Below are 71,177 nucleotides of genomic sequence, written 5' to 3'. Positions count from 1 at the left end.
CACCCAGTTTTCTTAGGTTCTTTCCATCCTACTATTATTCCTATTCCTCCATCCTATTGGCTGTTCCCCAAGAGTTACTGTTCCCTCGTGCAACATCTGCCGTCCTTGGTATGTTGTCTTCCTTCTCAGATTGGTCATAACATTGCTCCAGGATTCTGGGTACCACTCCTGGCAGGACATCTGGAGCAAGTGGCACTTGGGAAGTGAGACACCCTCTGTTCCAGGGGTTCCTCTAAGAACTGAGGGATTTTTCAAGGAGGTCTCAGGAGACTTCCCCTCATCTCTTATTTGCTGCATGGGAAGGATGCATACTTAAAAAAAAATCTATTAGAAAGGAAAAGCAATGAGGGAGTTCTCTTAATGATGGTGATGGATGCTCCTCGCAGGCAGAGCTGGAGGTAATGCCCATGGCCTACCCCGGGCTAAGGGCTAGGGTGGCCACACTCCCCCATCGGGGCTCCCTGGAGTGGCCTAAAGGTTCTCCGTGTTCAGGAGAATGGTCGGCAATGGATTTCTATTAGTATCAATAATGCTAATTAATAATCAATAATCCAAAAAAATTAATAGTCCACAAAACTCCATGCCTGACCCCCCCTTTTTCTGAAAATCACATTCTTGTAAGATTCAGGGGAAAAAAGTTGTAACGTATTTACTGAGTTAAATATTTATATATGCATTCTAGTCACTGAAGAAATCATAGACATAGACCGAAGCCTCCAAAGCTGTTACAGTCTAGTCTAGGGAGAGAAAAGAAATACAGTGGAAATATTTAAAAGACAGAGCAAGCCCAGGGGGCAAAAGTCTCCAGCCTGAGTTGTACAGAGAGCAGCAGCAGCAACGGGAACTTGGGAAATGAGTGGCTTTTCTCCGATCCTCGAGAGGGCATGAAAAAGGGGGGAGAGGTAAGGGAAGTTTGTTCCATCCCATCTCTCCTAGCATTGGGCAGGTGCTCAGTGTTTAAAGATTTTATTTATTTATTCATGACAGACACACAGGGAGAGGCAGAGACACAGGCAGAAGGAGAAGCAGGATCCCTGCAGGGAGCCCGATGACGGCCTCATCCCAGGACCCCAGGATCACGCCCTGAGGCAAAGGCAGACACTCAACCGTTAAGCCACCCAGGAGTCCCTCAGATGCCTTTTCAACCATGACCCTCATGAGCCAGGTCTATAAGAGCCTTGGGAAGAGGGAACCAAGTCCTCAGGAGCCCATTGAATGATCGAGAATTAGAGACACACGCTGATCAGAAGCCAGGCTTCAAATACCACCTGAAGCCTTCAGAAACCACCCCACCTCGGCAGGTGGCTCTCTACCTATTTCATCCAGATTCGACACGTGTGATTTCTGGCTTACACCCACACCAGCCCCAGCCGTCTCTTAGCTTGGGTTTATTCTCACACTTGGGATTTTCCCATTTCTTTGGCTCAGGTGTCCCCACGGATTGTTGACATTTCCTTCCTGACCAAGGCCCTTCCTCACCCATGCTTGACGCCTCGATCTGTCCGCTCATGTCTGACTCGGCTCTGGTGTCTATCCCTAGCTGCAATGTTTCTGGTCAGGATACAGATTCTGGAAAGACTCTTCCCTGAGCACTGGAATGATCAAAATCAGATGAGCAAGCAGGGCTCCACAGGATGACGGGATCTGAGGCGAACCAGACAAAACGTTGAGACAGAAGCCAGATAAGAACAGGGACACTGGGGCAGAAGGCAGGCCCACAGGGATTGAGAAAGACTAGGAATCCTGGATGAGTGGGCCGGCCCGCCCTCCCTGAGGTTCAGGAGAAGCAGGTCAGCAACCGGGGAGAAGCCTGGCCACAGCCCGAATGCAGTATTGCACGCACTGTTGTTGAAGACAAATGACCCTGGAAGGGAAAACCAAGAAAGCCTGGACCCTGGGGCAAGCATGGAGCCCAGCAGAGGAACTTTCCTAGAACTCTTTGTCAGGGGATGGTCAAGACGATGGAGGTAGGAGGTGGGTAGGTGCACCAGCCTGGACGTGAAGACAGGGCACAGGCAGTGACGACAGGAGGCTGGGGACACCAGCCTTGGTCTCCTCCACCCCTCAGTACTCAGCCAGGCCACGTGGGTGCAGTTGGAAGCAGCCTCGTGGGCACAAGTGAGCCTCCAGCCTTATTGTGCACGGGGCCTGTTGGCTACCCATGGGGTCCCAGCCACTTTGAGATCATCTCTCTCTGGGCCCCAACAGCTCCATCAGTGGGATTTTGAGAGAGGGGCATTGCCAGGGAACGTCAGCAACGTCCCATCCTTTGGGCCTGTCCTGCTGCAGCTGCGCTGCATTTCGGGGACCATGCAAACAGAGTGTGTCAGAAATCCCGTGCCAGAAGCCACGGAGAGTCTGTGGCCCCAAACAGGAATGAGGCCCCTCGGCTGTGGCCTGCTGCACCCTGAGCAGTTCTGCGGTGCCCGTGCTGAGACGAGGCCCTTCTCTGCAGGGAGAGGAGCCAGGAGCCTTCCTGCTGCTGGCTTGGAGCAGGCAGGGGGCTGGGGTGGGGGTGGGGGGGCAAATTCTCAGCACAGCAGCTAATTCTCTACCAACTGTTTCAAAATGCGCTGCTAGACTGGTAGGCTTGGAGGGCGGGGGTCACCGGGTGCCTGGCCGCGCCAGCTGTGGGGCTCGCGGCGAGCTGGGCACGGTGCGCTTGTCGGGCAATTTTGCCCTTGGCCGTCTCGAGTGGCAGCTACCTTTTCGATGGCAGTCTCACTACTTGTGTTAAAGGTTTCTGTTACTTTCTGATTGTTTAAAAACACATCTTTTTTTTTTTTTAAGAGACTTTTTATTTGGGAGAGAGACAGAGCTCACAAGCAGGGGGAGCAGCAGAGGGAGAGGGAGAAGTAGGCTCCCCTCCACCAAGCAGGGAGCCCGATGTGGCACTCAATCCCAGGACCCTGATCATGACCTGAGCCAAAGGCGGACGCTTCATGGACTGAGCCACCCAGACACCTTTAGGGTCCTCTTCCACTGTGGAAAAAGCTGTCCCCGAGAGCCTCTGGAAATGCCTTATTAGAAACATACTTTGGAAAGATGTCCTACACTGAATCGTGACCCTTGCTCCCTGCAAACTCCTGTGTTGAAATCCTGACCCTGGTACCTGAGCGCGTGGCCTTCTATGGAGACGGGGTCATTCCAAAAGTAATTAGCTCAGATGATGTCGCACTGGGGTTGGGTGGGTCCCTAATCCAATTGGACTGGCATCCTTATAAATTTGGGGAAGTTTGGCACCAGACATGCACACGGGGTGAACGTGCCTTGTGAAAATGAAAGCAGAGATCGGGGTGATAGGGCCGAAGCCAAGAGCTCTGAAGACTGCCCACGAACTTCCAGAAGCAAGGAGGCTAGCCAAGGAGTCTGGCATGGAACAGATTCTCGCTCACAGCCCTCAGGAGGACCCAACCTTGTGGACGCCTTGATCTTGGACTTCTGGCCCCAGAACTGCCAGAGACTCAGTATGTGGTGTTTCGGCCCCTTGTTGTGGCGCTTGCTTACGGCAGCCCTGTGAAGCTCACACAAAGGGCATTGGCGTGGAGGGGAAAGACAAAGAACAAGTGCAGTGGAGCTGCCCGGTGGCATCTAATGAACTGGAGAGATTCTGGGTGTTGAGGGGGGGTAAGAGCATGTTATTGAAAGACAGGAGGTGGCTCACCTTCCAGGAGCGTGTTCTCTCACTGGAGAAATAAGACATGCGCTCAGGACTCAAGGCTCGGGACCTTGACCAATTTCAGCTCTCACGTCCTTAAAAAAAAGAAAAATAGCACCATAATGTGATGACGTCTGGTGTTGAAGTTTTGGTTCCTAGTTCTTTTCCCCACGTGGACTAAATCCCTTGGCCCCCAAACCAGTAGGCAAGTGTCCCAGGTGCTGTGTTCTGAGGTCCTGGAGAGCCCCCGAGCCTCGTGGAAGGCTCCCCTCTTGCCCTCTCTCCTTGGAGATATTTGCAGAGAAGGGAGTCAAGTGGATTTAGCGTAGTCGCTGGTTGAGGTGCCCCAGGGTTCTGGTCACTGGCCCTGAGCCCTCTCCATGGAGCAGCAAGTAGAGCATCAGGGCCACAGGAGGGCTCAGGGAGCCCTGGGAACTCACTGCAGGAGGGGGCAAGTGAGGGCGGTGCTCCCGTAGCCAAGGGGCAAGTCTCAAGTGGAACGGGGCTCCTCAAAGGGCTGCTGCCTCTCTCCTGTCCTCGCAAAGCTTCCCTGAGCATCTTTGTTCTCAGGACCTGGAGTCCACTGCCCTGAAGGCCGCCTTCCAGTGTTTGTTTGAGTCTTGACTGAGTGACAGCCCAAGAATCAGCTGGCCTTGGTTCAACCGCTCATCTGTCAGTGACCAGCTGTATGACCTTGGGCAAGTCATTAACCCCTCTGAGTCTCACTTTACTTAACTATATTATGGGATTGATAGTAGTGCCTTGGGGCTGGGTCAAGTAAAATAATCCATCTAGGGGCGCCTGGGTGGCTCAGGTGGTTAAGTGTCCGGCTCTTGATTTCAGCTCAGGTCATGATCTCAGTGTCCTGGGATCAATCCCCACTCAGCAGGGAGTCTGCTTGTCTCCCTCTCTATATACCCACCCCACCTGCTCGCTCTCTCTCTTTCTCTCTTTCCCTTTCTCTCTCTCTCTCTCTCTCACTCTCGCTCTTGCTCTTGCTCTCCCTGAAATAAATAAGTAAATCTTAAAAAAAAAAAAAAACCCTCTAAAGCGAATAGCACATCTTCAGGTACATGGTAGGTCTCACGCCATGTTAACTCCTTAGTAGGCTCACTTCCACACCTGATGAAAATACCACGTCGTCCTGTCCCCTCTGGAAAACATCCCCCCTCTGACTTTAGTAACCCCACTTTCCCTGTTCACAGCTCAAGTTAGAGTTCTAAATCTGTAGTGGTGAACCGAGCAAGCCACATCAGGAACCGATCATTAGCTCTTGATCAGACTCCAGTAGGGGGCTGAAAGGAAATCGTGTTTCCTTCTTCCCACATCTGAGGTCCAGGGGCAGGTCTCCAGGGTGCAGAATTAGGTGACTTGTGTCCTGTGTATGCAGAGAGAGCATTTGTCCGCTTTAAGAGGACATGGTATAGAATTAAAGTGAGCAAGCCCGACAGCCGGGGAAGCACTGGGAATTTGCCTTCTCTCAGAGCTGGTTTGCATCTGAACTCAGTCCAGTAACTGAGAGGAGATGAGATCAATATTGCTGAATTCATAAGCAGTCAGCTCGTCTCTGCCTACAGGGCCAGCCATCAGGGAGCCTCTGCCTGGATTTTTTAGGGCAAACATGTCTGTCTCTAATTGTTGAGTCAGGAATACAAAATAGGGATATTGGCACGTATATTAAATAAACAGACATGAATTTCCGGTAAACTATATTAAAGGGCTTTTTTTAGATAGCAACTTTTTCTTACATGCATGCCATTAGTGAGGGAGTTTTTTTCTTTTTTAGGTGAACTCATAGGCATTTTTTTCCCAAATGCCAAAGCAAAAATTTTTATCATGTGCTTTCAGAGTTATCATCGGTAACATAAAAATCAACAATGACAACATGGATATATTGAGACACAAAATGATAAAGCTACTTTGGAAGCCAATTAAATAGATATTTAAACTTGTGTAGAGGGAAAAGTGAATGTGTACTTAGGGAAAAAAAATTCTGGAAGTTTATACCCTATAATGTGAACATTTTCTTCCCTGCTTGGGGAATTAGAATCTGGAATGATTTTCCTTCTTTGTTTCATTTCTTTTTCTTTTCCCTTGTTGGTCTAAGTTTTCAGAGTTGAGAATGTATGTTGCTTCTTTTAGAGGACTTTATGAGGGCAGTTTCAGATTCACAGCAACGTTGAGTGAAGCTACAGAGACTTCCCATGTGCTTCTTCCCCTACACATGTATAACCTCCGCCATCAGGAACACCCCCCACCAGGGGGGAGCACTGGTTCGTTGATGAACCTGCAGCGACACATCATTAGCACCCAAAGTCCACGGTTTGGATGATGGTTCACTCTTGGTGTTGTGCATTCTCTGGATTTAACAAATGTGTAATGACATTTTTCTACCATTAAGGCATCATAGAGGGTAGATTCACCTCTCAGAAAAAAAAAAAAAATCCTCTGTGATCCACCTATGCATCCCTCCCTGCCCAATAACTCCTGGAAACTACTGATCTTTTTGCTGTCTCCATAGCCTTGCCTTTTCCAGAATGTCATATAGTTGGAATCATACAGTCTGTAGCCTTTTCGGATTGGCTTCTTTGACTTAGCAACATGCATTTAAGATTTCTCCACGTCGTTTCATAGCTTGATAGCTCATTTCTTTTTGGCACTGAGTAATTTCCATTGTCTGGATGGGCCACAATTTATCCATTTATCCACTGAAAGACATCTTGCACGCTTCCAAATTTTGGCAATTATGAATAAAGTGGCTATAAACACCCATGTGCAGGTTTTGTGTGGGCATAAGTTTTCAGCTCCTTTGGGTAAATACCAAGGAGCTCAATTGCTGGAATGTATGATAAGAGTGTGTTTAGTTTTATAAGAAACTATCAAACCATTGTAGTTATACTGTTAGGCCATTTTGCTTTCCCACCTGCAATGAATGAGAGTTCCTATTGCTCCAAATTCTCCCAGCAGTTGGAGTTGTCAGCGTTCCAGATTTCAGCCCTTCTGATAGGCGTGTAGTGGTATCTCATTGTTGTTTTAATTTGCATTTCCCTGGTGACATAAGCTGTGGGGCATCTCTCCCTCTGCTTATTTGCTCTCTGTATATCTTCTTTGGTAAGGTGTCTCGTTAAAGTCTTTGGCCTATTTTTTAATCAGATTGTTTTCTTCTTATTGAGTTTTTAAAAAGATTTTGTTTGTTTGTTTGTTTATTTATTTGGGGCAGGGGGAAGGGGCAGAGGGAGAGGCAGAGAATCTCTAGCAGACTTTGTGTGGACCCTGCTGTGGGGCTCCATCATACAAGCCTGAGATTATGACCTGAGCTGAAACCAAGAGTTGGACATTTAACTGACTGAACCACTCAGGCACCCCTCTTCTTACTGAGTCTTAAGACTTCTTTGTATAGTTTAGATAATAGTCCTTTATCAGATGTGTGTTTTGCAAATATTGAGTCTCCTTCTGTGGCTTGACTTCTCGTTCTCTTGACAGTATCTTTCATAGAGCAGGAATTTTTCATTTCAATGAAGTCCAGTTTATCAACTATTTCTTTCATGGGTTGTGCCTTTGGTGTTGTATCTAAAAAGTCATCACTAGGAGCACCTGGGTGGCTCAGTTGGTTAAGCCTCTGACTCTTGGTTTCGGCTCAGGTCATGATCTTGTGGGATCAAGCCCTGTATTGGGCTCCATGCTCAGCTCAGAGTCTGCTTGAGGATTCTCTCTCCTTCTGCCCCTTCCTGTGAGCATGCCAGTGCTCGCTTGCTCTCTTTCTCTAAAATAAATAAGTAAATCTTAAAAGTCATCACTGAACTTAAAGTCAGTTAGATTTTTTACTATGTTATCTTCTGGGAGGTTTATAGTTTTGTACTTTACATTTAGGTCTGTGATTCACCTTGAGATAATTTTTATAAAGGGTATAATGTTTATCTAGATTCACTTTTTTACCAGTGGAAATCCAGGTGTTCCAGCACCATTTGCTGAAGAGACCATCTTTGCTCCATTGTAGTGCCTCTGCTCCTTTGTCAAACATCAGTTGACTATATTTATGTGGATCTATTTCTGGGCTCTCTATTCTGTTCCAATGACCTATTTATCTAATCTTTCACCAATATCATGGTCTTGATTAATGCAGATTTATAGAAAGTCTCAGAGAGCATCAGTGCTCCAACTTTGTTCTCCTTCAAAACTGTGCTGGTTAGGGGCGCCTGGGTGGCTCAGCAGTTGAGCGTCTGCCTTTGGCTCAGGGCAAGACCCTGGGGTCCTGGGAATTAGTCCCACATCGGGCTCCCTGCATGGAGCCTGCTTCTCCCTCTGCCTATGTCTCTGCCTCTTTCTCTATGTCTCTCATGAATAAATAAATAAAATATTTAAATATAAAACTGCTGGCTCTTCTGGATCTTTTACCTCTCCATGTGAACTTTAGAATCTATTTGTCAGTTACGACTGTGAGGAGCTGTGAATGGTAGTGATTTCTCAGTCCCAGCCCCCAAACTGCAAGCCTGGACTCCCCAGCCCACGAGGAGTAGAAAGGGCAGGAGAGAAAGAGGTGATTTGGGCACAGGGCATGGAGAGACCTAAAGTAAGTGATCAGTAAATACTACCAATCATTAATAGTCCTCTTCTAGCACGGTGAAATCAATAAGTAAATAATAGTGCAAATACCACACACACTCATATGTCAGTGTGTTCCTACCCACAAAATAACTTACTGGGATTCGAGGAGTTGTGTTGAAGCTATAGAAAAGTTGAGAAGAACTGACACCTCAAAAATACCAAAATCTTCCTATGCACAGACATGGAATACCTCTCCATTTATTTACTTCTTTGATTTCCTTCACCAGAGTTTTATAGTTTTCCTCATGTAGATCTTGCACATACTTGGTTAGATTTACACCTAAGTATTTCATTTTTCTGGATGCTAACATAAGTGGTTTGGTGTTTTTAATTTTAAATTTCACTTGCCCATTGTCGCTACATTGGAAAATAATTTAATTTTGTATATTAACCTTATATCCCACAACCCCATTAGAATTGCTTATTTAAAAAAAAGAATTGCTTATTAATTCCAGTGTTTCTTTTATAATTAGAAAAAAAATATTTTTAACAGTTCTTTGAGAATGATCTTCTGAGAGGGAAACAATGAGGCTCATAGTCTCTGACCTTTCTGTTAATTAAGGGAAAGAGAAACCCCGTGTGTATGTGATTGTCAAGAAGTCCCAAGTAGAGTTGGTTATAGAACCTTGCAGGGGGATGGAAGGTGAAAATGGAAAAGAGAGAAGAGTGTGAAGAGGTAAGAGGACACCATGAGGGGGACAGCTGTACTCACTAGGACTATGCAAGGCTACTGTAGGAGAGACTCAGCAATAGAATATTTTATTTTATTTTTTAAGAGATTTTATTTATTCATGAGAGACACAGAGGTAGAGGGAGAAGCAGCTCCCTGCGGGGAGCCCGGTGCAGGACTCAATTCCAGGACCCTGGGGTCACAACCTGAGCCAAAGGCAGATGCTGCTCAACCACTGAGTCACCTGGGTGCCCTGTGATGGAATGTTCTAAAGGACAGAAAAGTTTCTCTCGCTTTCATGTGAATGGCTGCAGGAAGGCTCCCCTCTGTATCTCCGACGGTCCTGTCATTCCATGGATAGTCAAGGGTGGGTCTTTGCCAAGTCCAGGTTCCAGGCTACAGGAAGAAGGAAGAGCCCAGGAAACAAGCACACCAGATGTCACACACACCTCGTGGCGGCACTTGGCACCTCTACTCATCTACTGGTGGGAGCGTGGTCACCCGGCTCTACCTGCAAGGGAGGCTGGGAAATGGCCTCCACATGGGCAGCCACGTGCCTAGCTATTAAGTGTCTGTTATTACGAACACAGGAGAAAGTGGATGTGGACAAATAGCAGGCTCTCTTATAAGGAGGAGGGAAAAAGTGTGTAGACAGGGGCACCTGGGTGGCTCAGTCGGTTGGGTGTCTGCCTCTTGATTTTGGCTCAGGTCATGATCTCAGGGTCATGACCTTGAGGCCCTTGTGAGGTTCTGTTCCGTTGCCGCTGCGTGGCATCGGGCTCTGGTTGTTGCTCTGGTATTGGGGTCTTGGGGTCTGTGACTCAGCGGGGAAGGGGCAGCTCATCCAATTGCTCTGTCTCACCAGCCTGCACTTGCAGCTCATCCTGTGGCTGCTGTCTGTGAGCTGGTGTGTCAGACTTTTAAAAATTATTTTCCTCTTGTTCCCTCCTATTAGACCACTTCGGTGCAGTCATCTGATGAGACAACTTGAACGGTATGAGTGGCTGGACAGGGAGGATGGGATGTGGGGTTTCCTACCAGCTTTGAAAAAAACACAACACACTTCCTTCCCTTTTCAGAAGGTTTAACTTTTTCAAAAGTTTCTCACAGATGCTGTCTCATGTCCTTCTTATAACGAAACTGCAAGGTGGGAAGAGCCAGTGTTAATAATGACACTCGCTGTGGGCACAGCCTCAGGGGTCAGATGCCTGAGAGGAACCCCAGCTCCGTCATTTGCTAGCTGTGTGATCTTGGGGAACTCACTCAACTCCTCTGAACCTCACTTCCACCAACTAGGATGGATATTAGTAGTGTCTACTTCAAAAAAAAAAAAGTAGTGTCTACTTCAAAGGGATGTCTACTACCTAGGTCAAAGGGTTGTTGTGAGGATTAAAGAGATAATCCTGTCCAGCAGGTGGTAAACACTTTACAGATGGGGAAACTGAGGCTCAACTCAGGTGGCTTGCTTAGAAATTGAAACCGGGGTCTTCTGACTTCCAAATCTGTACCTCAAGGCATAGATTTCATGGGGTTCAAACAAGCTGGGAAAGTAGCTCACTGGATTGAAAATTAAAGTCGTGAAACACAACACATGTGGATTAGAGCAGGAAGTTCAAGGAGTGGAGGTGACCGTGACACAGGACAGAGAAAGGGGGGCGACGAGAGAAGAGAGAAGGAACAGAGACGAGCAGAATGGCAGAGGCAACTGAGGCCCCGAGTTTCTCATTATTCAGAAAGGGAAACTGAGGCCCGATGAAGTCACACGTACCTCCTGCAGCTAGAGCTGCAGAAGTCTGGAAGGGATCACTCCGTGCGGGAGACCTTTCTCATTCTGGGGAGAACTGCTGAGCAACCATCTGCATCAGCTTCAGCCTCCTGGGCTCATGGTGATATTTTCTGGAATGATCTGATTCTTCCCCCCGGCTGCCCACGCCGTGGTCGGACGGGCGCGGCGCACTGAGGGACGACAGCACACAACACACATCACGATGTGTTCTTCTCTCTTTTGTCTTAGTCTAATCCCTCTAGGAACAGGACCCAGATAACCTTTCAATAATCCAAAAAACCAATAAAAAGAGACTCTCTCTGAAAAGCACACAGTGTTTGGGAGGCTTTAGTACTGAGTAGACTTTAAGGATTTTCATCTTTTCTGCAATTTCTCTGTGTGTTTTGCAGGCAGCAAGGGGAGTAATATTAGCTGAATAAAAGGTCACTCCCACAAAAGTTGTTTTTAGCCACATCAGTTTGACATAGTAGAATGGAAAGCTCTAGACAGACACCTGACAATACCCTGCGGCAGGTGGGACTAGCGTTCCTCACTCACCCCGGAGGGTAGGAGAAGCCCTGCCATTCCACGCATGCTTGGAAATGTTTTTCTTCCTCTTCTTTTTTTTTAAGATTTTATTTATTTATTCATGAGAAACACACACACACACAGAGAGGCAGGGACACAGGCAGAGGGAGAAGCAGGCCCCATGCAGGGAGCCCGACGTGGGACTTGATCCTGGGACCCCATGATCATGCCCTGGGCTGAAGGTAGACGCTCAACAGCTGAGCCACCCAGGGATCCCCTCTTCTGTTTTTCTTCTTGTTCTATGTTTTCTCTCGGTTTCCCCCATAATTTACTTCAAGCATCACCTGGCTTTGCAACCATGAACATCACCACTGAAATACTGCTCTGCTGGCTCTCAAAGTTGAGTGTGCATCAGAACTCTCTGGAAGCCCTGCTAAAGCCCTGCAGGCTGAGGCGCATCCCCCAAGTCTCTGATGCTGCTGGTCTGGGTGGACACTGAGAATTTGCATTTCTAGTAAGCCCCCAGGTGCGGTCGCTGCTGCTGGTCTGGGCTCAGCCTCCCCTGGGGTCTGCACTCAGACCTTCCCTCACTCCCAAGGGGGCTCCAGGTGTGTCCTTAGGTTCCTGCTATTTCTGAGCTGGCCCCACAGTCAGATGAGATCTCAGGTCCTAAAACCCACAGAGCAGCTTGGGGCTGAGCAGTCCTCCCAGCTGCCCTTCCCATCACCAAGGAGCCAGCGTGGGTACAGGAGAGGGCACCTCTGAGCGTTTGATGCGCTGCGTGTCAAAGATCCAGGAACTCTAGGGGCGCCTCGGTGGCTCAGCGGTTGAGCATCTGCCTTCAGCCCAGGGTGTGATCCTGGGGTTCTGGGATCGAGTCCCATATCGGGTTCCCTGCAGGGAGCCTGCTTTTCCCTCTACCTGTGTCTCTGCCTCTCTGTGTGTCTCACACGAATAAATAAAATAAAATCTTTAAAAAAAAAAAAAAAAGATCCAGGAACTCTGAGGTCAGGCGTGACAGGCCGTCCGCATCTTAACAACTGAAAAAAAAAAAAAAAAAACATGGAACATCAGCTTCATTTCAACTTCTTCAGAAAAAAAGGCAGTGGAAATCACTGAGAAGATTAGAAGTTGTTTTCAGTTGAAAAATAACAGATTAGATTAGAAATGACAGATGCATTCCCAAAAGGATTCAGTGGGAACCTTACTCCGGCCCTCGCGATGATGGTCTAAGTTTCCCAGTAAACTGGCCATTTGAGAGGCGACCATGGATCCTCTGACTCCTCTAAGGAGCGGTGGGCAAGGCTACAGTTTTCCTAGGAAGCTTCTGGTTCCTTCCCCAGAGGCAGAGGGACCCGCACGGTGTTCAGGTGCTGCCCTCTGGTGGCCGCCCGGACACACGCAGACGGAGGCTTGGGGCCCGACCCCTCCAAGTGGGGGAGCCCAGACCAGGCCTGACTTCTCTCCCCAAGGGGGGAGGGGGGAGGAAGCCTGCCACCCACAGATGTTTCCAGAAGTCTGAAACTGTTGCCATGGCTGTGGCTTCCTGAGGTTTTGTGCACCAAGGAGGTGCCAGAGCATCCTCCAGGCAGCGCCCACCGATTTCCCTGGACTTTGTTAACAGGACATTTGCAAGGTAGGGGGGGACGTGAAGGTGTGCTGCTGTGCATCTGTGGGGGAGCAGGTGCAGGGAGACAGGGAGACACGCAGGGGTTTGTCTGGCCCTCGGGGCCCCTCCTACGGGGAGCAGGATGACTGCTGTGTGAACCGGGTGGGTCCCAACCTCTCTGGGCCTCAGCCGCCTCGCTGTCAGCTGCCATCAGAGAGTGGCCAAAGCCCCTTCCTCTTCCAGATTCCGAAACGACTTAAAAGAAAATGGAAGAGAAACCCCTGGTCTTCGCTCAAGTTCAGACGCCCCAGCTGTTATGCGTTGTGTCCCCTTTGCCTTGCTTCCTTGCCGCCTCTCCCCACATCCCCCAGCCACACGCTCCTCCTGCTGTCATTCTGGCTTAGTTAAGTGCCGTCCTCTTTCTGAGATTTTCAGTATTATATAGGAAAGTTCCATTTTTTCTTGTTTGAATCTCACTTAAGGGTATTCCGATGGTCTTGTCTCTGCTTTTCTCTTCCCTCTTTTCACACTCCCCTAAAACTTCCATGGGGGCCTCACCGCACCCTGCCCTTCCTTAGAAATTCCTGTAGGAGCTGCTGGGGTCAGGCTTCACCTTGGAGCTTCTCCTTTAGGCAGGTGATACTCCAGGCCTTTGCTTTAATTTACATACTACCTTAGGGCAGTGATCCTCAAAGTATAATTTGAGTACCCCCCTCCCCAATACCCCAAAGTCCCCAAGAGCCTCCCAGGGAACCCACAAGGTCAAAACTATTTTCATAATACTGAGACATTATTTCCCACCCCACCCCCCTTTTTTTTTACCTTCTCATTCCCTCATGGGTATACGCTGGAGATTTCCAGAATCCACGTGATGTGTAATATTGCAGCAGGCTGAAAGCAGCAGCAGATAATAAGAAGCAGATATAGCAAGCTGGACATTAAAAAGATTTCAAAACTGTAACACAATGATATCCCTCTTACTATGATTTTTTGGTTTTGGAAATATATTTTCTATTAAAATATGCTACACTAGCATGTAATAGATTTAGTTATGTTCAAATACATTAATATGTGTTTATGGGCAGCCCCGGTGGTGCAGCGGTTTAGCACGGCCTGCAGCCCGGGGTGTGATCCTGGAGACCTGGGATCAATTCCCACATCAGGCTCCCTGTGTAGAGCCTGCTCCTTCTGCCTGTGTCTTGGCCTCTCTCTCTCTCTGTGTGTCTCTCATGAATAAATAAATAATTTTTTAATTAAAAAAAACACATTAATACGTGTTTAAAATTTCCTTCAGTTTTATCTCACCCTGTGAATAAACAAAGGCTCTGTGGGGGTCCCAACTAGTTTGGAAGGAGTAAAGGGGTCCTGAGACCAAAAACCAGGAGTGTAATAGTATCAACTTCGAAGAGAAGAGAAGTTTGAGAGACCTTGGGACAGGGGATGGGCCTGGAGCTCGGTCAGTGCGATCTCACATGTGAGGGGAGGCTAACAGTGGTTACCAAGCCACCCGCCTAGTTCCAAAGGGTGGAGAAGGAAGGTTGACTTCAACACCTCTAAGCCAGAAGGATTTTCTTAGGTCGCATTAAACTTTCCTTGAGCCCAGGAAGAATGAGGCTGCTTTGCATTACATCTGTGCTGATCCTGAAAAAGCTGAGACTCCGGGGAAGATGCACCACGTGCGAGGCTGCACAAGGTGTCCTGGTGTGACTGCAGGGCTCTCTGGCTGAGGGCCCCTGACAGAGCGCCTCCTGCCAGCAGCTGCAGGTGGGATGCGGGGGATTAGCCCAGAATTATCCCTCTCCTCCTCCAACCACTGCTCTGTAGAGTCTAGGAAGCCAAACGATACCTTCCTCAGATTCATTTGCAGCTAGTGTCCTTGTAGGGGCTGAATTATGCTCCCAAGAATTCACAGGTTGAAGCCCTAACCCCCTAGTGTGACTGTATTGGGGCTTTAAGGAGGTAATTAAGCTTGCATGGGGTCCTCAGGACGGGGCCCCCATCCAATAGAATTAGTGTCCTTATGAGAAGAGGGAGACAGGCCAGAGGCCCAGAGGGGAGCACACACAGAGAAAGGCCAGGTGGCCACAGCAAGGTGGCCACTGACAAGCCACGGGGGGAGAGAGGCCCCGGTAGAAAGCAGACCTGCTGGCCCTTCCATCTTGAATTTCCAGCTTCCAGAACTGTGAGAAAATACATGCCTGTTACTGTATTGAATAGTTGAGAATTGCTAAGAGAGGAGATCCTTAAAAAGTTCTCGCCACCAGGGGAGCACCCAGGTGGCTCAGTCGGTTAAGCATCCAAGTCTTGGTTTCGGCTCAGGTCCCGATCTTGGAAGTCATGAGATTGAGCCTCGCATCCGGCTTTGTGCTCGGCATGGAGTCTGCTTGAAATTCTCTCTCTCCCTCTCCCCACCCACCTCCCCCGTTCTCTAAATAAATAAATAAATAAATAAATAAATAAATAAATAAATCTTTAAAAATAAGTTCTCACCACAAGAAAAAATATGTAACTATGTGAGGAGGGAGTTGTTAACTAGGTTCATCGCGGTGATCATTTCACAATATAGACAAATATTGAATCTCTATGTGGTACACCTGAAACTAATATTCCTCAATTAAAAAAAAATAAGTAAAAAATAAATGTCTGTTGTTAACCCTACCCCCAACCCCCGCCCCAGTCTTTGGTATTTAGTTATGGCAGCCCTTGCAGACTAACCCAGGTAGTGACTGAGATTTAGATTCGGTCAAATAGGCATTCCTGTGAGGTTTGGAAGGCAGAAGGGAGGTAGACACAAAGCCTCTGCTGAGTCTGTAGTATCTGCTGGAAACCCTCTTGGACGTGTCTGGTTCTTCTGCAAAGCTTCCTGGCCATGGCTGTTTCTGATGTCTTGGTTTCCTGATCACGGCAGGTTCCTAGCTACGCTGGCTTCCAAAATATGGCGACAGAAGCATGGCATTGGGATTAGCAGCTGCTAGGCTGAGTATCCATACTGACTGACAGGTGACTTTCTGGTCACAGAAGAGGAAGTAGCTCTCGTGGTGCCAAGGTGTGTCTTTGAGAACTATTCCTGAATGTTCTGAGCAAGGGAAGGCTCTCCAGGGATCTGGCTTGCCAATTGGCGCCCGTCACCCAGCTGACATGATGGTATTCCAAGTGCCTGGGGCAGCTCAAGGTGCTCTGTGGAGCCCGTGACAAGCCCTCATGGGACCCAGAGGTCAGGGATCAAAGCCAAGCTCTCTCTGGCTCTGCATCTTCTCCTCTTGAGAAACAGCTCCTAACTTACTACCGGTGAAGATAGAGTCCCTGGCCATGGGACGTCGGTGGCCACATGCTTTAAGCCATCCATCATGAATTGCCTGTGCCTGACCCAGCACGTCATAAGGTTGGGTGCTTGCAGAGGCACCCCATCACTGAGCAGAAATGGAATATATGAGCAGGTCCTGGGGCAGAGTTAAGTTGCTGGCACACCTTCTGCCGCATTGCGACCTGCCTTCTAGCTTCGGCTACGACCTCGTGGGCCAATGGTGGGATCCCCTGGACCAGCTGACTAAGAGGTTGAGTCTGGTTTTCAGAAGGTTCTGCACAATAGTCTATGAGGCAGAAGACTATACCCACTGAGGAGCAGCCCATAGGGCAGAGGAATCCTTGCAAAGAGCAGGACTTTGGGTTCCTGAAGGGAGATGTGACCAGACACCTGGCTCTTCACTAGGTCCTGGGCGGAGCTAATGATCTGGCTGGGTGGCTGGAAGCTCGGAAGGAGTGAGAGTAGGGGAGCTATTGACACTTCTGGGGAAAAGGTCTACGGAAGGTCCTCGCAGAATGAGTCCCAAGGGTGACAATAATTGCATCCCATGTGACTGTCCCCAAACAGCACATATGAAGCTCTTAATGGTCAGGGGAGCAAGATGGCACATTCTGTGGATGGCAGCCAGCCTCTCGCTGGGCAGCCGGCACGCCACCTTGCTGTTGACTTTGTTGCTGAGCCAGCACCGAGCGGCTAGAGAAAGAGGTGGAAGCAAGGCAACCTCGAGCTTTTGGTCCTGCTGCAGCTCGGGTAGCAGGTGCCATTGGTGGAGGTACCTGGCTGTGACCTCTGCTTCAGGCCGGTAGCCCCACCACCCGCAAGGAGAGCCATATGCCAGGTGAGCGTGGCCTCAGGCTTCCTATGGGAAAGAGTCCCAAGAACAGACTGGGCTGTGCCCTCAGAGCATCCTCTCTGTCATCCCAGAAGTCATCACGCTGATGAAGAAGGCAGGCAGCTGGGGAACAGAAGGCTGGAGGAGATCACGTATTAGCAGGCGCTCCTCCCCGAGGAGACAGAGGGGCCGCGGCTCCTAGACTCCCAGCCGGGAAGGCGCAGTGGGGGGAGAGAAGGCCTCCACTGCAAACCCTCTTCCGAAGTGGAGAAAGCGTCCACCTGTTCCCTCCGGTCTCAGCCAACTGCACGGCTTCCTGCAGCCACGCAGGCAGACGCTGCTGCCGCCCTTCCCATCTGGTCCCTCTGTCGCCACCTTCCACCTTCCCCCACCCCCCGCCCCGAGGAAACTGCTGATACCCGCCTGTACCTAGATATGCTCCATCTCTTTATCCTCCTCCATGCGATCACTACACCTGCTTACCTGCCTTGCACCAAACAGTAACTCGCAAATCACATTTCAGGAACTGGGAATAGTTAACTTCACCAACCAAGTGTCTCTCCATCAGGCCTGTGATGGAGCACAATATTTGGGATTTTTTAAAAAGAGATTTTATTTATTTATTTATTTATTTATTCCTGAGAGACAGAGAGAGAGAGAGGCAGAGACATAGGCAGAGGGAGAGAGAAGCAGGCTCCATGCAGGGAGCCCGATATGGAACCCGATCCCAGGTCTCCAGGATCATGCCCTAGGCCTGAGCCACTAAGGAGTCCCAAAATTTGGGATTTTTAAAATTTAGTTAATTACTGATGTATTTCTCCCACATTCCCAAGAGCAAGCACCAAAGGGTAAAATATCGAGACACTTCATAGACTCCTTGTAACATCTCTCCTAGAGGTTTTAGGAAGTGAAATCGTGGAGTGTGATTTCCTTTCCAATGCAAAGATGATAGTAGGCATCCATTCAGAATAAAGATGCTCCCTCATAAGACTTGATTGGATCACTCATGTGGGACACTGATTTGCTATGTGACCTGAAGCACGTTTGTCTCGGGTCATTCTCTGGAAATTAAGACATTTCCCAAGAAGGGGCATCTCCATGTTTCAGAAGGCTTCATGAGGCCAAGAGCTTCGTTTGATGCCACGGGAAGAATTAGCGGCTCTCCTTGTACAGGTCCATCCCATTCCCAGCACTTATCTGGAAATCACAGGCCACCAACCTCTGGAAGGGTCTCCATGGCTTCTGGCCCAGATCCGTGAAGCCCCTGAGCATGTCTGCAGAATGCAGAGGGAGCAAGGGAGCCTTCCAGGGAGACGTAGGGAGCCTGAGGCTGCGGAGAAGCAGCACATTAGAAGGAGGAACTTCCCCTCCTCATCCTGAAAGCCCCAGAAAGTTGTAGCTGAGAGTGTGGGCTCTGGACTCCAATCTTTCGGGCTTATATCTTGGTGGCCCCACCTGGCTGTGGCCTTGGGCAAATGACTTATTCTGTGCCTCAGTGTCTTTGTATGTAAGTGAGGATGAGAACAGTACTCCCCTCAGAGCGCTGAGGTTTCTACAAAGTGCCCAGAACAGTCTGTGGCATGTTATAGCCCTTGAGAAACACAGTTGTTATTGTCTTTCAAATCCTAGCTTAAGGCTAGTTTCCCAGAAATGCCTTCCGTGGCCTCCCAGTTAGTCAGGCTTTCATAGGTCTCACCTAAGTTGTAATTAGGGAATTGTAGTGTTTATTATTACCCTCCACCTGGGATACCATAAGATCAAAGAGTGGAAGTTGCTTCTGTGTTTGTCAACACTGTATTCCCACTGTTTGGCACAGTGCCTGACACATGACAGGAGCAAATAAACATTTGTTGAACATATAATTCCCAAAGGAATGGGTGAGTGAATGAGTGAGTGCCCACTTGCATCTGAGCATGAATGGAGGCTGCCTCAGGGAGCCAGTGCCCCACATCCCTTGCTAAACTCACTATAGAAGACATCTTTTGGCCAAAGGATACCTGATAGCTTGATGGATTGACTATGCCTCCCATGGGGAGCCTTGTAGAGTGTCCCCTTGGGCACGAGAAAGCTAACTTTGAGCCAAAGATTGTGCATGTCTTGGAGAAGTTGCTATTTGCACATGAGTGTCATTATGTCATTAATTCAGACTCTGTGGCATAGAACAAATCCCATCACTCATTGAGTCTGATGGTTCAGAAACACAGGTGGCTACTTACTAGAATCCTTTAGGAATTTTCGAGAGTATAGATTTCTGAGTCCGACCCCCCACCCCCACCCCGGCAAATCCCCCAGAGTTTGTCCTGGGGGCCTGTATTTGTTCAAAGCTCCTCAGGTGTTTCTGCAGCCTGCACAGACCACCATTTGAGAACCTCTCATCTTGCCAAATGTCATCATTGCACAGAGAAAGAAACAGAGACACACTGACACCATGCCAAGATTGATAGCATGATTTTTTTTTAATGAACTACAAAGGAAACATAATTTAGTTGGGACCAGAAAATATGGGGTGCCTTTTGAAACAGAGCATGATGCAAATAATGCTCGTTGGAGTTCATCAGCATGGCAATAAGGCCCTGAGGAGAAAGCCTGGGCAGCACCGCTTCTCCCTCCTATTGTGATCTGAGCAAGGATATCAGGTTGTCTGGCAGACTCGGTCAAGTTTCCTCCAGTAGATTTGGTACACTTGGCTGGGGTGTATTTGCCAAGTTCAACACAGAATGACCCAGTGTTACCTGGCTAAGTGTTGGTGGCCCCAGACACCAGGCCAAGTCCCTCCATGTAGGGGCTCTGCACCTGAGAGTTCCTGGTTTTGAGAACATAGCAGTCAAAGTGATCATTCCGAACTCAGAGTTTTGCAACCTGTGCACTATTGACTTTTATCAGATAATTCTTTAATGAGGGAAGAGATAGCTATCCCATGCATTGTAGTATGTTTAGTTTTTCTGGAGTTTGTTTTTTTGTGGGGTTTTTTGTTTGTTTTTTATTTAAATTCAACTTGTCAACATATAGTACATCATTAGTTTCAGATGTAGTTTTCAATAATTCATCAGTTGTGTATAACACTCAGTGCTCATCACATCACATGCCCTCCTTAATGCTGGTCAACTAGTTACCCTATCTCCCCCCACCTCCATGTCTGTTTTTTTTTTTTTAAGTAGGCTCCACACCCATTGTAAAGCCCACTGTGGGGCTTGAACTCACAACCCTGAGATAGAGACCTGAGCTGACATCAAGAATTGGACGCTTAACTGACTGAGCCAACCAGCTGCATCTGCATTATAGTATATCGAACAACATCCATGGCTTCTGCCCACTAAATAACAAGAACGTCTGCAGACATTGCCATATCTCCCCTAGGAAGACAAAATCATCCCCTCTGCCCCACTAAGCACTATTTATTTAACCTTACAGATGTATTACATCATATACCTAACCTTACAATGAATCAAAGGACTTGTAGCATGAGATCAGGAATTTTTACTGGAGCCTTTTTCCCCATGGAGAAAATATTTTTAAAAATATTTCTGTGGATTTCATGAACCAAACCCAAAAATGTATGAGCCAAAAGGAAAAGAAGAGGCAGCCCAGGTAGCTCAGCAGTTTAGCGCCTGCCTTTTAGTCCAGGGCATGATCCTGGAGATCCGGGATCGAGTCCCAAGTCAGGCTCCCTGCATGGAGCCTGCTTCTCCCTCTGCCTGTGTCTGTCCCCCAACCCCTCATGAATAAATAAGTAAAATCTTTAAAAAACAAAACAAAAAACAAAAGGAAAAGAGGGGTAATTTTGCCTACATTAAGAGGTAAAGCACTTATCATTTACAATGTTGCCACAGATTGGGAGAAAGTATTTGCAGCACAATTAATCCACAAAAGATTAGTCTCTGGGATGAATAAAGGACATCTTAGAATCAATAATAACAAGAAAAACACTCAGTAGAAGAACAGGCAAAGGATGTGGCAGGCAGTCTCTGAAAGAGAAGCTCCAAAGGGCCATTACACACATGGAAACACTCAACCCCACTAGTAAACAGGGAAATGCAAATTGAAGTAATCAGACGCCATCTCACATTCCTCAGGGATTTAATAGTAAATTAACAGGTGGATAGAACTGAGCCTTGGGGAGGGTCTTGACTAATGGCATCCACTCCCCTCCTCCACTAGTGGCAGCTTAAATTGGCAAAATCACTTTGGAAAGCTGTGTAGTGTGATCAGGAAAGGTTGAATGTACATATACCTTTTCACCCTGCAATTACTCTCCTGACACTACACCCTGGACAACTAACATATCTCCATGAAGAAACACATGTGAGGAGTTTGTTACAACTCTGTATGCAAAAATAAAGAACTGGAAACATAGCAAATGCCTACCTACTATCTGGTGAATGGATAAATATGTAAATATGTAAGGCACACGTGCACTCCGTAAAACCCTATGAACATGAGAATGAATTGCCAGCTAGACGGACCATGTTTAATGGGGAAAAATCATATTTCAAAAGCATAGATCCAATTATATCGTGCTTAAAAACAACATACTGTATAACATTTATAGACATATGTGTGTTATTAGTAAAAATATAAAAACATGGATGAAACTTGGATAAGAAGGGAGGAAGGAAATGGGATGCAGGAGGTCTACAGTTGCGTTTTATTTTTTTATTTTTTTTTTTTTGCGTTTTATTTTTTAAATAAAAAGAAACACATTTAAAAGAAAAATGGCAAAATGTTAAGCCCGTGTTTATTAGGGATGATGGATGTGTGGGCTGTCAATTGTTTCACTTCTTTAGACTTGTTGGAATGTTTGAAATATTTATTTTTTTAAATTAAACTTCAAAAGATAAATATATTTGGAAAAGGCAGAACTATAAGGATGGGAAATAGATATTGCGAAGGGCTGGGGGTGAGTATAGATGTTGACTCTAAAGGAGACCCAGAAATGTTGAGAGGTGATGGAATTCTATATCCTGCCTATGGTGGTGACAATATATGGATTTGTCAAAACTCAGAAAAGTGTACACTTTTTAAAAAATGGATTTTATTGTATATAAATCATACTTTAATTTTAAAAAAAGAAAAAGAGGGACACCTGGGTGGCTCAGCGGTTGAGCACCTGCCTTCAGCCCAGGGTGTGATCCTGGGGTCCTGGGATCGAGTCCCACATCGGGCTTCCTGCATGGAGCCTGCTTCTCCCTCTGTCTGTATCTCTGCCTTTTTCTCTGTGTGTTTCTCGTGCCTTTCTCACGAATAGAATAAAATCTTTTAAAACAATTTTTTAAAGAAAAAATTCATCTAATAAATATAGGAACAAAAAGGTGAAGAATTCGACATTTTGTGAGCTGATCTAATAAAAACAAAATACTACATAAAATTCCATTGTTACTTGAAAGCCTATATTAATACATTCCTAATCATAATCAATAAATTTTTAAAATTCAAATGACATTTTTAGTAATAAAAACATACAGATCTACCCACACTGCACTGCACAATATGCTAAAATATCCAGCACTTTGTCCTTTCCTTAATCCAAAGCAAAATGCAGCCCCAGGCCACTCTTCCCTGCTCTGGCCGGCCTAGGAGATGAAAGTTCCTTCAAAACAGGATTTCTGATATTCACATGAATAGTCTTAAAGTCCTTATAAAGACGTGGTTATTAGAAATATTTGGTTTGGGGGGAACCTGGGTGGCTTGATGGTTGAGTGTGTTCAGCTCAGGTCATGATCCTGGAGTCCTGGGATCGAGTCCCGCATCGGACTCCCTGCATGGAGCCTGCTTCTCCCTCTGCCTGTGTCTCTGCCTCTCTCTCTCTCTCTGTGTTTCATGAATAAATAAATAAAACTTTAAAAAAAAGAAATATTTGGTCATTGAATGACTAAGTAAAAGAAAGAAGGATCACGGCTTTGTCTCCACATCTTTACTGGAGGCAGTATCTTCTCTCATCTCTTCTCATCTCTTCAAGGACAGTGATGGTTCTCGTAGCTTTTCTTTTTCCCTATGTAACCTCTTCCCTCCAAATTCTTTTGCTTTGTGTGTGTTAATTTTAGACTCGGTCTTCCAGATGTTAAAGACTTTTCGTAGGTTTGTGGGAACCTTGTTCCGCTCATGGTTAAGAGTGAGAAGCTAACAAGCTGACAGAGGGGCACCTGGGTGGTTCATTCAGCTAAGTGTGCAGCTCTGGATTTTGCTCAGGCCACGATCTCAGGGTGGAGTGATGGGAACCCGCCTGGGGCTCTGCATCAGCACAGAGTCTGCTTGGGATTCTCTGCCTCTCCTTCTCCCTCTACCCCTCCCTCTGCTCTCTTGCTCACTCTCTCCTTCTCTCTCTCTCTGGAGTAAATAAAATCTTAAAAACAAATAAATCAGGGCAGCCCCCGTGGCTCAGTGGTTTAGTGCCTGCCTTCGGCCCAGGGTGTGACCCTGGAGTCCCAGAATGGAGTCCCACATAGGGCTCCCTGCAGGGAGCCTGCTTCTCCCTCTCCCTATGTCTCTGCCTCTCTCTCTCTCTCTCTGTGTGTGTCTCTCATAAATTAAAAAAACAAACAAACAAACAAACGCTGACTGTATCCAAGACCTGGTGGAGAGGTGCCTGCCTGTATGCATGAGAAGCCTCCTGTGCAAGAATTCACTCCCCAAAAAAGAAGTAGTTGATCCTATCACTGTGCCAGCTGCCTTTTATCGAACACCTACTGGGTGCCAGCCATGGTGGTCAGGGCTAGTGGTGAACAGGATGCAAATGTAAAGAGGAAGCAATTGTCACTCTGAGCGCCCATAGACTCGCAGTGCACCCAAGGGAGAATGACCTCTATTAGAATAAGGCAAATCTGCAAGAGCAGTTTCTATAAAAATGTACTGAGCAGCTGAGCACTTAGCAGCACCACATCAAAGCCTGAATGAGAAAGCACAGGTGGCATAAGGGGGGACAGAGGGGACCTAACAGCTTGTGGTATTTGTGGAGATCATTTGTGCTCTGAATGGACACAGTGGCCTGAGCACCAAACTAGCCCAGCCCACAAGCTGCCCAGAGAAGTCAGAGGAGGAGGTGGCATGCTTTGGAGAGTGGAGTGGGGACAGCAGGTGTAGGGGGCACTGACCCCACTGGCAGGTCTCAGCAATCCAAAGGCAGGACTGGGGGAGGGGACAGCTCTGAGGAGACCCAGCCCCATTAAAAAAGGAACTAGGAGGGTCCAGGTGTTTATAAGACAAGCAAGATATCTAGACGCTCCCAAGACCAGCCGGAAGGAACTTAAGGAGGACTGGAGTTCCTTTAGATCTGCTGGGAACGACTATACTGTCAATGTGACCTGTTTTATCCATGGGTTGGTACCTGGGGACGAACATGGATTTCAAAATTTAGGAAGAATTAGAGGAGGCACCTATCAATTGAGGCTTACTCTATGCTGATGTTGCTGCCTTTATAAATTTGCTTGAGTTCATTATTTGCTTGAGTTTATTATATACAAAAATAGAAAAAAAAACAGTATAATAAGGTCCCACGTACCCATCACCCAACTTCAAAAATTATCACGACATGCCCAGTCTTGTTACGTCTATCCCACTTCCTCCTGATATTATTTTGAGGTAAATACGAAATTTTTATCATTTTGTCCATAAATATTTCACTATGCATCTAAAACATAAGAGCTGTTAAATATGACCGCAATACCAATATCAGATTAAAAAATTAATAAGTCCTTAATATGATCAAATATACAGGCAGTGTTCAAATTTCCAGCTGTCTCATAAATGTCATGTGCTTTTTTACAGCTTGTTTTGGAATCCAAAGAAGGTCCCCCTATTCTATAAATCTTAAACTCCTAGGGATTTCCCGATCAAAACAAAAGCCAGAGCAAAATTGGATTTCTCTGTCCCTACTTTATATTTTATGAAATTGCAGTAGTGGAGAGGGTATTTTTTTTTCCTTATTAAGAAAACTAACAGAGGCGATGTTGCTAGCAGTTATGAAAGCTATTTCCACGGGCCCCAGGTTTCTGGCCTCATAACTAGAAGCACTTGGCAATTTGACTGCCCAGCAGTGTTGGTAGGCCAGTCATTTCCCACGGGGCTGTCCAGATTGCAGTGTTCCTCCTGTAAACGCCACTGGCCCTCCTCTGAGGGCTAATGAAGTCGGAGGGGTCAGGTGCCACATCAGCCACCAGGGGGCTCCCGAGGAACTCCACGAACCTTGGGGTTCCCCAAAGAGCCCACGCGGTGTGTTCTATCTAACACAGATACTGAACCTGGCAGCAGGGACCTGCCTCCTCGCTTACCTCAGGTTCTTTCAGCAGAATAGACCAGGCCTCTGGGAGATATGGCTCCCCAAGGCGAGCTAGAAAAGGACAAGATTAGCTGTCAAGTGCTCTTTCAAAGGACTGGAGGTTAGCAGCAACCCCCACCCCCAGTGGTCCTCTTAGCAGATCCACTTGGAGAGTAGTGCCTAAGAGATGGGGAGCATTCCGTGCTAATTAGCTCCTTGTAGCCTCATGATTGTTAATAAATCCTTTGATTCTTAAGTACACAAAGAGAGTGTTGTTGTAAGTGATGTTAAGCATATGTGAGTAGGGATTTTTTTTTTTTTTAGATTTTATTTATTTATTCATGAGAGACACAGAGAGACAGAGAGAGAGGCAGAGACACAGGCAGAGGGAGAAGCAGACTCCATGCAGGGAGCCCGATGCAGGACTCGACCCCAGGACCCCGGGGTCATGCCCTGGGCCGAAGGCAGCCGCTCAGCCGTGGAGCCACCCAGGCGTCCCATGAGTAGGGATGGTTAATGTGAAATCACACACCCAGGAAGGAATACAAGGCTGACAGCCTGGACAGCCTGGCTTTATAAATCTCTCTGTTTCAAGGTCTCACTGCTGGAAATCAAGGGGCGGGATGGAAGCCACTCACTAGGTCTCATCCTTCTCCACTGGGAGTTTTGTTGACCAACTGTATTTCTTTGCCGGGGCTGCTGTAACAAAGCAACACAAACTAGCTGATTTACAACCACAGATACGCACCATCTCACTGTTCTGGAAGGCTGGAAGTCCTAACTCAAGGTATCGGCAGGCCTGTACTCCCTCAGAGGGCTCCAGGGGAGGGTCCTTCCTCACCTCATCTAGCTCTGTGTCTCCTGGCAATCCTTGGTGTTCCTTGGCTGGCGGGTGGCTTCCTTATTCCTGTACATTTTCACATCTTCCATCTGTGCAAATCTGTCTCTCTGTTCAGATTTTCCCTTTATATGAGGATACCAGTCATTTTGGATTAGGGCCACCTCCCCCCATGAACTCACATTAACTTGATTACCTCTGGGGCTCCTGGGTGGCTCAGTGGGTTAAGTGTCTGCCTTCAGCTCAGGTCATGATCAGAGTCCTGGGATCAAGCCCTGCATTGGGCTCCTTGCTCAGTGTGGGGTCTGCTTCTCCTACCCTTGCTCCTCCCCCTGCTCATGCTCTCTTTCTCAAATAAATAAATACAATCTTTAAAAATAATAATAACTTGATTACCTCTGTAAAACCCTGACCCCCAAAGAGGTCACATTCTAAGGTACTATAGGATTAGGACTTTATATCTTTTTCAGTGACACATTCAACCCCTACCAGGGATCACACCGTAAAACAGATAATGTTTGGAAGGCCTGTAACAACGCACCCGTGAACTGTACACGCCAATGGGTCATACGATCCTAGGCTCCAGGATAAAGTTACAGGTCTACAAATAATAACACAAAGACAATTATGATGTGAAAAACTGCATGCTGTGGTTTTTACCAAGAAAAGTGAACACTGTAACCTAAATTTCATTCAATTCGCTAAGTTTGATGTTTTCCTATGAGCATTGGTATAGAAAATACATGTAGGATGAGACCCCAGAAATCCAGGTTGGTTTTTCTTTTTCCTGAAAAGGTTCATCAGAGGTGATTATTGTGCTACTACAATAGGCTGTCACAGAATTCTTTTATATAGTAAACACTCGGCACTCATATATATTGAGCACAGAGAAGTTGTGTATCTTAAACATTCACAAAATAGGATTCACACCCCTTGTCAGGGGAGCAAACATTCATTACAGAAATGAAACCATGCTGGCTTTTACTCATCACCGACAGAACGAACCCATCCATTCTTGCGGGTTTTACCAGAACCTTCATGGCCCCGCAGGCAACGGCCCCAGCAGGTACCGCTTCAGTTCCTGACATGGTTTCTCAATGCACAGCGTCAGGGCCAGCCCAGTGACGAAGGTCAGCAAACAGTGGCCAAAGAAAAGATAGAACTGGAGAGAAACAGGGGCAGAGTGGACATGATCTTGCTACCGGATTCCTGGCTATAGGATATCGATCTGCAAGACCAACAGCCCCAAACATTAAATATAAGATAAATAAAATCAAAGAAAGCTACTATCCCGAAGCCTTCCCTCAAATAAGGCAAAGGACAGTAGGCTCCTAGCCACACCAACGCAACAAGCTTCTCGCCAGGCCGGTGGGCGGCTTGGTGGCTCCAGCAGAGAAGGGACAGCAGAGGCACAGCAGAGCCAAGAGCGGGACTCACTTACCATGTTGGTGTCGGTGTAGTGAATGGGCGTTTCCTGCAGCCCGTTGTAGAGCAGGATGAGGATGGGGTGTACCAAGTAGCAGGCGTAACTGATGCTGGCCGGGAAGGTCCAGATGCGGCAAGAAAGCAGCCGGTTCACCGGGCCTGGAGGGAACAGGCAGTGTGGTTCCTGGGGGCACGGGGTCCTCCCTGGCTCCCTGGGACCATCGCTGCGGCCTCTGGGCCCCGCTGCCTAAGTGTGTGAACTTCCCCTAGGAAGATATTTATTCTTCTAATTTTTAAGAGAATGTGCCAAAAAAGAAAAAGAAAAAAAAAAAACAGAAAGCGCTTCCCTTTGCAGGAGTAGGGAAAAAATAAGAGAAGCTAACAGGAGTTTACGGTCGGTTTACTTAGCACATGGCAAGCCCGGAGCACGAAACATGCCACAGGTAAAACCAGGTGCACAGGCCCGGCGCCAGCTGCGGTTCCGGCTCTGGGTGCAGCACAGGGGCCACTCACTGGGCCTCGGGATGAGGCGGTGGCATGGCCAGGCTGCTGACTTGTCATCCGCTAGGGACTGGCTTTGGGGCTTCTAGGTTCCATTCAGGACAAAAATTCTGTAACTCAGTGTAACTTCTAGAACTGTGCTGTCTCACATGATAGCCACAGCCCACTTCAGGCTGTTTAATTTAAATGAATGAAAAGAGGGGTGCCTGGGTGGCTCAGCGGTTGGGCATCTGCCTTTAGCTCAGAACGTGATCCCGGGGTCCTGGGATCGAGTCCCACATTGGGATCCCCGCAGGGAGCCTGCTTCTCCCTCTGTCTGTGTCTTTGCCTTTCTCTCTGTCTCTGTCTCTCACAAATAGGTAAATAAAATCTTTAAAAAAAATTTAAAAAGAAAAAATTCATTTAATAAATGTAAGAACAAAAGGTGCAGAATTCGACATTTTATGAGCTGATCTAAAAAAACACAAAATACTACATAAAAAATTCCATTGTTGGGATCCCTGGGTGGCGCAGCGGTTTGGCGCCTGCCTTTGGCCCAGGGCGCGATCCTGGAGACCCGGGATCGAATCCCACGTCGGGCTCCCGGCGCATGGAGCCTGCTTCTCCCTCTGCCTGTGTCTCTGCCTCTCTCTCTTTCTCTCTCTGTGACTATCATAAATAAATAAAAATTAAAAAAAAAAAAAAGAAATGACCTTTAAAAAAAAAAATTCCATTGTTACTTGAAAGCCTATATTAACACATTCCTAATCATAATCAATAAATTTTTAAAATTCAATTGACATTTTTAGTAATAAAAACATACAGACCTATCTTGATTGTACTGCACAATATGCTAAAATACCCAGCACTTTGTCCTTTCCTTAATCCAAAGCAAAGAGATGAAAGTTCCTTCAAAACAGGATTTCTGATATTCACATGAATAGTCTTGAAGTCCTTTTAAAGACGTGGTTATTAGAAATATTTTGTTAGGGCAGTCCAGGTGGCTCAGTGGTTTAGCACTGCCTTTGGCCTGGGTTGTGATCCTGGAGACCTGGAATCGAGTCCCGTATCAGGCTCCCTGCATGGAGCCTAGTTCTCCCTCTGCCTGTGTCTCTGCCTCTCTGTGTGTGTGTGTCTCTCATGAATAAATAAATAAATTTTTTTTAAAAAGAGAAATATTTGGTATTGGAGCACCTGGGTGGCTTGGTGGTTGAGTGTGTTCAGCTCAGGCCATGATCCTGGGGTCCTAGGATCGAGTCCCACATCAGGCTCCCTGCATGGAGCCTGCTTTTCCCTCTGCCTGTGTCTCTGCCTCTCTCTCTGTGCGTGTCTCTTATGAATAAATAAATAAAATCTTTTAAAAATAAACTAAAAATTAATTAAAATAAAGCACGGTGAGAAATCCCTCTCTGCACAGGACTTACTGCTGATCTCTGTAGTGGGTGGAATAGGGGCCTCCCAAAAGCTGTGTCCGCCTAGAACCCTGCTCTATTTGGAATGAGGGTCTCTGCAGAGAGAATGAAGGTAAGGAACCCGAGATTAGATTATCCAGGGTTACAGTGGGCCTCAAATCCAAAAATGAGTGTCCTTATAAGAGACAGAAAAAGAGACACAGACACATGGAGGAGACACACGGGACGAAGGCCATGTGGAGACGGAGACAGAGATTGGAGAGATGCACGCACGGGCCAGGAAAGTTGGGTCTTGCTGGCAGTCACGGGGTGGGGGTGGGAGGGTGGGCAGGAGAGAGCTCGGAACAGATCCCCCCAGGGCTTCTAGAAGGACCTTGCCAACACTTTGATTTTGGGTTTCTTCAGAATGATGAGAGAATCAATTTCTGTTGTCTTAAGCCACAAAAGAAAGAAAGAAGAGAAAGAGAGAGGGGAAAAAAAAAAAAAGTAAAAAACTTCCGTCTCTCCTTTCCAAGAGTCCCAGCTCAGGTATCATGTTGTTTCAGTTGCTCAGGACAAAAATCTTTGGCGCCATCCCTGATTCTGTTCTTCCTCCCGTATCCCACAGAGTGCTGCCAATCTATCCTTAAAAATGTCTATCTCAAATCAGACCATTTCTCCCCATCTCCTCCACTAACCCCCCACCCCATTGATTCCACCATGGCTTCCTCCTCCATGGGCCTGTACCGTAGCTTCCTCGCAGATCTGTTGGACTCTCTGCTTCGTCCTTGTCACCCTATAGACCCCATGCAAAATCCAGAGCAATCTTTTTTAACCACAGGTCAAATTATGTTACGTGACATTTAAAATAAGATTGTATTTTTAACTAATCTCCACACCCAACCTGGGACTCGAACTTCAAAACCCCAAGAACAAGAGTCACATGCTTTACTGACTGAGCCAGCCAGGTGCCCCATTTTTATGGTTACTTTTTGAATTTGTTTTGGCTTTATAAATTCATGTGTTATAAACATAAAAATTTGTGTCTAGGCTTATGCTTTCTCATGCTTAGGTAAAATTAGAATTAAAATTTAATTTAAGCCAATAATACTAAAGATCTAAAACACTTCTTATTCCTTTGGAATGGGTCCGTATGGTATTAAAGCTTGAGGATTGCTGTAGGAGAGTGGGCCCAGCACTGAAAGGTTTTAACTGGAGGAGTAACATGTCCGAAGATGCCTCTGGCAACTCAACGGAACACGACTTTGCACAGACCCACATGGTCTACACTGGTCCCGACTGATATGACGACAGATGATTCGAGGTATGGGGATCCCTTCTCTCCCTGAGAGCCTCCATGAAACACTTCTTCTTCAAGTGTCCCTTTATAGATGTACTTTTCTAAAGGTCACCAGGTAGACACATATTTTCTAGAATTGTATCTTGTACATTCATTCACTTACTACCCAATCTTGATACCTGAAAATAGTGTTGGAGATGCAAACCTAGAACATCAGTCACACCTAGATAATTGTGATTGGCTAATGACAACACATTCTGGAAAGCTGTATCACTCAAGAACAACCAAAGGGCTGGTCTGTCGCCTGGATTAATAGAGGTCTCATCCATACTCAGCCTGATGATTGATAGCACTGACTAGCTCCACTGTAACAATAATGCTGCAAATTCGATTAGTCTTCTAACTTGACCGAAGTCACTCCCTCTAGCAGGTTAGTTCTTCATTTAGCATGACTCTCCACATCAGACGGGAGTACTGTGGTGTTTGCCACCCCATCGTGGGCCAGGGGGAGTAGTTGCTTATATTCTGAGGCTCTAGGGACAGTTTAGGGTCATTGTCACCATGTGGAAGCAGTGTTGGGGTGTGGTCATGTGATTCAACAGCTGCCCGGAAATGCAAATACCTGTCAGAGAGAATGGAGCCCATTTCTTCCTTAATGTCATTTCTCCATATAAGGAAAAGCTTATAAATTTGAAATATTAAAGAACAAATCGTTCCTCACCAAATTCAAAAACAACTTTACCAATCAAATGTCTGAGAAGGGTACTGTTGCACAGAAATGAAGATCATGGGCTTTGGGCATCGCTTTGTGCTTGGTCTGGGATTCATTTTCTAGCTCAGTGACTACTGCACTGCGTGACCTTCACACGTTACCTCATCTCCAGGCATCATCTTTCTCACAGAGAAACAGCTCCTGATAGTTCTACCCATGGGGGCTGTGGCCAGTGTCACCCGGGATCCTATGGGTGAAGTTCTCCATGGGGCCTGGCATAAGCCTGCGCTCAGTCAGCAGGAATTGTGATCATTTTTATCATTTTTCTCTTTAAACCATGATTTCCAAACACCTTCGCTGAGGCTACCTGGGTGGCGTTCACAGGCCCAGGTGTAAACTCACCCTGATTATTTCCCTAGGGTCACAAGGTGTCATGGCTGCACCTGGCTGTACAGCCATCACTTCGGAGCTTCTGGGCACTGTGGGGCCAGAACTTTTTCTAGATGATTCTTGCCAGGCTTTCTCCTGTCATTTTCTGACACCTCAAGTACCCAGTTCTTACCTCATGCCAAGTGGGAAAGAAAAGGAAAGAGTGTCAGGTGACTTGAATAGACATTTCTAATCTGGAGAAAATTCCTTCCTTTCCATTTCAGCTCTTTTCTTGACCTTTCCACACACTGAAAACCAGCTCAATAGAAACGGGTTTTCCCAGATCAAAGGGCCAAAGGGGATCTTGGGAACTACTCAGTCTACACCCTCAGATAAGGAAACCGAGGCCCAGGCTGAGTGTGACCAGAACTTCTGTCCCTGGCACTGGTATTTTGTTTTTACCATAAGCCCCTGCCTGTTCTCCTCCAGCTTCTGAACTAGCTTCACTGGAGAGACTGCAGATTTTTCTTTCAGACCCTGCATTTGTACGTAAACCAGGGTAAAAATCTTAAACAGAATATGTGGCCAGTTCCCACCCACCCCCAAGATAGAAGCAAATTGATGTCATTCACCAAACACTCCAGCAAACAAAAAAGCCCCTCTGTGCACAACGTGTTCTCACATTCTTTGCCCTTAAAGGGACACAGTGTGAGCCCATGAGCAGCACCCCGTGCTGTGCCGTACCTCCGTAGCCCTCCTGACACGCTAGCATGATCCAGCCCACGCCTGCCGCCCACAGGGTCCGGTGGAGAGCCTGGTACAGAGCCACAGCAGGTGAAGAGGTGGCAAAGGTGTCATCCACCACGTATGCCAGAGCGACCACTGTGAACAGGGTAGACAGGCAGCAAATCCACCCCAGCACAGCCTGCGCCTACAGGGAGAGGAGAGACCTGGGTCAAGCCCATTTTGGACATCTACTTTCTTTTACAGTAATTCACTTTTCTGTGTTACTATTGTCACTTTAGGTATCGATTTGTAAACCCCAATTGGTGCCCAAGTTTGACTAAAATAGAAGGTTCAGACTAGTGGTTATGAGAGGTTAGGGTTAGGGCGGGGTAGGGGAGGGGGGGAGTGTGGCCAACAAGAAGTATCACAAGGGAGCTCTTTGCTATGACAGCAGAGCTCTGTGCCTCACTTGTGGTGGTGGTTATGCAAATCTCCACGTGCTAAAATTACACAAAACTATATACACGCACAAATGAGTGCACATAAAACTAGTGGACCTGAGGCCTGTGGATTGTGCCAGTGTCAATCTCTTGGTTGTGATCATTTGCCATAGTTCTGTAGCATGTTGCCAGCGAAAGAACCTGGGTCATGGGCACACAAGACCTTCTGTGCTGTTTTTGCAACTTGCCATGAACCTTGAATACTTATGAAATGAAAGTTAAAAGGGAAGAAAGAAAGATAATGTTCTAATCCACTCCTGACCTCCCATTCTGTTCCTTGACCTAATAAAGCTCCTTGACTGGTTCTGTGTCTCCCAACAACGCACACGGTCTCTACCTGGGCTGGACCCTTGTCCTTGGGAGTCATAAAATAGTGGAAGAGCGAGAGAATGGAGAACTCTTCAGCTCAGAGAACAGCCCCGTGGGTTGAATTCTATTATGGGCTCAGTTCAAGATCTTAGATCTTATGTCACCTAATTTGACCGTTTAGACCCAGACCTGTCTTCCAAGAATCTTTCTAGCTTCCTTGTTCCAATTTCAAAGTTGCTATGATGACCTCTCCATTGAACCGAACTAGCGTCTTATCAGTCCACCATCTAGTCTCCAGAGAGAAGCTCTCTTCTCCTTGGCATCAGATTCCTGCACTAAGCTCTGGCTGCATGAGAAGAAAGGTCTGTCCTCGGGAGATCCCCACAAGCCCTCTGTTTTAGGCTAGGGTCCCCTTCACTCTTTCACTGAGCATGCCCCCTCTCATCTCATTCCTAGCATATGGCATAGGCCCCCGCTGCCTCCAGCGTGGTCTCTGTGTCCATCTTTCCTGGCTTCTAGAGGTTTGACTTTGGTCTACCCATCCCTTCTACCTTGTTTCTCCAGCTCAGCCTGACTTGTGTTCTGGCTCCATACTCCCTGATCCTGACTCAACCCCTGGAAGATTCGCAAATGCTCTGTCCACGTCTTAGGTCCCCCCACTGCTCCCTGGGTACCATGGAGCCCGGGTGACACTGAAGCATGTCTTTAATGGCATTCTGTTTTAATCTACAACTGGATTATGCGTCTTCAGGGGATCAGCATAACTCCAACCTACAGGAAAAGTCATGCAGCCTTTGTGTATCCATTCTGTCTTGTGAAGCTCTATCTCCTGTTCCTGCCATGAGCAACACAAGATTTTCCAAGGACAGAGGCCTCTTCTCTGGAGCATCTAGGTGAGGCACCCACAAGACCTAGGTAAACAAAGGTAGGGCCTAGCAGAGAAGATTTGGGGCTATCACTGTACTCTAATAGTGCAAAGAAATTTTTGGCCTTTTGCCCATTGAAAAGCAAATTAACCTTCATTCATTCATTTATTAAGTGCCTTCAGTGATTTCAGAATCAGATGTTGGTAATTCAGTGGTAAGTCAGACCTCAAGGTCTTAAGGGTCAATTAAAGCCACATGAAGAGCTTTTGTACAGTTCAAGAGCAACACCAAAGTAGAGTTTTAAATAGGTTGGCCCAAGGGTGGATTATGAGATGCACAAGACAAGAAGTCAAGGCAAGAGATGAGAAGAGCTTCAGTGAGGTTAGTTAGGCCAAGAGAGGACAGCAGAAGAAACAATAACGGGGGGCCTGGTGGACATTTGCATGGGAGGAGTGGTCAGTGAGGAGGACATGTCCAAGATAAACCCAGGCTTCTGGCTTGAGTAATAAGCCTGAGTGGCAAACCAGAACAATTACCCATTTTTTACCTGGGAAGCAATTTTACCTGGAAGACAAAGCAACAGCTTGTTTCCCCTTAGACATCTTGATTCCCAAATGGAACCATTGAATCTGACCAAGATCTATAGAAACCAAGAGTTTGTGCTATTAAAAAGTAACTATGCCCTTCCAGGGACGCCTGGGTGGCTCAGCAGTTAAGCGTCTGACTTGGGCTCAGGTCCTGATCCTGGAGTCCCCGAATCCAGTCTGCATCGGGCTCCCTGCATGGAGCCTGCTTCTCCCTCTGCCTATGTCTCTGCCTCTCTCTCTGTGTGTCTCTCATGAATAAATAAATAAAATCTTAAAAAAAAATAACTATGCCCATCCAGAAGAGAGTCTTGCCATTGCAAATTCACTAGGTGTGTTTTTCCTATAGCAGTGAGTTCTCTGGGTCTGTACTAAGGCTCCAATGGGTGGAACACCACAGGGGGTCAATTCTGGAGCTTTCTTAAAGGAACTCAGTGAGGAAAGCAGAGAATCAGGATCCAGCAGGAAGATAAGATCTCTCTTATTCTCTAGAGCCAAGAAACATTGCTAACATACCACAGCACAATAAAGTACTGAGCAGTCTGATTCCTGCCCATGGCTTGTGACGAGCCTGGCCAAATGGGCCACTCCGGTCCCAAGCAGACCCGGCCTTACAGCGAGGTAGGGGGCAGGCTTACCTTGGTTTTAAGAATGTTTGCCTGGTGGTTTTGGTGCATGAAAATGCTCAGCAAGAGGCCCACGAGGAATGGCCCATATCTGCAGTAGGGCTTAGTGTAGTACTCCGAGAAATACAACATGGTCGCATTTTCACTGAAAAACACAAAAACGGAAGGCAAAAGTTTCTTTTTGATCTGGACCTGAGAAAGGGAATCTCTCAGATGTCCATTGGTACAGTCAGCAAATCCAAAGGAAAATTTGGGGTACATTTGTTCATTTCCTCAGTAATGATCCCCAAACTATAATCTCATGATCTTACCTTAGAGACACAGCTAACTTGCTAAGATTCCAGATTTCCCTGGGCAACCCCACCTTGGCTCCCAAGGAAATATGAAGACTGCATCCATTTTTTAAGGAGTTGTTTCTGGTAGCTGGTATGCCAGGCTAGCTCTAGAAACGTGGTTCTCAGGACTGCACCTCTTCGTGGAAGCGCTTACAGAATTTGGTTGCTTGGGCCACACCCCTGGAGATTGCGATTCAGGTGGTCTGAGGCGGCGCTGGCTGGAAGCAGCGGTGGATTTAAAATCTCCCCAGGTGACTCTCTTGTGCTTCCAGAGTTGAGAACCCCTGGGCCAGGTGGGAATGAGCCTCTTCCTCAGTCACCTGGCAATGCCCACAGAGGCTGGTGACGTGATGAGAAGGGCATGGTGCTTGCTCCCCGGTCACAAAATCTGGGATGCCTTCCTTCCTTCCTCCCTCCCTTCCTTCCTTCTTTCCTCCCTCCGTCCCTCCCTCCCTCCCTTCCTTTCTTTTCCTTCCTTCCTCCTTCTTTCTTTCTTTCCTTCTTTCTTTCTTCCTTTCTTCCTTCCCTCCCTCTTCCTTCCTTTCTTCCTTCCTTCTTCTCTTTCTTTTTTCTCTCCCTCCTCCTCCTCCTTCTTCTTCCCTTCCTTCCTTTTTTTTTTAATTTATTTATGATAGTCACAGAGAGAGAGAGAGAGAGAGGCAGAGACACAGGCAAAGGGAGAAGCAGGCTCCATGCACCGGGAGCCCGATGTGGGATTCGATCCCGGGTCTCCAGGATCGCGCCCTGGGCCAAAGGCAGGCGCCAAACCGCTGCGCCACCCAGAGATCCCTCCCTCCCTTCCCTCCCTTCCCTCCCTCCCTCCCTTCCTTCCTTCCTTCCTTCCTTCCTTCCTTCCTTCCTTCCTTCCTTCCTTCCTTCCTTCCTTCCTTCCCCTCACAAACAGAGTGCACACTGTGCACAGAGTGCCAGATAAGGTTCAGGGCTATTTTACATCGGGAGGTCAGTGAAGGCCGCTCTGAGAACCGCTGTTTGCACCGACACCTACAGGAAATGAAGGCGCAAGCCCTGCATTCTCGTGTGGGGAAACAGCAGGTGCAAGGGCCTGACGGAGGAAGGAACATGCTTGGCATGTGGAGGTTTAAAGGCTAGTCTGACTGGTCCAGAGCCAGCAGGTGGGGGAGTGACAGGGGAGGTCAGGCAGGAATTCCACTTCGAGAGCAACCGGCGCCGTGGGAGGAATTGGAGCCGGTGACTGAGAAGATGGGGGCTCCATCTGCCCCACTCGGCTGCACGGAGAGCAGATCCGCGAGGAATGGTCCCACGTTCCCCATGTGACAGGCAGGCTGGTTATAAGGGAGAAGGGCTGCACGTCCTCCCCCGGGGGGGAGCACAATGGCACAGCGGGTAGGGCCGCGGGTTCCACTCCCTCGTCCCTGCGTGGCAGCCTCTCCATCCCCAGCGGGCCGCGGAGGAGAACCCCCGGCAGCCACGTGGGGGCGCGCCCTTCCTCCGAGAAGCACTCGCACGGGGCGGCCCCTTTCGGGCGGGACAACCCCCCCCATTCCCCCTCCCCCCTCCACCTCCACCCCCATCCCCGTCCCCATCTCCCCCATCCCCATCCCCCCATCCCCCCTAGTGCACGTGGGAAGGCTCTCGAGTTTGGCCGCAAGGCCACCTGCGGGCTGGGCCGCTCCGGGGCTCCCCGGTGCCGCCTCCGCCCGGCCGCCGCCCGCCGCCCGCCGCCCCCTGCCCCCGCCCGCGCTCACCTGCCGCGCTCACCTGGCTTCGCTGACCGCCGCGACCGGCAGGCTGTGCGCGCGAGTGAGCAGGGCCGCGGCGGCGGCAGGTGCCAGGAGGAGCGCGGCCCCGAGCAGCGCGAGGACCCGCCTGCTTCTGCGGAGACAGGGACGGGAAGGTGGAAGGTGCGCGGCCGCCAGGCACCTGCCGCCTGTGGGCCCCGGGCCGCCGCACCTGGCCCTTTGCAGGCCCCGGGACCCGAGGCTGCATCTCCTGGCTCCCCCCGGAAATTCCCGCTGCAGCCCCAAGGGACGCCAGGCGTGGAGGTCCCCTGCCGCCCACCAGGCACTACAGGGACGTCGTGGGGGGTGACCTCGGGGAGAGGTGACTGCCAGGCACAGGGGGACAAGGGGCAGCGCAAGAGGGGGATCCCGGGGTTCTTCCCCCACCCGGACGCAATCTGAGACAAATATCCGGGTGCTGGTAGTCCACAGGGGGTTGGGAATGAGGGATGGGGTGTGAAGCGGGAGGCAGGGCAAGCTAATACAAGGATGCTGCGCCGTCCAGGTGGCTGATGCTCCGCTCTTCCAGAATGCTCTATGGAGCCTCAGGCAATGCGCCCGAAAACTGTTCTTGAGAGACGAAAGAAAGAAGCCTTTTCTAGTGTCTTCTATCCATCCCCCGTGAGTCAAGGGTGGCCCCACAAAAACTCATTCTGCCTCACTTTTGTGACTAAGGCCAAAAGGAGTCCTGAAGGAGTCCCGGCTGTAGGAGGTTCTGGGGCAGGAAATGAGACTTAGAGACACAGGCTCAGAGCGAGGCAATGTCTGGTTGTACCTGCTCACAATCATGAGGGCCCGAACCCAAATGATCTGCAGTGGCACAGGTGCAATGTGAAGCACAGGTGCAATGTGAAGCACAGGTGCGATGTGAAGCACAGGTGCGAGGCTATCCAGGCACAGCCCAGCCGGGAGGATGCCTCTGACAATCCCATGCCGCTGCTTGAAGCTGCCCTTGGTTATTCACGCAGAGGGGATAAGGTACCATCCCTATATGGTGAGGGAGGCAGGGAGCAAACCATCTTCCTCCAGAGTGCCAATCCTGCTTGGAATGGAGGAGTGGTAGCTCGGTGGTGCTGTGATGGATTAGTCATGTCTGCTGTGAGCGTGGGCTGGGAAGTTATGACAACTATGCTGTCCACTCACTGTGCCTTTTGCCAGACCATCTAGTGCTGCCCTCCTTGAATTACTGGCATTCCATACGAGTGGGTTCTCCAAAGAAAAAAGCCCTACCTTTCATACCTCCCACAATTTTTTTTAATTTTAATTTTATTTTTTTTAAATTTATGATAGTCACAGAGAGAGAGAGAGAGAGAGAGAGAGAAAGGCAGAGACACAGGCAGAGGGAGAAGCAGGCTCCATGCAGGGAGCCCGATATGGGACTCAATCCCAGGTCTCCAGGATCACGCCCTGGGCTGAAGGCAGTGCTAAACTGCTGAGCCACCCGGGCTGCCCACCTCCCACCATTTAGAAGCTTAAATGTAGTTGTACGGCCACAAGCTTGGAGAGTGCTGATTTTTTCTTTTCTTTTTTTTTTTAAGATTTTATTTATTCATGAAAGACACACACAGAGAGAGAGAGAGAGAGAGAGAGGCAGAGACACAGGCAGAGGGAGAAGCAGGCTCTACACAGGGAGCCCAACGTGGGACTCGATCCCGAGTCTCCAGGATCACACCCAAGGCCCAAGGCAGTGCTAAACCGCTGAGCCACCGGGGCTGCCCGAGAGTGCTGGTTTTTAGCTGAGGGATTGAAATCTGCCTTCCAGGACAGCCTCCAGGGAAGATGCTGATATTGGGGCCAGGGCTTCTGAGTCACAAGGCCACTCAAGTAGGTCCCCACCAGGTCTAGAGTTGGGAGGTACTAAGACCTCATTGTCTCAGGTGGGTGGTAAACCATCCAGACAGGCCATCCAATAAAAACCCACATTCACCCAAGTAAATATTTGTCTAACTCCCCGGGGGACTTGAGCCCAATGCACAGCACCTCCTCTCAGGAGTCCGACGGGTCTCCACTGGCCAGCCACTGCTATGATAAAACTAATAAAGCCTCCTAAACAGACTATTAAGGCTGGATGGTGTACCCCCCAAATTCTAACATCCAGAACCTCCGAATGTGAGTCTATCCGGAGACAGCATCTTTAAAGGGATAATTAAGGTGAAATGAGCTCATTGGGATGGGCCCTCATCCAATCTAAATGATACCATCCTGAGAAGAGGAGATTAAGCTCGGACAGCCCGGGCGCCTGGGTGGCTCAGTGGTCGAGCATCTGCCTTTGGCTCAGGGCATGATCCTGGGGGCCTGGGATCAAGTCCCACATCAGGCTCCCTGTGGGGAACTTGTTTCTCTCTCTGCCTTTCTCTCTGTGTCTCTCATGAATTAAAAAAAAAAAAAAGACTTGGACAATCACACGGGGAAGACCATGTGAAGGCATGGGGAGAACCTCAGAAGAAACCAAACCTACTGACACCTTGATCTTAGACATTTACTCTCCAGAACCATGAGGAAATGAATTTCTGTTGTGTCAGCCCCTTCATGTATGGCACCTTGTCACGCAGCCCAAGCCAGCGAATGCACGTAGGTACCAGGTGCCCTGTGCCCCGCCTTACGTCCTATGAGTCCCATCCTCCTGGGCCCCTGAGCCCACAGCACAAATGGCCCAGTGCCAAAGGGCTCCCCTGCCACCTCAGGTCAGCAGTTACATTTTCTGGCTTTTTAAGGGGACTAGTCCTGCGACAATGGGATGGAGAAAACCCCAGAGCTTCAGGTGCCGACCGCCATCCTCATTCTCTCCAGAGGTTGGTCCCTCAACAAGGTCCACTGAGGGGCCATAGCCCAAGAGGAAGGAATAGCGTAGTGTCTCCTGAAAAGTAGTTGTGTCTGAGAAGATCCCAGTCTTCCTTGCAAGCTGTCAGCCCCCAGCGTCCTGGCCAGGATCCCCTACAGGATTTCTCTCGCTCTTTCTTCACAAATACCTGGAGCAGCAATCAGCACGTCCTGCTGCAAACGCCACCTCCGAGGAAGCCTGCAGAGGCTTGCCCTTCCTCCCCTGCCAGGGCTGCCGGGCCTGCTGAGGCCTCACGCCTGACACACCTGTTCCCGCAGGCACTTGCCAAGGTCTCCAGAGCCCTTGGAGCAGCCGTACCCCTCAGGGAGCCGAGGCCTGTGACAGCGCCCCAGAACTGGTCCGCCTGGCTCTGCTGGGCCCAGCGGCTCCCCCTCCCCTAGGGAGCTCTCAGGGTTCACTGTCTTGTAGGAGGGAGAATCCACCCCTGTGGGCCTGAGGCCTCTCCACTCCTGTTTAGGCAGCAGGAGAAATCAGCGACTCAGGAGCACCCCAGGAATCAGCCTGCCCTCTCAAAGGGGCCTGGGGGGGGGGGGTTGGTCAGCATCCCAGAGCTATCTCTACTACCTATCTTGACTTTCCTTGTCCATCCATGTGAGGGGGAGGGTAGGAGGTCACACTAATCCCTAATTCCCAGCAGTCTTGGGGATTTCATCCTGGGACGTGTGAGTATAAATTAAGCAGGCATCCAGTGGTAGGTCTTTCTTCTACCAAAGGATGTTCAGAGCTATTTTTTTTTAAAATCTCTGTTTCCAAAATAAATAGCAGTGTAATTATTAGATCTCATTTCCATCTTATTACCAGATTTTTTCTCTCCTCTTTCTTTCTTTCTTTCTTTCTTTCTTTCTTTCTTTTTCTTTCTTTCTTTCTTCTTTTCTTTTTCTTTCTTTTCTTTCTTTCTTTCTTTCTTCTTTTTCTTTCCTTTCCTTTTCTTTTTTCTTTTCTTTTCTTTTCTTTTCTTTCTTTCTTTCTTTCTTTCTTTCTTTCTTTCTTTCTTATCTTATTTATTTGAGAGAGAGAGAGCACAAGCAGTGGGGGAGGCAGAGGGAAAGGGAGAAGCAGAGTCTCCACCCAGCAGGGAGCCATAAGACTCGATCCCAGGACCCTGAGATCATGACCTGTGCCAAAGGCAGATGCTCAACCAACTGAGCCACTCAGGTGCCTCTCTTTTATTTTATAATTTTATTTATTTATTCATGAGAGACACAGGGAAAGAGGCAGAGACACAGGCAGAGGGAGAAGCAGGCTCCCCACAGGGAGCCTGATGTGGGACTCGATCCCAGGATCCCAGGATCACACCCTGAGCCAAAGGCAGATGCTCAACCACAGGGCCACCCAGACGTCCCTACCAGGTTTTATTTCAGTCTCATATGCTTTTCTCAGTTCTGTTATGCTATCAAAAATTATACTCCCTGCCCCTGAACCCCCACTCTGAGAAAATAAACCATTTGAATTCAGATGCTTTTGTTTCAGGAGACTGGGTAAGGGAGAACTTGGACCTCCTCGCTCTCCCCACAGCAATCACACAGAGGCAGACACCCCCCAGCACCGGGCACTGGTTCGGGTCTCCACACAGGCTCACCTACCTCAGAGGAGTGGAATGAAGAAGGGGTGAAGCGGCAAGTGTATGGGAAGGGGTGAGGCTGAGAAGAGGAATGCAGACCTTTCAATCTGGGAAGCCTTCATTAAGAACTGCTCCACACCAGCACCTTCTGGAAAGGGTGTTTTGAGAAAAAGCCAAGGAAGGGGACCAACTGCCCAGATAAGGGTACCCTTTGTGGAATAGGGATGGTGCAGAGAAAATAGGGAGATGGCCACTCCTGAATGGGTTTAGTGAAGCAGATGCTCACAGTGGCTTATCCAGCCACCCTTCCCCCACCTCCCTGTGCGACTGGGAGGGGCAAAGGGCTGCCCCAGCTTGGGGACAGCAGCTGGGGACAATGATGATCACATGGAATCTCAAATAATAGGTAGCTGAGTGACATGTGGTTGCACATTACTGACAGGCAAGCCCTGTGCTGGTTCCCATGTGTATGATTTGCTTTGTCCTCCAACCCCGACCTGAAGCACCACCATCTCCATTTTATGGACATGAAAGCTGAAGATGAGAGTCTCACAACTTACCCCGGGGTCCCCTCACCAGTGACTTACCAGTCATGATTGGAACCCATGTCTTCTGACTTGAACTCACTATACCAGCAAACTGCCTTTGTGCTTAGTGGGAGCCATGGAACTTTTTTTAATGACTTAGTAAACAAACAAACAAAACACCTCTTTACATTGAAAGTTAGAAAGCATTGTGTGTCTAAGATACGTGAAGAAGCAGATTTTCCTTTTTTTTTTTAGGTGCTTAATTCTTAGATTAAATGAAAATTAGGATGCTCTAAAATAAATAAAATCTTTTTTTAAAAAGATTTTATTTATTTATTCATGAGAGACACAGAGAGAGAGGCAGAGACACAGGCAGAGGGAGAAGCAGGCTCCATGCAGGGAGCCTGATGTGGGACTCGATCCCAGGACTCCAGGATCATGCCCTGGGCCGAAGGCAGCTGCTCAGCCACTGAGCCCCCGAGGCATCCCATAAATAAATAAATCTTTAAAAAAAATTAGGATGCATTTCCCTTGCCCAGGATGCTTGAATGTTTGCATGTGGCTGGAATGGGCAACATCGTGGGTCAGCCTGTGATTTAAAAATCTGTCCTGCAGGGGCAGCCCGGTGGCTCAGCGGTTTAGCGCTGCCTTGGGCCCAGGGCCTGATCTGGGAGACCCGGGATCGAGTCCCACGTCAGGCTCCTTGCATGGCGCCTGCTTCTCCCTCTGCCTGTGTCTCTGCCTCTCTCTCTCCTCTCTGTGTATTCTCAGAAATAAATAAATAAAATCTTAAAAAAAAAAAAAAGTCTGTCCTGCAAAGAGCATTAACAGGTAACCGTGATGCAGAGCTGGTCAACACATATTTGGAACTTAGCTGCACCCCTACTAAGTGAAGACTTGGAAGTCAGATGTGAAAAATGACTGTTTCTTATATATCAAAATAGCAAGGTTTGTATTTTGTTTTGTATTAGTATTAACATTCCATACTGGCAACTAATTAGATGGCCAGAGGACTGAATATTGATAGACCTTAAGGGAAGTGATTTGTCTTTATGCTTCAAGAGCCTAGAAGCCATTCATGCTCCTTTGACCCAGTAATCCCCTTAAAGATATGCATTCTAAAGAAATACCAGAATTGGAGACAAACGGTTACCATGAAAATATTTATCAGACTATTATTGATAAAAGCATAAAATTGGAAATAATCTAAGTATTTAATGATAGGGGAAGGTTTGACTAAATTAGAGTTCATTCATGGAATGGAGTGTTACGCAGACATTAAAATTATGTTTACTTAGAAGTAAAATAATCTAGGAAATTGCTTATGTCATAAAACTATTAAAAGAAAGATATTAGTGTAGAGATACAGATTCCTTTCACGTATAAAAAGTTGTGCAGGGGGTGGGGGTGACTGGGTGGCGGGCACTGAGGTGGGCACTTGACGGGATGAGCACTGGGTGTTATTCTGTATGTTGACAAATTGAACACCAATAAAAAATAAATTTATTTTTAAAAAAAGAAGTTACTATATCCTAATTGCAACCAATAATAGTGTTATTGAAGCTTACCCCAGTGTCTTGGGACTTCTGAGGTGACCTGCCACAGTGAGGCCAGTGCATATCTCCAAGTTCACATAGAGCTTGTTCTTTAAATTAATTTTTTATACACTACTAGTGGTATTTCCCTTGGAATACTTATCTTGGTTTTCTATATCCTAAAAATACTGGGGACCACTACTTACTAACCATGATTCTCATATTGTTAAGTCTGTTTTTACCCCTCCATTTCAATTATTTAAAAACAGTTCTTTTGGGGTTTTGTTTTTTAAACCATGAAATAAAGGCTTTTTTTCCCTTAAAAAAAAAAAAGGTTGTGCAGGAAAAGATCAGAAAGATATTTACAGAGAGTCCTTTCCTTGCATGAGGAACAGATCAAGGTGATAGGGTTTTCCCCTCTCTTCATCCCATTATTTCCTGTGTTTCTTAAATTGAACAAGTATTTGAACAACAAAAAAAAGAGATATCTTTTAAAATATGGCATGGATAACTCATAAGCTAGAAGTCTCCTTGTGTATTATTGAGGCCTTAGAGCTTTTCTAGAACTAACAAAAATTAAGCTAATAAATATCGGATATGGGGAACAGGTACACTGATGCATTGCTTGGGGCGCTGTAAATGACCTCATTCTTTCTGGAGAATAACCACACAATTTGCAACAAGCGCCACAAAATCGTTCCTACCCTTTGACCTAGTAATTCCTCTTGGAAATAGGACCCCAAGGAAATGAATAAGAGGGAAAAGTAGCACATTCAAAGACAGTATTGGGGTGTCATTTGGAGTCACGAAAAATTGGAACTAATCTAGACGGCCAACCACAAAAATGGCACAGAACTCCTAAAATTGAGAAGTAGGCAGATGGCTATGTGGAAATGTTTACAAGGACCATTAAGTTGGAAAAGCAGAGGCTATTAGTGCCCGCTGGTGAGAACTCTGCAAGAACACAGGGGCAGTTGTGTAGGACAAAGATCAGAGGAGGACGCAGAGAAAGGTAAACAGGAGCATTCGGTGTCTGAACTGTTCTAAAAGGTTCGTCTCCTACATCATAAAAGCTGCTCTTTTACTGCAGCGCTCGCTGAGAGGTCAGTGGGAGACATCCCACGGGGCGACACTCCTGTCGCAGGGACACTCACTTTCTGTGGATGAGGACGATCGCCGGCGTGGTGAGATGGAACTGAAAGTCATTGGCGAGGTACCACGTCCAACCATTACACTGAAATGAGAGGAGCCGAGGTTACTCCTGCCCCTGGTGCCCGGGGCTGCCCCACATTTTCTAACCTGTCGGGAGCTGGATGGAGGAGGAATCCACAGGGCACCTGTGGGTGGAGGGTGGGGCGCTTCCATGGAAAGACAAAGGAATTTGGGGTTACAGGTATTTCACGTACCTCACTCATTTACTCATTTAACAAGCCTGTGTGATGGGGGTGATCATTGCCAGCTTACAGGATGGAAATGCAGACAAGTTTTCCCTCTTGTTGGAAAAAGCAGTAATAGCTAAGCTCCCAGGATGGTTGTGGGAGCTCAGTGCTATCCCATGACACGAATGTTAGGAGCAGTCATCGTTTTGGTGCCATGGGGGTGGGAAGGGTCCATGCTGCTCCCTCTTCCGGGCCTTGCCAGCCCTCCCCAACTCCAGGGGAGGGGCGTGCTCATTTAGGATGGAGGCCTGGCTCCGGAAGCCCCAGGGTGCCCACGCATGCCTGACAGGTGATCGGCAGGCTGAAGCCCCGTCGGTCCGCTGGCTGCCTGTGTTTGTGTGAAGCGAGGCAGTTACCTGTATTTCTTCAATCTCTCCAGGGCTTCAGAGATAAAAGTCTCCTTTTGCATCCGATCCACCCCCACCTCCCCACTCCAAGGGAGACCAGACTCATCTGGTGGAAGGGACAGCTTTCCTTGTCCCAGTTAGGAAGAAGTTCCCTTGATGGGGAAATCTGTGAATTCTCACGGCTTGACGGCCCTCACATCTGCTCTCAGGGGCCCACGGTGGGCTGGCTCACATCCTTGCCACCGATTCTCACCTATGGGCCAAGCCAGTGTGCATCTGGGCAAACAGCCAGCCTGTCCTCCCGGGGCCTTGTCACAGACCCACCCGAAGGCAGTTAGACTGTGATGTGCGCCCTGCCCGAGCTGCTGGGCACCTGCTCACGGAAGGCAGTCACCCGCTTGGTAAGTCGTCACGTGCAGGGATTAGCCACACTTTAGTGGTTCTCTCTGCAGCCCTGCTTTCAAGGCATATGCAAAAGTCAGTGACATGATCTAATCAGAATGATTTCCCTTCCGTTTACTCCAGCGTCTTCATGAGGATGGGAGGGCCCTGGGGAGGCCACAACCAATGTGCGCAGATGTGGTGGCCCTGCCACATCTGGCTGGAAGCGGAAAAGAACTCATCACAGCAAAGGTGCAGTGCGATGTTCTGTCCCAGTGACAGGCCGTCTGCGTAGAGGTGGAGAAAGTGTCCTATCTCCATGGGGTGACACAGACTGGAACCCAGCGGAGCCAGGCCACTGGGCCCTAGATGCCCGCTGCTTTGCTCCGTCCCTGCCTCCCACTGCTTTTCACAGCAGCTGCACCTGCCCAGACGGTTTGGTTACGCTCACCCATCCTGGGAGGCTAGTCTCCCTGCCCACAGCCCACCCTCCCGTGGCTTCACTGTTACTCCGGAGAATATGCCAGAAGAAAGGGCATCAGACTAGGGCTGGTCCTGGGAAAGCTCACCAAACCGGGTAAAGTGAGGCCCCGCGCTTGCTCACGGCCCCCAGCCTGGCCCCAGCCGAGAACCTGGGACTCACCGCATTCCCGACGGACAGGAAATCGTTGAGCAGCAGCAGATTTGTCCACCATGCGAGCCGGCAGTTATCCAGGTGGGACTTGGGCACCTCCCAGACGGGCCCCCAGGGGGCCAGAGAGAACAATCCAACCAACAAGCACACGGAATACATGTGCAGAGGCTGTAACCTGGCAGGGGAGAGCCGGGGTGGAGGCCAGGGAGGGTGACTCTCCGCGCTGGTCCCACTCTGTCCCCTGGGTGAGCCACAGAGAGGCTCCAAAGCACATTGTGCGGGTGGGAGGCCAGCAACCCACCCACGCCTCGAGGCTCCTCTGTTCGTGGGTAAAGCATCGTGGGCTACCACATGAGCCGGTTCTGGGGCCGCGATGCAAAACTCTCAATCATTGAGCAAGTGGTGCGTGTCGGCCACCGCGCTAGGGCTTCTCAGATGCCTCTACGCCTCGGAAGGTTCCTGGCAGGGACATAGTACCTCTGCTCTACTGATGGGGACACTAGAGCTCTGAGAACTGTGGCCACTTGGCCAAGGTGGCCCGGCCATACAGCAGAGCTGAGATGGGACATGTGCGGTCCTCTCTGCCCCGGTGCCAGGACAATACCTTTCCTCCCTCCCTCTGTCTTTTCCTCTCTCCCTTCATTGCTTTATTTCTCCCTCCCTTCCTTCATACCCTACCCCCTTCCAAGCAGGACTTGAAGCAGCTACAAAAATGATGGGGGGAAGAAAAGCACAGGTGTCCTTTAGAAACAGAAGAGCCACACCTGCCACCTGGTTTATACTTTCTAGTAGCCGCATTTGTCAGTGGAAAGAAATAGCTACAACGAATTTTAATAATATACTTTATGTGGCCCAATGAATCCAAAATATTGTCATTTCAATAAGTAATCAATCTAAAAAATTACTGAGCTGCTTTACATCCTTTCTTCTTTGACTAAGAATCCAGTGTGTAAACTGCATACTCGCCACGCGTTGCCATGGGCCACGTGTCTGGTGGGTACTTATTGGACATCACTGGTGTCCAGTTTAGAAGTGAGGTTGGGACACAGTCCTGGCATTCTGGGTGAGCTATGATCCCAGCCATCTTGTAAAAGAACACATGTCAAAATTCAGAGTACAGCATGTGGCCCAGCAGCATCTCCGAACATCTCAGGGGGCATGTCAGGGAGGTGACAGATGGGAAGGGCAGGACTGCTGCAGGCACACCCCCCAGCAGAGTCATAGGGCAGCACCCAGCCTCCGCTTGGTCCCGGGCCCCAGACCTGGTGGCCTCCTGTCCTCCCCATAACGATAACATCCTGGCATGTGTCTGGTAGGCCGGAGGGCTGGGGGCATGCAGGGAGCAGGCTGGAGTTGCAGATCACAGTCAGACAGAAAGGGCCACCGACTGTGCCAAGACGCGTCTCCCCAGATCGGCTCAGACAGCAGCCTCAGAGCCCTCCCTGGGCCTGGGCCCTGCCACATCAGCCATCTGACCGTGCTGCCCCGCAGCTGCTCCTACAGGCCTGGGCTCCGCTTCCCAAGCCTCTCTCCCCACCATCTGTCACCTCCCTCGGGGAGAGTAAGTCAACCCCCTCCTCCCCTCAGAGCCAGAGTTCAGGTCAGATGCCCTCTGGAAGGAACAGGGTAGGGGCAGGGCCTCCCCGACAGGCAGCCTCTGGGGTGGGGCCTGTGCGGGCAGGAGACCTGCTGGGGTGGGCCCCATCTTGAGGAGGAGCAAGGCTCCAGAGATGTGTGCTCTAGTTTTGTCTAAATTTTCACACTGAGAAAATTACAAGACTTCTCTCTCTTTCACCTGGAGAGGAAATGGGGGGGGGGAATGGTAATCCTTCAGATCAGTTTTTTTTTTTATATTTTATTTATTTATTCATGAGAGACACAGAGAGAGGGAAAGAGATGGAGAGACCCAGGCAAAGGGAGAAGCAGACTCCATGCAGGGAGCCCGACATGGGACTCGATCCTGGGTCTCCAGGATCATGCCCTGGGCCAAAGGCAGGCGCTAAACCGCCAAGCCACCCAGGGATTCCCCCCCTTTCAGGTCGTTTTAAGAAGAATCATGATTCCCACATCCTGAGATTTTTTTTGAGAACCAAAGGAGATGGGTGAGACAACAGTTGGAGGGCACCTGGGTAGCTCAATGGTTGAGCCTCAGCCTTCGGCCCAGGGCGATCGAGTCCCACATCGGGCTCCCCACAGGGAGCCTGCTTCTCTCTCTCTGTCTCTGCCTCTCTCTCTGTGTCTCTCATGAACAAATAAATAAAATCTTTTTTAAAAAAGAAAACAGTTGGAAACCTCAAAAGCATCATATAAGTGTAAGTGCTCTTCATTTTTGTTCAAGCTTCTGGAAGATTTAAAGTCAAAGTTTTCAAAGTTTAAAAAGTACATCAGCTGTTGTAAGGAGCACGAGAAGCAGGTGGGAAGGTAAATTGGAAAATACCCATCGAAATGTTAGATGCACCAGACTAGCAATTCTACTTGTAGGCATTTACCCATAAACACTTTCAGAGGGCAGCCCGGGTGGCGCAGCGGTTTAGCGCCGCCTTCGGACCAGGGCGTGACCCTGGAGACCCAGGATGGAGTCCCATGTCGGACTCCCTGCGAGGAGACTGCTTCTCCCTCTGCTTGTGTCTCTGCCTCTCTTTCTCTCTGTGTCTCTTATGAATAAATAAACAAAATCTTAAAAAAAAACGCTTTCAGAAAAGTGCACAAAAATGTATAGACATTGCATTATTGTTTAAGATAACAAAAAAACTTGGAAGTACCGCCATGCCCATTAATAGTGACAGGTGGAGCTCCAATGGCCCACCCACACGGCACCTTCCCAGGCAACCTTTCAAGTCAGTAAGATGGGTCCTTTCTTTCTTCTTCTTCTTTTTTTTTTTTTTTTTTTTTGGTGGGTCCTCTCATGCAGAGACATACCAACAACCAACATTCAATCAATAAGTGAAAAAAAAAGGTACATGCAAAATAGCACAGCATATAATGAGAAAAAAAAACAATGTATATAAATACATGGAAAGCATCTGCAAGAATTCACAAGAAGCTGTTAACAGAGGTGGCCTGCGGGGAGTGAGACGGGATTGGGTGTCCTTACTTTTAGTGCATAACCTTCTGTTACAGACATTTTTATCAGAAATTTTTTACTTATATTAAAAAAAAGAACCTCCTGACTTTTATTTATTTTATTTTATTTTATTTTATTATTTTATTTTATTTTATTTTATTTTATTTTATTTTATTTTATTTTATTTTATTTTATTTTATTTTATTTTTTACCTCCTGACTTTTAAAATGTGGCTCCTGGTTGGAATAATCACACAGTTTTAAGGGTCAGGAACATCTACTCCCCTCATTTCCAGTTACATAATCTTTGTTCTCATTTGCCCCTGGAAGCTGGGTTTTTGCATTTTCTTATAGCTGCAAAAGTTCCCAGCTGCCTCCCCTCCCTGCCTCTGTCCTCTCACTGTCTATTCTCAGAGTGATTCTTGGAAAATGTAAATCTGACCGTGCCACTCCCCTTCTGGAACCCTCCAAAGCCATCTTGTCTCCAAATAAAATAGAAAGTCCTTAAGGCAGCTAAGAGGTCCGGAACGACCCAACCCGGGCCCTGGAGCCCATGCCCCACCTTCCTGACCCCACTTCCTTCTGTTCCCCAAGTGCTGCTCACTCCACTCTGGTGGGCTCTCTGGGGTTGTTGTTGTTGTTTTTTTTTTTAAGATTATGTATTTATTTATGCATGAGAGACACAGAGAGAGAGGCAGAGAGAGAAGCAGGCTCCCTGCAGGGAGCCCAACAGGGGACTAGATCCCGGGACTCCAGGATCACGCCCTGGGTTGAAGGCAGACGCTCAACTGCTGAGCCACCCAGGCGTCACCTCTCAAAGACACCAACCGTGTTCCCTTCTCTGCACCCACTCCTCATATAGGCCCTTCTTCCATCACAGCCTTCTCTTTGCATAGAACCTTCTTTTATTTCCTTTGACAAATGTCACCTTCCCTGACTACCCTTCCAGAGGAAGACTGCATCGTGCCTCCCTCTCCACATTAGCACTTTGTGACACTTCTCATCACTGACCTGTAATAAATGTATTTGCACGTTGCAACTTAATGTTGCCTGTTTATTTGTTGACTGCCTGTCTCTATTCTCTAGAACATAACCCTCAGGCCAGAAGGCACCGGCATGGTCATCGAGTGCTGAGTCCCCAGGGCTTACAACAGCGCCTGGCACACGGGGGGTCCTCAAATACAGAGGAGAGAGTGAACAAATGATCTTACTTCCAGGTAAGTAGGCAAGCAATCCATCGTAAGTGAATAATAACAAGAATGAGAATATCAAACAGGCTAGGAGCGTGGCTGCTTTCTCACTGGGTTTACCTCACAGAGTGAGTTCAAACTCAGTTGGTGATGCTTCTTCTAATTTTTATTTTCTTTTCTTTTTTTGGTTTTTAAAGATTTTACTTATTTATTCACGAGAGACACAGAGAGAGGCAGAGACACAGGCAGAGGGAGAAACAGGGCCCATGCAGGGAGCCCGATTAGGACCTATCCCGGGACTCCAGGATCACACCCTGAGCCAAAGGCAGACACTCAACCACTGAGACACCCAGGCATCCCTACTTCCTCTAATTTTTCAACAAAATTTTGTCCTAGGTTGGACTCTTTCTTCCTGGCTCCCATCTGCCACCTTCCCAGAGCTCCCTATCTCAAGAGCATTACCACCATCCACCATGTTGTTCAGGCTAGAAAATCTGAGTGTTCCTGACTTGCCCTCTCTCCATTCCCAATGCCAACACCAGTCCAGATCTGCTGTCCTGTCCAGATATGGCAACAATTTAATCATGGGATCCTCACAGGCATCTTGCCCCATGAGGCCTCACACACACACACACACACACACACACTCTCTCTCTCTCTCTCTCTCTCTCTCTCTCTCTCTCTCCCCCGCTACTGCTGTATCTGCCGGCTAAAACACATCCCACTCTTCAGTCCCCCGCTCTAGGACTTTCCTTCTGAAGCAGGGTTCCCAGCCAGAACCCAGTGTGCCATTGGATCCCACGCCCCACCCCACCCATCAACATCCCCCACTAAGAAACTCCAGTCTGAATGCCAGTCCCTCTACAGAAGACCCCAGGGTAGAATAAGCTAAACCCAGTGCCAAGGACCCAAAAGATATTGAAAGACTAAGCACTCTGCCAAGTGTCCAGGTCAAGGGGCTGGATTTAGTAGCATTTGGAAGAAACCACAAAGGTCATAGTGAAAAGAAATCAGTAGAGGTCTATTCTTAGCTCAGACTCATTCTTACCCCATTTACCAGAAAAGTTACAAGGTGCAAGTAGCAACCACAGTAATGATGGCAGCTTGTACTTATGGAAGGCTTACTGGGTGTCACACATTTTTTCTAAGTTCTTAGCACACGTTCTCTCATTTAATCCTCACAAGAGTCCAATGGCATGAGTGCCATTATTCTTCTCATTTTTTGAGATGAGAAAACTCCAACACAGAAAGGTGGAGCCACTTTCTCAAGGTCACACAGCTGGTGGGGGATTGAGCAGAGTCAGATCTTACCTACTGCATTTTACTAGGTCAGAAGACTGTCCCCCCTTCCTGTTTCGTGACAATGAAGCGTAGCAGGAGAGGCATAGACCATCAGTAGCAAGAGCTGGCTCCAGCTCAGCCAGCAACATCCCACGACTTAGAGAAAATACAAAAGGGTTGAGTTGACGTCTCCTCTTCTCCCTACGCTCCGTGGGTCTGATTGCATCACTACCTGTCTGCCACCCCACGGACTCCATACTCCGTCCTGATACTGTATCCCCTCCCACCCCAACCACCCACACATTGGTGAAGAGGACCATGTCCTCCCTGCCTCCCTCTGAGCAGAAGGACCACCGTCTCAAGCTTCACCTGCCCCTCTCCTTGTTCGATCTTATTTTATTTTTTATCATTACCATTAGTACTCTGACTTACAGGACCCATTACTACCAATTTAGAGGAGCCATGCACATTCCCCTGTTGAATACACATTCCAGGGAAAACTGACAGTACATTTATTGAAATCTGCTGCCCATCAGCTGAGGAAGAAGGCTGTTTTAATATAGATCAAATTCTCTTAGGATAAATACCAGGAAAATTGGAATCTTCCACTGACAAAAGCCATTAAGCCAGCAAAAATCAATTTTATGAAGAAAACTATGTCTCTCGGTTTCTCTTTGAAAATTATTTCAAAAGAGGGCTGAAGACCAAAAAGTAATAAATTGTTACACAGTAATAATTAATTAAGAAATTATACAGGGTGCCTGGGTGGCTCAGTCAGTTGAGCATCTGCCTTCGGCTCAGGTCATGACCCCAGGGTCGTGGGATCGGGTCCTGCATCGGGGTCCCTGCTCTTCGGGGGCCTACTTCTCCCTCTCCCTCTGCCTGCAGCTCCCCCTGCTTATGCTCTCTCTTTCTTTCTCTCTCAAATAAATAAATAATAAATAAATAAATAGTCTTTTTTAAAAAAGAGATTATACAAAGAGACCTACCTTGTAAGGCGGCTGAGGACATATCTGAATATGACGCTGAGGGTTCTTCCTTGGTCTGAATCCTGGTGTATCTTTAAAAATGACCTTGCACTTAACCAGCCACTGAGAGAGAGAGAGAAGACCAATCACAGGAGGAACTTACCAGTGATGCAGTTCACTGGATGGTTAACTTGGCTCTCTATCACGTTACAGTAAGTTATGCTGTAGTAACAAGATACCTCCAATACTAAAACCATAGGTTTTTATCATGCTTAGGCCGCATGCCCATGGCCAGTTACCTTGAGGTCAGCATCTTCCTCACCGGGAGACCCAGGCTGGGGGAGCAGTCACTATCCAAAAGGTCACCAGCAACCAGGGCAGAGAACAAGAACATGTGGGAGGGCTTCAAACCAGCAATGGAAGGTTCTAGCCCAGGGACACCTGGGTGGCTCAGCTCTTGAGCATCTGCCTTTAGCTCAAGTCATGATCCTATGGTCCTGGGATCAAGTCCCATGTCAGGCACCCTACATGGAGCTTGCTTCTCCTTCTGCCTATGTCTCTGCTTCTCTGTGTGCCTCTCATGAATAAATAAATAAATAAATCTTTAAAAAAATAAAAATAAAAAAATAAATGTTCTAGCCCAGAAGTGACATGTTTAAAGCTCTTTAGCATACTGGCAACACCAGGTATCCATCATCGGCCAGACCTCATTCCCACCCAACTGCAGTGGGGCCGGAAGTAGTAGACTGTTATCAAGGGACTGGAAGAAAGAGAACCAGAAATATTTGGTGAACCACTCTAAGAGCTACCACATTAGCCTTTTGAAGTAATAACATCCAAAGCCCTCTACTTCTATAGGGCCACACTGTTTTCTTTTTTTTTTAAGATTTTATTTATTTATTCATGAGAGACACAGAGAGAGACAGAGACACAGGCAGAGGGAGAAGCAGGCTCCCCACAGGGAGCCCAATTCTGGACTCCATCCCAGGACCCCGGGATCACACCCTGAGCCGAAGGCGGACACTCACCTGCTGAGCCTCCCAGGCGTCCCAGTACCACATCATTTTCAAAGTACTTTCACTAATGGTGTTGCTTTTGCTTCTAGGGCAATACCAAACTACTTGACAATAAATGTTTGTTGAGTGAGTGATTGGTAAAAGGGAAGATATTACCATCCCTGCTTACCTTGTAGGGCAATAGAGGCTCAAAGACTCAGTGAGGTTGCCCAAGATTCTCAACCAACACATCCTGATGACAAATGTGTTCCCCAGCATGTTCAACTAAAGAAACAGGCTATGTCTCTTGAGTGCCAACTTGATGACAAGCAAGTTTGTGAGTGAGTTTCCTGACCTTTCGACATTCATGCCAATGATCCTTGTGGGTGTTTCCCTAAGGAACGAATGCATTTCCTATTGCAAAAGAAGGCTGTGTGTGTGTGTTGGAAGGGATCGGGGAGGGTGAGAGAATGTTTTTGTTCTCTGCCAGCACGATTTTCTTTTGAAACGCAGCAAGTTGGGTTCACTATAATAGGACACAATTGATAGAGACATGTTGAAGGGAGCACTGGGATGTGGAAGTAGGACAGCCAATTCCAATTCCGGCCTCCTCTTCATTTCAGAAAAGAATGAATCGGGGTCCCTCTCTGCGGGCCTGCACCATCCAGCCATTCAGTTCATCCAGAGGACAATGAGAAAGGCTGGTAGGAAACAGGCTGTGAGCAGAAGTCGCTATAGGATGCCGGGAAGACCCAGAGACCTGACCCCACTGGGGAAGAGTACAATCCCGCAGTAGAGATGCGCGAAGTCAGAGGGCTAGAAAGGGACCCCCCCAACTGTCACCAGGGAGAGTCAGAAGTCTTTAGTTGTACTATGTAAACATATGAGTGACATGGTGGGTAAGACACACTTCGGACACAAAACAGACATTATGCTTCCATTCTGACTCTCACTTTCCTAGCTGGGGGGACTGGGGCAAGTTATTTCATCTCTGCACATCAACTTTCCCAGCTGTAAAAACGGGCATGATATTCATTCCAACCTCCTAGGTTTAGTAAATGTAATTAAAAAAAAATCGTAGGCTCTTAGCGTGATGGCAATACAAGGAATCACTCAGTAATATGTCCATTGTCCAAATGAAAATTTTATTTAAGAGAATATGTGCACTTTCTTTTTTACTTTCTATTTGTTAAAGTTTATTTATTTAAGTCATCTCTACCCGCCACCCCCCCCCCCCAATGTGGGGCTTGAACTCACGACCCTGAGATCAAGAATCACCTGCTCTTCCGATTGAGCCACACTGGCACCTCCAATGTGCACTTTCTAAGTAAAAAAAAAAAAAAAAAAAAAAAAGAATACTGGAGGGGGAAAAAAATAGTTCCTGAGCCAGGCGATGAGAAAGAGAAGAGGGAAAAGAGATGGATGCCTTGATCTCTTAGGCTGGGTCAGGAGCTGCTGGTTTCCACTCTGCCTTCCTCAGCTCCTCCCACCGTGGTTCGCAGACTTTAGCAGATGGCAGCAGCCAGAAGCACCCCAAGGGCTTCTTACAGCCCAGACTGTATGATTCAGTGGGTCTGGGACGGGGCCCGAGAATCTGCATTTCTAACAGCCTTCCAGACGATGCTGGAACAACTGCATTGGGGCTATATTCTGAGAACCGATAAAAGGCCCGGCACTTCCCAGGCCCCAGAGCGACCCAGGAGTCAGATAAGTAGTCTTTACAATAAAGGGGCGCATATTTGTCATTTTCTTGAACATCTGAAATTTCAGGGCCCTGGCCTGTGTTTTGGGATTCTCAGGGCTGACCCAATGGCGTCCCTGTCGTCTCAGAGATTCACACCGATAGTCCAGGCACGACCAGTGGCTTCTCAGGCCTTCATTCTTCCCTCCTGGTGGCAGTCCTCCAGCTTGAGTTTTGGCTTTGCTTCCAGCCATCCCGATCCGTCCTTGCCAGCCTCCCTCCCACGGCTTGGAGCTGTGCCACTCAGTCCCATCCAGCATTTGGTGTCTTGTTTTGCCTTGTTCTTACAGTCCTCTTGCAGGGAACAGAGGTCCAGACTTTGAAAGCTGTCTCCGGGGCAGACTTCCCACCCACCAGGTCCCTGCAGTTGGGCTTTGCCTGCCCGGTTAGACTCAGCTGTGCCCCCTTGGAAAGTCTGGTGCCTAGTGGTTCCCATATCACTGCAGACAGTGGCCTCTGACCCTTGCCTGTGTGGACCATTCTACTGTCACCCTGGCCACCTCCTAGCATGAGCTGCTGCCCTGGTGGCCTGGTCTCAGCTCGTTCTGTACCCTACTTTTTCTCCATTAACCCCAAGAAACTATCACACCAGAATCTAGGGCTAAAATAATTAAGAAATAATTTCCAAAACAAAAAAGGAAAGAAAGAAAATAATTTTAACAGCTACTTATTGAGCAATACACTTGACACTGATTTAAGGCACCAATGTCAGCAGGACACAAAGCAGAAAAAGTCCTACCTTATGTTCCAGTGGGGAGACACAGATGATTAATATGAAGTAATAAGTAAGTGGCATCCCTGAGCATGTATGATAAAGAGAAAAAATAAATCAGGCAAAATGAAGCTAAGAGTGCTGGTGGGTCCGTTTCCGACAAGGAGAACAATCAAGGAGTCGTTGGGAAGGGAACGTTTGGGTGAACATCTGGAGGAGGACGGGGAGCAAGTCACCCAGTAGGTAAGTGCTGCAGAAACTGGTGGTCAGTAGGCCCCCTCCTGACGCTCCGCCCTGTTTGTGGGCTAGCTCCCTCCTAGTCTGGTGGCTCGTACACTTTGGAATTTCATAGACCTTTTTTTTTTTCAAGATTTTATTTATTTATTCATGAGACACACACACAGAGGTAAAGACACAGGCAGAGGGAGAAGCAGGCTCCATGCAGGGAGCCCGACATGGGACTTGATCCTGGGACTCCAGGATCACGCCCTGGCCAAAGGCAGAGACTCAACCGCTGAGCCACTCAGGCGTCCCAAGAATATCATAGACTTTAAAATTAAAAAAATAAAATTTTAATAAAAAAAAAAAGCCAACTACGAGGCCCTTATCAGAAGCTGGCTGCGGGCCCTCTGGCCAGCAGCACTGTGCAGCTGCGCGGCGCTTCCCTTGGGTCCTTCCCAGCATGTGATGCAGGTATGTGGTGGGGTCCCCTGTCTTTCCTGGGACCCTCCCCACACACGGCACGGCACCCCCGCCACGGTCAGCACCTCCACGCCACGCCGTCCTTGCTGCACCTGCCAGGCGGCCACCCCCGGGCCCCAGACGGGGACCCCAGTAGCCTCCACCCCAGAGCCATACACAGAGGTCGCCTCTGTGCACAGTCAATGCCCGTCCCGCGGGCCTGTTGATGACGCCCATCCTTCGTGAACCACTTTCCTGTCTTGGCTCCCTGGTGCCTGCAGCGTCGCACTTGTCCTCACATTTCACCGGTCACTCCTTCTCAGACTCCCTAGGGAGCCTACAGGCCGGGCGGCCGAGGCCTTGGCACCCAGGCCTGACCTGCCGTTCTGCTCTCCATCCGGCACAATCTGCCCAGCTCTGTGGCCTCCACGCTGCCCGTAACTCAAGGGCTCCAAGGTCGCCCTCTCCGGCCTCGACATTCCCACTGAGCTCCAGGTTGCAGAGCCCTGCCGACACCTCGACGTGGGCGTCTACGGGCTCCCTTTATCTTCACTTGGTCGGGCCGTTCGATTCCAGCAGAAAGCCTGAGTCTCCCTCCAAACCCGGCTTCTCCTCCAGGCTCTCCACTCAGTGAGTGTCACCTCCGTGACCTCGGTCACCCAGCCACACCAGAAATCCCTCTCCGGTCCCCTCTAGACAGAGGACATCGGACACATCTCGTCCGATGAGCAACAGGCCTGCTTCTGCCTCTAAAGCCTATCTTGACCCTGACCTTCTCCCTCTGTCCCTCACCCCTCCTCCGTCCCCTCATTGTTTCTCATCCAAAGCACAGCCAAGGTCACCAGACTGACCTCCCTACTTCCATCCTGGCCTTTATCCTTAGGCCTGTTACTAACACAGGAGCCAGAGTGATCGCTTTTCAAATGTCAGATGATACGGCTTTTCAAAGGAGACTGTCCAACTACTTCTTGTCCCACCAAGCCGAAGCCCAAACTCCTGAGTCTCGCTACGTGGTCCCCTGGGGTCTGGCCCTGCCTGGCTCGCTCTTCCCTCTCTCCCCACCTTCGCTATGCTTCAGCCTTCTTTCTGCTCCTTTAACAAGACACACACGTTCTCTCTCTCTCTCCCTCCTTAGCCCTTCTGCACTAGTGGCTCCCTTTGCCTGAAACCTTCTCATCCTGGATTTTCCCGTGGCCAGCTCCCCTTGCCACTTAGACCCAGTAGCCCCTTCTCCGATGAGTCGAAATAGTTACCCACTTGCTCTCTACAACCACTGTTCTATTCTTTCCTAGTATTTATTACTAAAACATTTTTTCTTGTTTATTTGCTTGCTTATTGCTGGACACACACACACACACACACACACACATTACTGGAAACCCCATAAGAAGTGCCTGTTTGTTTTATCCTTGGTTGTCTCCCTCAGCGACTAGAACGATGCCCCGCAAACAGGGACTCAGTAGATCATGGTTGGATGGATGAATGCTTAGCATTTGATAAAAACAGCTGCCACCTACTATCACTATCTCCCTGTGAAGGAAGAGGCATTGATCCCCAAAGAGATCAAGGCAGGTCAGCATGGGGACTAAGAATATAGACTCTAGAGTCAGATTGCCTGGGTTTGGATAGCGGGTCCACACCAGGAACATCTCCCTCAGTCTCAGAGGTCTTACCTTGGAGGTAGAGATTTTGTAGTCTATCCATACAATGGAATATTATTTGGTCATGAAAAGGAATGAAGTGTTGATACATGCTACGATGCACCTGAGTGTCTGGAACATCATGCTAAATAAAGGAAGCCAGGCACAGAAAGGCCAAGCATTATGTGGCCCATTGGTACAAAATATCTAGAAGAGGTAAATGCACGGATTCAGAGAGCAGATTTCTAGGAACTGGGGTGGGGAATGGGTTAGGAAATAACTGCTGAGTGGGTATGAGGTTTCCTTTGGGGATGTTGAAAGTGTGTTGGAACTAGTTAGAAGGGGTGGTTGTGCAATCCTGGAAATGTGCTAGATGCCACTGAATTGTTCACTTGAGGCGCTTAATTTTATCATGTGAATTTCACCTTAGCAACAAAAAGAGAAGAAAATGGGGATTTTAACAGTGGTCCCCACTGTATGGGGACATCGTTAGGATTAAGCAAGGTAATGCGGCAGCCCTCAACATGGTGCCTGACATTTATCACACAATTAAGAAGATGTACCTCCTAGTAGTTAAATTAAATAAAGATAGCTTCATGAAATGTCACATCATATTTGTTCACACTTCACTCTAGTGAGAACTGTCAACTTTATCACGGATTTTCATCAGTCCATGGGCCAGAATTTGAGAACCACTGAAATAATCAATTTTGATTCAAATAAAACCACCTTTTGGAAAAAAAATTCAGAGAACCATTCTAACTCATTTAATAAACTGAAGATACAAAAGAGAGGAGCTTATGACAGCAGTACTATCCACAGTTGGACAGAAGCAAAGGCCAGGTGAGGAAATAAATAGGAGTCATTCGGTTTTTCTCACTAAAGTGATAATGGCGTCCCAGGCATGCACCCGTCCCCCGACAAACAGAGACACGTACAGTAGCAGAGAAAACACCCTATTACCTGATCAGGAAAAATGTGTCAACCCCAAGATAGAACGGGCCACTCCGAGAATAAAGGTACAGTGGGTTTTTAAGCACTCTGGTCTTCCACTCGAGCACATTATCTGCAACAAACATAAAAACAGTGTCTTGGTTTCACGGAAGAAAGTCATGTGATTTATGTCTTCAAAAAACCAAGAGGAATGCCTTCAGCTTTCACAGCATCAAGGGGATTTTGGGCAACCCCACAACTTAAGAGGAGAAGGTAGGAGCGCCTGGGTGGCCAGTTGGTTAGACAGTTGCCTTTGGCTTGGGTCGTGATCCCGGGGTCCTGGGATCAAGGCCCGAGTCGGGCTCCCTGCTCAGTGGGGAGTCACCTGCTTCTCCCTCTCCCTCTGCCTACAGCATCCCCCACTAGTGCTCCCTCTTGTCAAATAAGTAAATAAAATCTTATAAAAAAAAAAAGAGGAGAAGGTAGATTGGCATTGGAGGTGGTGATGAGCACCGTGGAACCGTGACCAAGGCTTTGAGCTGCTTCCTGCTCTCACGGTGCCCACGGCCACTCGGGGGCCCCAGCTGCATTGCCTGCCCACGGACTGGGTGCCGATCCCCCAGGGGGTCCTTCAAGCCCCCCCAGGCTGGCCTTCCCCTCAACGCTGACCACGCTTACGCAGGGTTGCTGCTGCTGGCGGCCTTCCACCAGGGAGGCAACCGGCGGAGGGCCGAGAAACGCTCGTGTAACACCAGCGCACAATCCTTATTTATGCCTGTTTTTCCAGGAGAAGGAAGCGTTCGTTTCTGGCCTCGTTAATCATCACTAGAAGGAACCCAGCTCTCTGGACAACGAACGTACAATCCTCAGGCATCACTGCTCACCTGGTAATCAGGTGCCTGGTTCACACTCGGGAGGAGGTAATGCAACCACAGGCACCGGCCTGTTGGCCTGGAAAACTCACTCGTGGGCGGTCCCGGCTCTGTCTCTAAAACCGAGGAAGGCTGCAGCCTCACGTCTGGAGGCCCAGCGTGCTCCCCTCACTTGAAAGCATCTCTCTTCCTCGACTGCTCACAAAGACCCATCAGTCCTCCTCACCCAAAGACAGCCACGCAGTCATCTGACTGGTGTGCCCCGACAAGATCCAGAGGAGGCTCAGAACTCGGATGCCATTCAGCGCAGAGCACGTGCTTCTTGGCGTCCTTGTGGTCCAGATGGCCAGCATGTTCTTCTGCCAAGAAAAGCATGTCAGCGCACGCCCCGTGGCTCCTAAAAACCCTGGACAAGAGCACAGGTATTACAGGCCACGCTGAGAGCCAGACCAGCCCACACGCTGGCCCGCAAACAGGAGTCAAAACACACACACCAGTGATCCTGGCTGTCACGCGGACACTCCTTTGCTGTGGCCCTGGACTGCTCCACCCCGTGCTTCACGGCCCCCTCTTGATCTATCTGTGCACCTTTGGGTGTGGTCTCCCTCCTTTTCCCTAACGTGCCCGATTTGACGTTGGTGTCCACACTGCCACGCACAGAATATGCTAACCGAGCTCAGGCCCCCGGGATGCCAACACCTGACCCCAGTCCTGTTGGACAAAAGTGGGGGGTTGGAGGAGGGTGGGGAAGAGAACTTAGGCATCCTTCAGAAACCACATGCTCCATAAAGCCAGCATTTCACTTGACAATGGCATTTCTTCCGTCCTCCCAAGAACGAACTACTTGCAAACAGCATCCCTACCTGTCAAGTACAGGTGTGAGAACAGGGGCAGGTGGTACAGCAGCTAAGGATGCTGGCTTTATAGTTGGCTGCTCGTGGCTCTGACTCTGGCTGTCCTTTGTTGGATGCTCCGTAACCTCTGGCAAGTGAATTAAATTCTCCAGCCTATGTTTCCACATCTACAAAACGGGAATCGACGTAGATCTTGCAACCGTAGGAATATCGTGAAGAACAAACGAGATGCTAGCACACCTGCTCGACTCACTACATTAAGCCCTGCTGCTCTAATCCCTTCTCCTAACTCATGTCTTCTCATTTAAAAAAAATTAATTGGATGCATTTAGATTAATTCCAAATAGCTGGAATCGCGAGCCGGCACCTCCGAAGGAAGGCTTGAGCGAGCTGCTCCACGAGACTCCTATTTTCCTCTTGGATGTAGCTTTGGTGCTTAAACATTGCAGGTGCAAGGGTGTAGGATTGAGACTTCTTTACAAATGAGATCTGGCTTGTCACGGGGCGCCAATTTCTTAAATGGGAGGATGAAATTGCCCATTTCTGCACATTTCTGAGGTTCCAGCTGTCCATAGGAGTCTCTCCACTGGGGTCACTCCCACCGTGGGCCTGCCCGGAGGCTCGGAGCTTGCTCCGTCGGCTGGAGGCATTTGCGCTCACCGGCACCTGGCCCAGCCCTGAGAAGCCACCTGCCACAGCGGAGAGATGTGGTCGGGCTCTCTCTGCCCGGCCCCAGCTCACTCTTCACCTCTCAGGACCCCTTCCCTCACTTTTAAGCCGAGCACGCTTTTTGGCGGTGCTGCTGTGAGCCTTTGAGCACGTCTGTCAAACATCTGGCCTGATGTCCACCTTGGCAAGCGAGCACTGAATACGTTTTGCTACAATTTGACTTTTTTCTATCTAAATTCTACTTGTGGGTGAACTTAACTAGTAGCAGCTTCTAACGTTGTCTGAAAATAACTGGTCCTGTGGGGAGGACGGCCTCTGGGCCCCGTGTACCCATTCATAGATGGAAAGGATGAGCCAAAGGGGCATGGGGAGGATGTGATCTGTGGTTCTCAAAGTGAGGGCTCACCAGTCCAGCAGCTTCAGCATCACCTGGGGACCTGTTAGAAAGGCACAGTCCCAGGTCTCATCCCAGACCTACTGTCTCAGAATCTTCGAGGGCCAGGCCCAGCAATCTGTGCTGTGATGTGCTGAAGCCCTCCAGGTGCTTCCAATGCTCCCCAAAGTTTGAGAACCGTGGGGTGTGACGGTGCTTTGGGAAGCCTGGTGGCCCCTTTGGATTTTCTCAGTGATTATTACTTGAGGTGAGCCCACCTCAAGCAATGGACCACAGACCAAGAGCCCTGTTTCAAGGGCTGAAATCCAAGCTATTTACTTCATGGAAACTTCCTCAAACACGAACTCATATTTTTGTCATCTAAGTAGGAAAGGACAGACTCATGTAACAGGAAACTGCCCTAAGCGAATGCAATGATTATTTGGAGGATAAAGAACCAGGAATCTGAAATACCCAATTTGGCTCTGAACTTTGAGAAGACACGGTAGTCTTATGTTGATTTGACTCGCTGGTGAGTGTAAACGTGGAGAGGGAAAATGATGCCAACCCTAGGGCTCTCTCCGCCTTGATTTTTATTTCCAACCGTTCAAGATGTGATATTTTATTCTGATGGTATTAAATACAAAAAAAAATTGCTACAGCAACAGAACACAGAAGACACCGCCCCCCAATATGCCTTTTTGAAGCCACACTTAAATGTCATTGCTGAAAAAGCTAACATGACCCTCCCGCCCCGATCACAGACAACCCTATTTTGGGCTAAATCCCTAACGTCTCAGGGGCTCATTCCTGACACCATACCAGGTGTGCCTGCCTGAAATCCTGCGATCTGGCCTTAGAACATCAGGTTCTGAGGCTCAGCCTTCCCCCGAATGCTAGCCGAGGGTGAATCTTGGTGACTGTAGGCTCACCCCCAGTCTGACAACCAGAAGCATGTGGCAGGTGCCCGGGACCCAGCTGACCTCAGCAAGGTCAGTGTTAGTGAGAGGTCTTGGCCAATTAAAGCTGCTACCCTTTCCTCCTTCTGGCTTAAGGGAAGAGAATGAAGAAATGAGCAATGAATCAGGAGGAGGACAGCTCACATTATCTCATTTACTTCCTTCAACAAATCCCAGCGTATGCCCCTGTTTTATGCACGTGGAGACTGAGCTCCTAGAGGTCAAACAACCTGACCAAGGGCAGAGTTAGAAACCAAGGCAGGTTTGACCAAGGGGTGGGGGGGTCACTCAACATGTGCTGTTTGTGTCATGTCCATGGAACCTTCTAGGTGGCAGCCAGGTAGCCGAGTTCTTGAGCCATGTCACATGAGGAGTGAGCAGGGAACTCTGAGACGTGGCGGGGGCCCATTGTATCCGTCCCCGGTATCTGATGTGATGGAGTAAAAATAGGGCAAAATGATGGCCAGTGGGTAGAAATTACGAAGCAGCCCAGGGACTGACCCCCGTGCAGGAGCTGAACAATGAGCACTTCCCTTGAGGATGATGGGTGCCGGGGACCCGCCAGGCCCCTGGGCGCCCTCGGACACGTGAAGGAGGGTGAGGATTCTCAGCTCTTCTATTATGTCATCCTGACACAAAGCGTGCTTTGTGTTGCTTTCCTTGTTGGGAGTTTGTGGTGGTGTTAACATTCGCTTTTGTCTTTGCCTGAAGATCCAGAGGATCTGATCAAATCATCACTGTGCCCTCCGTTGTGCAGGTGGACATGCTGCCTGAAGCTACTCGATCACATAGTCATAATCTGTTGGCCTGGTCACTGAAGTTGTGTCTTTTTTATCCTCTTAGGTGGAGTAAGGGAAGGTCAGCTCCGTGCCCCTCCAGGGGCTCTGCTGGACGTGATTCCCCATATTCTAAAGATGTTCGCACGGGGACGCTATTCTTATTTCAGAGGGGGTGTGTGGTCTTTGCCTCGCCATATGGGCAGGCGGAAATGAGGGAAATGCATTTGACTTTTAACCACAACCCAACGCAAGGCGGCCACCTGCTCACTGCGGTCCAGCTCGCTCTTCGTTAAGTGGGTTGGTTATCTGGTCCTGGTTCAGCTGCCCCTGCCAGGCTCTAACTGGTTGCACAATGACTCCCCTGGCTTCGATTGACACGTAAATCCTTTACCTTAGTGATGCCAGGAAGGTTCTGTGAGTCATCTGCGTAGCTGTGACACTGCAAATAGGCACTGGGATCATGGGATTGTCCTTTAAAGGATTACTCCAGTGAAACCCAAGCTCTGTTCCGACCTAGTCATTGGGGAGCACAAAGGACACTGGATAATTGTACCCAAGAAAGAAAGCAGCATTTTTAGTGACCTCGCCTCAACACTTTGACAGCAAACAAAGATGGGATTGTAAAGAGCAGAGACCCAACCTCCACATTGGCATTTGGAAGCTGCTGGGCTTTCACTAGATTCCAGCACCGAAGTATTTATTTTCTGACTGCAACTCGTCTGAGTCACCTCTCGTGAGTGGCCTTAGGTTCTTAGAGTGCCTACCTTTTCCTCTGCTTGGGGTTCCTGATAGTGAGGGCTGGGCCAGGCACCCTGCTCCGTGTCTCAGTTCAGTCCTCTGCATCTCTCTCAAAGGCAGACTTGGGTCGGTGGCTGGAGGCAGCGGGGAGGCCGGCCATCAGACCCCCTCCGCCTGGCTGCCTCGTAGACAGTCCCGGCCAGGGGCAGGGCCAGGCCCAGCGCAGTGAGGCATCTGCAGGGAGAAGACTCGTGTGAGCAAAGCCTCATCACGCCAGCACCAAGGAACATGCAGAGAAAACAGCCCAGTGAGACCCAAACCACTACACCCTCACTAAAATACAGATAAATAATACCTAACAGTTTTAAGGGGGAGGGGGGTGGCGTTCAAGAATAAATAATGAAAAATGATAAAGTCAAAGATTAATGGATTTAACTAAATTCCATATTATAATTGTAAAGAAAGATCATAAGCCAAAGCACCCTAAACACTGGGGAAGATACTTGCAGCTGAGAGGACTAAGGATTCCTATCTTTCATCTACATTATATGGGTTCAAAATCAGTAGGAACCCAACTCATACACACATGGGGAAAGAGGAATGAAAGGTAGGAATCAGATAAACTTGGGGAGAAAAAAAAACTTGGGGAGAAAACTCTTTGTTATCATTTTTTTAAATGTTAGTTAAACCAATTTATTTAACCTACCTAATTGGTAACCAGTTTTAATAAAGGTGGCTTTTTTTTTTTGAGATTTTACTTATTTATTCATGAGGGACACACAGAGAGAGGTAGAGACATATGCAGAGGGAGAAGCAGGCTCCCCATCGGGACTCGATCCCAGGACCCCGGGATCACACCCTGAGCCAAAGGCAGATGCTTAGCCACTGAGCCCTCCAGGGGCCCCTAAAGGTAACTTTTGATGCGGGTGACGGGGTGATGGTATAGACGTGGATGTCTCCGAGGGGGCAGTCACATAAGTGAGGTTTTCTTACCAGCAGTTCCAGCTACGGGCCAATTCTATCCATGTATCCTGAGGACCAAGGTGTGATGCAAACAAAAAGTAACAGGCAGGATGGGGGAGGTGCTTGTGGGAGAAGCCCTGCCTCAGACAAAAGAAATTAATCTTCAGAGGTCACATGACAGGAACAGGAGTATTTTGGGACAGGAGACATTTCTCAGAGACTCTGAAATTCAATCACACATGGGTGTGGCCAGCCTTCCCCTCCCACACTTCCGAATTTTCTGGGTTAAGGTACAAGGTGACCTGCCACGGAGCACGTGGCCAGACATCAATCAGGAATAAAAAGTAAATGACTCCATGTAGTTGGCGAGTGGCAGTTGATGACACGGCCCGGACACAAACCTCCCAACCAGGTACCTCGGATGCACGTGACTATACTCACAGACACACGGCAACAAAGGTGTCGAGGGGGAACATTCCAGCAGCACATCTAGCCACACCGGTGCCAGATGAGGAGGAAGGCTTTCTTGTAAAGAGGGAGAGAGAAGGGGCCGAAAATGAAGTGTTTCTGAATCTTAAAATATCTACGAAGGGGGGGGAAAAAGAGAGATCGTGTTAATAATACGATAAATAGACTTTTCAAAGAGCCTTAAGTCTATTATTTCAAAACAAAACTTTGATATTAAAAGGGCAGTTGGGTTTTCATAAATCTAATGTACAGATGGGGAAAATAAGGCACGAAAATGCTGAGATTCACAGAAGGAGGAACCCAGCCCAGCACGTGGTGTGGCCTGAGCTCCCCAGAATTCTTAGCTCGCCCAGACTCCCGCATCCTCCCCCGGCACAGCGCTGGGAAGGATGATCCAAAAGGCACCATTGCCAGCTCAAATCTGTTTGTAAACAGGTTCCTACCAGAGGGAGAGAAACGCAATATGAGATGAAAAAAATGCAATGGGAGCCCCCAGGCCGGTGAAAGGTGCTCCCTAAAACTGAAGCTTAGAAGCACCAACCCAGGGCACGTCTATTGTCATTGCAAGTAGTTCGCAGGGACATTAGTGGTAAAAGGAGGGCATTGATCCCAAACTTTCGAGTGCTCCAGAATTATCTGGAGGGCCGCTCCATCGAGGGCTCCCTGTCTCCCCTCCCCTGTAGGCTGATGCAGTAGGTCTGGGGTGGGGCCTGAGAATTTTCTAAGCAGACACCCAGGTGCTCATGTTGCTGACCAGGGCGCACACACTGAGAACTGCACGACCAGCAAACTTGCGAAGCTTCAGCAAAGGTTGGGGGGACACAGTGTGGCTTCATCAAACAGCAAATCTGATTATAAATAACAACAACAACAAAAAAGAATAAAATATTAAGTGCCCACTGGATATGAGACATGTTTCGGTCATTACCTTTAATCCATCAAAAACCTACAAGGATCTATTATTTACCTTATTTTACAGACGGGGAAAGTTCTCCTCGGGTTAAGTTCACGCACTTAAGCATAGTAGCTGAGAATACAGGTTCTGCAGTTTTGCGCCTGCATCTACCCTTTATAATATGACCATGGACAAGTTACTTCGTTGCTCTGTGCCTCAGTTTCCCCCTTTGCAAAACAGAGATAACAGTTCCTTACAGGGTCGTTGCAAAAACCAAATGTAGCAATAACTGTAAAGCACTTAGCAAACACCTGGTACAGTCAGAGCTCAATAAACGTCAGCTGTCTCTCTTATTGCTGCTACGTGGCCGGGACAAAACTCACCCAGGTCTGTATGAACCTGAAGAGCGCCGTCCTCAGGCTACCTCGTTTCACCACAATGCACTGCCTAGACTGGCACTCAGGAGGCTCGGGTTTGAGCCAGCTTGCTGTGTGACCCTGGGTAAGTTACTTCACCTCTCTGGGTCTCGTGTCCCCCTCTGGGTAATGAGGAAGGGTGGATGGGACACACTGTCTTCTAATGTCCCTTCTACCTCCAACACCCATCGTTGCCATGAGTGTGACCAGAGGGTTTCTGAACTGTGCCAATAGGTCACTACAAGATTAATAATATGTATTAACCGTGATTCTTAATTGTAACCTGCTAAGGGTGGAGGTAGGAAGGAAGGCGGAGCTGTCCAGGTGTCCCCAGCACTGGCCAAGGGGGGGTGCTCCATCACGCAGTTCCCCAGAGGGGACACAGCAGCAGACTCCTCGGTATCTGATTCCATTTGCTCGGAATCCACGCCCCCGCCCAGCTGCTGCCTGGCTGTACTTGAATTTACCAGACTCTTCCACTGAACACAAGCGTGCGCACCAGCCGCCCTGTCTGTCCCCGTTGGAAGCTTTATGTCTAATTTTAAAAGGAATCAACTGGCAATCTGTTGATCCATGAAGCACTCGGGAGCCTCTGGGGAGGCTGCAGCAGGCCCTCCGGCCTGACTCTGGACGCACTGGGAGCCTCCTGGACCTACAAAGCAAAGCCCTGCTCCATCCCTGTGGTGACCAGCAAGCATCCTCGGAGGTCACAGCAGCCAGGACCTTCCTTTGTCAGCTCGAACTGCGCAGCACGTGCTGGAGGCCACAGAGAAATCCAAAACCAAGATGTTACAAAGCCTTGTAGCTGATACTTTTAAAAATCTTAAAAAATTTTTTTTTTTTTTTAATCCAGGAGGCCCTGGACATAATGAGAACCACAAGACCATGGAATTAGGAACTAAATGATAAAGTGTACGTCTGTCTGGGCTGCCAGACTAAACTTCCTTCCTTCATCTTCCATTATTTTTAAAAGTCTGCTTCTCGGGGATCCCTGGGTGGCTCAGCAGTTTAGCGCCTGCCTTTGACCCAGGGCATGATCCTGGAGGCCCCGGATCGAGTCCCGGGTTGGGCTCCCGGCATGGAGCCTGCTTCTCCCTCCTCATGTGTCTCTGCCTCTCCTCTCTCTCTCTCTCTCTATGTCTATCATAAATTAAATAAATAAATCTTAAAAAAAAAATGAGGGATCCCTGGGTGGTGCAGCGGTTTGGCGCCTGCCTTTGGCCCAGGGTGCGATCCTGGAGACCCGGGATCGAATCCCATGTCGGGCTCCCGGTGCATGGAGCCTGCTTCTCCCTCTGCCTATGTCTCTGCCTCTCTCTCTCTCTCTCTCTCTCTCTCTGTGTGTGTGTGTGTGACTATCATAAATAAAAATTAAAAAAAAATGAAAGTCTGCTTCTCCTGAGACCTGCAGCTTCCCGTCTCCAGGGGCACTGGCTGCAGGGCGGCTGGAACACGCTCGCAGATGATGGTCTTCCTTTTTTTTTTTTTTTTACATATTTATTTTTTATTGGTGTTCAATTTGCCAACATATAGAATAACACCCAGTGCTCATCCCATCAAGCGCCCCCCTCAGTGCCCATCACCCAGTCACCCTGTCACCCCATCCCCCCGCCCACCTCCCCTTCCACCCCCCCCCTTAGTTCATTTCCAGAGTTAGGAGTCTCTCATGTTCTGTCTCCCTCACTGATATTTCCCACTCATTTTTTCTCCTTTCCCCTTTATTCCCTTTCACTATTATTTATATTCCCCAAATGAATGAGAACATACACTGTTTGTCCTTCTCCGATTGACTTACTTCACTCAGCATAATACCCTCCAGTTCCATCCACGTTGAAGCAAATGGTGGGTATTTGTCGTTTCTAATGGCTGAGGAATATCCCATTGTGTACATAGACCACATCTTCTTTATCCATTAGATGATGGTCTCCCTGCATCCCCGTCACGGGGAGTCTGCACAGGCCCCAAGGCCCACGAAAGCCGCTTACAACCCACGTTGCCTCAGTCTCCCTGGGGGAATCTCTCCCGGAGGTCAGCGGTCGCCCCTGGATGAAATCTAAAGCGCTAAGCAACAGTGTCCAGACCCGGACAGCCAGAAGCGGGATAACCCTGCCCCCCCCCCGTGACCCCAAACATACTCCAGGCTGTTGGACACCAACCATTAGAGCACTAGGCAGCCCTGGGCCAGCCCAAGAAGCCAGAACAATGTGGCAAGTGTGTGTGTGTTGGGGGACGTAGCAGAAAGGGTTGACCTCGGTCGCGCTGCAATGGTCATCAGCTTTGGCCTCCAGACACTCGGGCCCCTCCTCATTCCCATGGGGCAAGAACACAAGTGGGGGGCTCTGCAGGATGCCCCCACCAGCTCCCACCCCACCACTTTTCTCTTCCCACCTTCTCCCTATTCCAAACCACTAAGTTCCTTACCTGTGGAGTGTGGACAACCTAAGCCCCATCTCCCTAGCCACCCCCCATAGCCCCCCCCCACTTAAGGGGGGGCTGGAGGCCAGCTGGGCAGGGAATTCTGGGGTTCCAGATGCCCAGAATGTGACCAGAAGAGGAGAGAAGGTGGGCATGGCCCCGCAGACACCTCATCCCATGGGGAGGACACAGCGAGAGGAAGGCCAGAGGGGTGGCCCTTAAAGTGTGGGGCCGAGGGCCGAGGGCTGCACTGCAGACAGCACCCCGCGTCCCCAGCCTCCAAGGCACCCACCCTCCTCTCAGGCCAATCCCAGGGCATCAGGGAGTCCAAGGGTCAGGAGAGGAACAGAGTGAGTAGAACAGAATTGAAAGGACCCTAAAATCAAAGGGACTCCCAGAAGAGACTGTTACAGACTGAATCGTGTCCCCCCCTGTGCCCCCAAATTCCTACTGCAGCCCTAACCACCAGGACCTCAGATTGCGGCTGGAGGTAAGGCCTCTGGAGAGGGGACTGGGTGAAAGGGATCTGGTCCAGCTGGGGTCCTTATATGAGACGAGGCTTGGACACACGCACACACACACAGACACATGTGGGCACACGCGCAGCCAGTGAGCCCGGCAGAGAGGCCTCAGGAGAAGCCAACCCTGCCGACACCTGGGCCCTGGACCCCGGATCCCCAGGACCCGAGAGGTGCATTTCTGTTGCTGAGTGCCCCGGCCTGTGGTATTTTGTCAGGGCAGCTCTGGCCAACAATCCGGAGACTCGCCCCATGTCTACACTCGATGAGTGGACACTCGGGCTGGGTGGACAGTTGGGTTTCCTGGGCTCGCCCACCCTCCCCAAGGGTCCGGAGTCAACGTCC

At 48.7% G+C, this 71,177-nt stretch overlaps 1 protein-coding gene across 1 annotated transcript; it reads right to left on the bottom strand.

The window, feature by feature from the left end:
* Positions 1–26,466: 26,466 nt before the first annotated feature.
* LOC129495389 (O-acyltransferase like protein-like) lies at positions 26,467–61,138 on the bottom strand. Its single transcript, XM_055302840.1, has 10 exons — positions 61,012–61,138; positions 59,944–60,046; positions 53,233–53,334; positions 46,719–46,884; positions 45,063–45,142; positions 37,424–37,537; positions 35,361–35,493; positions 32,482–32,668; positions 27,502–27,644; positions 26,467–27,222 (listed from the first exon to the last, which is right to left on the bottom strand). The coding sequence occupies exons 1-10, from the start codon at positions 61,136–61,138 to the stop codon at positions 27,097–27,099; spliced, it is 1,281 nt and encodes a 426-aa protein (XP_055158815.1). The 3' UTR covers positions 26,467–27,096.
* Positions 61,139–71,177: the final 10,039 nt, after the last annotated feature.

The sequence above is a fragment of the Nyctereutes procyonoides genome, unplaced genomic scaffold, assembly GCF_905146905.1.
Source record: "Nyctereutes procyonoides isolate TBG_1078 unplaced genomic scaffold, NYPRO_anot_genome, whole genome shotgun sequence".
Taxonomy (NCBI): Eukaryota; Metazoa; Chordata; class Mammalia; order Carnivora; family Canidae; genus Nyctereutes; species Nyctereutes procyonoides.
The sequence above is the reverse complement of the archived record's forward strand: the minus strand, read 5'-3'. Positions and strand labels throughout refer to the sequence as shown.

What these genes read in the sequence shown, in the direction of transcription:
- LOC129495389 (XM_055302840.1), bottom strand. Translation starts at nt 61,138, where the DNA reads ATGCTGGCCATCTGGACCACAAGGACGCCAAGAAGCACGTGCTCTGCG. An exon ending in ATCGTCCTCATCCACAGAAA is followed by an intron (nt 37,538 to 45,062) that starts GTGAGTGTCCCT and finishes CTGTCTCCGCAG; the next exon opens with AAGCAGGCGGGTCCTCGCGC. An exon ending in GTGTCAGGAGGGCTACGGAG is followed by an intron (nt 27,645 to 32,481) that starts GTACGGCACAGC and finishes TGTTCCCTCCAG; the next exon opens with GCCCGGTGAACCGGCTGCTT.